The 72,089-nt window shown below is 41.8% G+C and overlaps 1 protein-coding gene across 1 annotated transcript; it reads right to left on the reverse strand.

Moving 5' to 3' along the window:
- Positions 1-14,601: 14,601 nt before the first annotated feature.
- ANKRD10 (ankyrin repeat domain 10) lies at positions 14,602-54,375 on the reverse strand. Its single transcript, XM_049867218.1, has 6 exons — positions 53,931-54,375; positions 47,231-47,383; positions 41,223-41,314; positions 29,130-29,365; positions 19,341-19,436; positions 14,602-16,231 (listed from the first exon to the last, which is right to left on the reverse strand). The coding sequence occupies exons 1-6, from the start codon at positions 54,141-54,143 to the stop codon at positions 15,756-15,758; spliced, it is 1,266 nt and encodes a 421-aa protein (XP_049723175.1). The 5' UTR covers positions 54,144-54,375; the 3' UTR covers positions 14,602-15,755.
- Positions 54,376-72,089: the final 17,714 nt, after the last annotated feature.

Below are 72,089 nucleotides of genomic sequence, written 5' to 3' on the forward strand. Positions count from 1 at the left end.
AATTTATGAGCTATAAATAAATACCTTTCATTATACATCCAAACATTATCATCGCATCAACAGAGCACCCAGACGTATATAATAATTAAATGTGATCATCTTTCATATTTTGCCAATTTTTTTCATACAAATTTTACACGTATTTTAAAAAGTTTGTCATTATGTTGTTGACACTGGTGTTGTTAGGTGCTGTTGAGTTGATTCCGACTCCTGGCAACTCCACGTAGGCAGACAACTGCTCCATAGGGTTTTCAAGGCTGTGACTTTTTAGAAGTCAAATGCCAGGCCTGTCTTCGAAGGTGTCTCTGGGTGGCTTTGAACTGCCAATCTTTTGGCTAGTAGTCAAGCGCCTAGCTGTTTGTGCCGCCTAGGGGCTCCCCAAAATTTGTCATTATCAAGGTCTATCAGTCAAGGTATTTATTTGATGTTTTATTAGTTTGATTTCTAACTTTCACATATTTAGACATATGGAATGTGGACTTCCATCTGTACCACTGCCCCAACCCTGAGATTTTGGGGGCCAGGCTATCTGGTACTATCACTTAAAAGTTGCTAAATGGATAGGATGATAAGGTTTTTGAATGACTTTTGTAACGACTCTGTAGATTAACTTTTTTCTGCATTGATTAGCCATTTGTGTTGTTGTTCATTACTTCTTCTTACCCTTTGCTGTTTTGTATTGTGGTATTCATCTTTTGCTAACTCACTTTTAAGCACTTTTATATGGTTAAGAGCATTAACTCTTTGTCTAGCTTGTAGCATTTATCTTTTCACTCCATATGGGATCTACTCTGAAGTATGAGGTGAGGTAAGGATTTAAATGGCCTTTTTCAAAACCCATTTCCCCCTAATTCATGTGTTCGTCTCCCCTCCACTGATTTCTCATAACCATCATATATATTTGGATCCCCGGTGGTGCAGTGGTTAAGAGCTTGGCTGCTAACCAAAAGGTCAGCAGTTCCAATCCACCAGCAGCTCCTGTGAAATTCTATGGGGCTGTTCTACTCTGTCCTATAGCATCGCTATGAGTCAGAATCAACTCAACAGCAGAGAGTTTATCATGTATATTTACATATATTGGTAGATGGTCAGTGAAAAAGAGAAAGACCCTCAAGGAGATGGACTGACACAGTGGCTGCAATGGTGGGCTCAAGCATACCAACGACTGTGAGAATGGTGCAGAACCGGACAGTGTTTCATTCCGTTGTGCGTAGGGCCGCTATGAGCCAGAACCAATTCAACAGTACCTAACAACAACACTAATTTCTCTATTTATTAGAATCAGTTTCTGGTTATTTATTCTGATCTGGATGGTATACTTTTTTCTTTTTGAAGCAATCTAAACTTCTTTCTTTTAATTGCAAGTACAGTACAGACAACACTGTTTCCTGGACGATTTAAGAGTAAGTTACCTTACCAACGTAATACCCGGTCACCCTTGAATATTTCAGTGTGCATTTACTACAAACAAGGGCTCTCTCCTACATGATCACAATACATCATCAAAGTTGAGAAAATCACATTGATCCATTGTTGCGTTGTTGTTGTTAGGTGCTATCGAGTCGGTTCCAACTCACTGCGACCCTATGTACAAAGAGTAATCTATTGTCTCACAGTCTAGTAGGTTAAAGTTCAAATTCGGGGTGTCAGCTCTACGGGACTTTCTATCTGTTGGCTCTGGAGGAAGATTCCTCATCATCAATCTTCCCCCGGACTAGGAGCATCTCCGCATAGGAACCCCGGGTCCAAAGGACACACTCTGCTCCTGGGGTTGCTTTCTGGGTAATATGAGGTCCCCAACTTTCTGCTAGCTTCCCTTTCCTTTTCTCTCTTGAGAGATAAAAGGTGGTACAGGCCACACCTCAGGGAAACTCCCTTTACATTGGAGCAGGGATGTGACCTGGTAAGGGTATAACAATCCCACCCTAACCCTCTTTAACATAAAATTACAGTCCCTAAATGGAGGACAACCACAGAATACTGGGAATCATGGCCTAACCAAGTTAATACACACATTTTTGGGGGGACATAATTCAATCCATCACACATCGTTCCTGCTTTATTCACCAGGCTGTGATACAGAGTAATGAGTCTCCCGCTTGTTCGATATGGCTCTATCAATAGAAAATTTGACAGTGTGTCTCAGTCCTGGTGTTATTTCTACTGCAATCTCTCTATGGTGCTCAGTTAATGGTTCTCATCTCATAGGATATTTCTCTGAGGTGTAAAGCCAGGTGGAAGCTTGGCAACTTTCTGAGTTATATTTCTGAGCAATTCAGGTTCTGTTTATACATTAAAACATAAACAATATTTGAAAACCAAATCATCTACTTCGGGGAATCTATGTTGACTGAATTAACTGGATAATTCCCAGCCCTCCACTTTACCTTGTACTGTTCCAGTCACACACTGGATGTGGTGACTGGGCTGCCCATTGCGTTCCCACCCTCCATGTACTTTGTGCCCCTTGTTTTCTTCTTGGGGCGAGGGGGGATGACTGGGATTATCAAACCTCTTTGCTATATTTTTGTATATGCTTATAGTGTTTTTTTTTAATTTCAGGAGGAATATAGTAATACATTCTTACTGTAAAATGCAAATACTTTGAAGAAATAGTTTGCTAGGGCCAGGCATTGTTCCAATTACTTTACAGGTATTAGCTCAGCTAATGCTCACCCTATGAGTATGAAGCGGGCACTACAGTCCCCACTTAAAAAAAAAAAGCAAAAAAAAAAAAAAACCCCATTGCTGTCGAGTGGATTCCAACTCATAGTGACCCTGCAGGACAGAGTAACATTGCCCCAGAGTTTCCAAGGAGCAGCTGGTGGATTTGAACTGCCAGCCTTTTGGCTAGCAGCCAAACATTTAGAGATGTAGAAACAGAGGTTCAGAGAGGTTTAAGTAATTTGCCCAGCATTGCACAGTGCTAAGTAGGTGTGCTGGGATTTGAACCCAGGCTGTTCAGTCTCAAAGTGAAACTCCTTCTCCACCCTCTCTCCACTCCACCTCTCCCCACAGACAACTCTCAGTGGTCGTATGAAGTCCTCTTGTTAAAGTAGGTCCCAAGCCTCAACTGCCAAGGATGGTTCGTTCTTTTTCTAAAGTGGTCTAGAGGATCTTGATTCAGAGAAGAATGTTGGCCACCAGAGTCATTCACGCAGGCCTCCAGCTCACAGGGTCTTTCCTCAGGACCTGCTCTAATCGGGGCATTTCAGTGAAAAGTGTGTGTAGGGGCTGGGTGAGTGGCTGCTGAGGGGAGAAAGATTGGAAGTTGAAGTCATTCAACGAGAATCTTTCTTTTGTTCATACTGCTTCATTAAGAGTTAGAATACTAGAAAACATTACTTCTAAGATACTGTCTTAGAAAATTAGAAAAAAATTATAAGTATTTACCTCATAATTTATATATGAGTTGGTTAAATTCCTGACAAGTAGCCAGTCTTGTAAAACCATTATATGAAAATGCTTTTCTTATATGAAGAAAAATAAAAATATCAGAACATAAAGTCCAAAATGCATTCCTTTTTTGCACGTCAAATATTAAAGTTTATGTTCATGGGGGAGGAACAACTTAGGAAAGGAGGGTGAGAATGGCTACGCAACTGGAAGAATGTAATACGTGTCACTGAAGTGTCCATGTGGAAACCACTGAGTTGGTGTATGGTCTGCTGTGTACATTCTCAACAATGACAAAATAAATTATTTTAAAAAAAAGTAAATAATTTATGGAAAACAGTATCTAAATAAAAATGTTTATTATTTATGAGACGACATCACCCAATGCCCACTGGAGCGCAGATTTCATTAGCTGAAAGATCTCTCGTTTGTCTTCGGCTCCCTTGGAAGCATCCTAGTGTCATCGCACAGTGTTCTTTGTATGTTGTTCTGATTGTGCCGTTACCAACACAAGGCCTGTGCCCATATCACCTAAACCTCTGTCTCCCTTGCATTCGGTAGCGGCCCTGCCCTGCTATGTAAACTTACTTTTCTAGTCACAGTTTCATTATCAGTAGCAAAAAACAAGCTGACTAAGTCTGCCTCTGATTTCAGATGAGAAAATCAGAACATCAAGAAAACGCTTGATTATATGAGAAAAATCACACATATATATGGGTCTGTCGAAGAGTGGTGGGTGCAAGAAAGCCTGGAGGCACTTATCTCTAGAGCTAGGATCCTTTCGGGGATGTGTAGTGAACTACAGCCTTTCCAAAAACAGCTCTGGGCCAGTCGGTTATGGTTAGGTGTGTTAAGAATGGCCAGGTGAGTGATGTTCTAGGACCGGTGGGCCCAGGTGGGATGGATGGGAGTCCGCACATAAACCACAAAACCTGAGTGAAAACTGAAAAGTCAGTTATCGAGCATGGGGGCGGGGTTGGCCCACAGATGTACACACGGAAGTTTCCTGTAAACAATGTTTTCCCTAGATCAAGACAAAGTAAAATTCCCTGTGCTTGTCATCATCCCTCCGCAATATATTCTCCTACTTCCCTGTCATCTGAAACAAAAATAAAACACTTCCTGAGTATAGAAGGAGCCCTGGTGGCGCATTAGCTAAGCGCTTGGCTGCTAACAGAAAGGTCAGTGGTTGGAACCCACCAGCTGCTCTGGGAGAAAGACGTGGCAGTCTACTTCTGGAAAGACTACAGCCTTGGAAACCCTACGGGGCAGTTCTACTCTGTCCTGTAGGGTCGCTATGAGTCAGAACAGACTTGACGACGGCAGTGGGCTGGTGAGTATAGAGCTATGGGTACTAATAATCTTTTCTCTCACTTCAAAAGGAACTAAGTTTTGGTGCTGCTTGGATGGACTCTTTTTTTTTTTTTTTTTCTTCCTTCTCATTCTCTTCATCTTGCCTGTAGCTTCATGGAGGATGATGGCTGCACAGCTCCCTATCCCGGTGGGCCACCAGGGAGAAATACACAGCCTGACAGGAAGCCTGAGCAGTCATGGCCTTAGATTTATGAGACCCTGTTCACACAGATCACAAAAGTCTGTTCTCCATCAGGAAAGCCACCATGTGCCCTCATCAGATGTGACAGCGTGTTTTTTAACACAAACACCGTACTTGGCAGATGTCACCGAGACAAATCTGTCTCGGTTCAAAGCTTCAGGATGAAAACTGAAATTCCATCTGGAAATAAAAAATGACTTGTTGTAGCCCGACAGGCTCCGATTCATCAGCGGCTGGAAGGCTCCAGGGGGATTCAATGTTTCTGTAAGGTCAATATCTAATGCACACGTGAAATAATTTATTCATGGTGTCAGCAGGGTCCTTCAGGGGCCGCACCAATCATTATAACAAGAATTTAATAGAAAGAATGGCTCACGAGTTATGGAGTTGTTAACCAGATCAACACACAGTGCACTAGTTACCGAAGGTCCTGGTCAGTCTTCTGAAAACCCTGATGGTGTAGTGGTTAAGCGCTACAGCTGCTAACCAAAAAGTTGGCAGTTCGAATCCACCAGGCACTCCTTGGAAACTCTGTGGGGCAGTTCTACTCTGTTCTGTAGGGTCACTATGAGTTGGAATCGACCTGATTGCAATGGGTTTGGTGTTTTTGGTCAGTCTTCCGATAGTACTCGATTTGGTGGGTTTTCTTCGTGTTGTTGCTGTGAGAATCTGTTGTTGCTTGAGGGACCAATGTTTATTTGCTTTACAATCTAAGACTTAAAGTGCCGTTTAAGCGTTTCCATGCGATTTCTGCTCTACTGACTGACCCCACAACTAGTCAATGGGGCACTGGTGGAGCAGTGGTTAAGAGCTCAGCTGCTAATCAAGCGGTCTGCAGTATGAATTCACCAGCTGCTCCCTGGAAACCCCATGGGGCGTTTCACTGTGTCCTATAGGGTTGCTATGAGTTCAAATCGACTTGATAGCAACTGGCTTGGTTTTCGGTGAGAGCTAGTCAGTATTCTCTGACCATTAAGGGGAATTTTTTCTTACACATGGAAAATGCTACATCAATTCCATTTGTTAAGGTTCTGTCCACTGTGATTGCCACGGCTGCCCACAGGAAGTAGAGAATGCAACCGGGTGTTCATTACTAACAAGTATTTGTTTTTGTTCTGTTCATGTAACCTATTGAGTGCTCTTCAATACAGGCAGTCCCCAGGTAACGAACGTCCGACTTACGTGGAAACCGTAGTTACTAACCAACCTCTGTAAAACCTATTATATTAAAAATTCAAGGTATATACAATGGTTCGTAATAACAAATGGCGCTACTTTGTGACACACATCAAAATGTTATTATTATTACTGTATTATTATGCTAAAGATGTTTTTGTGTATCTGGAAGTGTTTCTTCAACCCTTTTTATACGTAAAAAGGTACATCATATACTATATACTAAGACAAACATTTGACTGACTGAGGTTAGATATAAACCGTACCTAACTGTTCCAATTTAGGTACAAATTCGACTTAAGGACAGATTTAGGAAGGGAACTTGTTCATAATCCAGGGACTGCCTGGAGATTATCATGTTCAGCTTGTTTTTCCCCTGCCCCAGAACAGGGGATTCCATTCTGTGTGGAATGAAAGTTGCCTCATTTTGTTGGCTACCTTTTCACATTTCCCCCTTTCTCTTCTGGAGAGAATTTCAAAACTACTGAGTAAAGGAAAATGTCTCACTGTGATGTGTCAGCGGTTTAATGTGGTATTCGAGGTAGTGTTTCGTGTTATTTGCTTGCAAAATTGGCTGAAATTATCTTGAATTATACGAGCTGTCAGAAAGCCGAGCAGATGATGGTAATGAAAAGGTATCTTTGAATGGAAAGCGAATATGGGACCGACTCACTGAGGCATCTCAGTTGCCATTTTTGCAGCTGCTTCTAAAAAAACATTTTAATTAAGTTCACTGGCGACAATGCAGTGGCACAAACAGCAATGCAGGAAAAGAAAAGCTCAACTGCTAGCCACCTGGCCTGGAACCTTGAAGTTCTAGGGAGGTGTCTGGGGAGGGAAAGGACGAGCTAGGAGGAGGTCCAGATAAACCAAGCGGAGCTGTACTAATTCAATCTTTCTTAATTTATTTATTTATTTATTTTTTTTACATATTTGCTTCAGATCTTCCTTTTAAAAAAAGGCAATGAAATGAAATAACTGAAGTCTCCTTGTCCTCTTCCCCATCCGTTTCCCACCACCCTCCCTCCGGAGGTGAAGGTGGTGGACATCGTTCCCATCCACGTGTTTTATGCTTTTACTTCATCTGCGTATATATCCCTAAACAAAATACCATATTATCGTTACGTACATACATTTTTAATTTACACTAATGGAATTATGCTGTACACACCACTCTACAACTTGTTTCTTTCATTCAACATCATGTTTTAGACATTTATCTGTGATCATATGCAAACACCTTAGCTCATGCTTACTGTTCTTGTTAGGTGCCATCAAGTTGGTTTGGACTCGTAGTGACCCTGTGTACAACAGAACGAAACACTGCCCAGTCCTGCACCATCCTCACAATCGTTGTTATGCTTGAGCCCATTGTTGCAGCCACTGTGTCAATACATCTTGTTGAGAGTCTTCCTCTTTTTCACTGACCGTCTACTTTACCAAGCATGATGTCCTTCTCCAGGGACTGGTCCCTCCTGACAACATGTTCAAAGTATGTGAGATGAAGTCTCGCTATTCTTGCTTCTAAGGAGCATTCTGACTGTACTTCTTCCTAGACAGATTTGTTCGTTCTTCTGGCAGTCCATGGTATATTTAGTATTCTTCACCAACATTGTAATTCAAAGGTGCCGATTCTTCTTTGGTCTTCCTTATTCATCATCCATGCTTATCAATTACTATATAGTGTTACGGTTGCTAACCAAAGGGTCGGCAGTTCAAATCTGCCAGGCGCTCCTTGGAAACTCTATGGGGCAGTTCTACTCTGTCCTATAGGGTCGCTATGAGTCGGAATTGACTCGACGGCACTGGGTCACTTGGTTTAGTATTACACTGCATGACCACACAATGATGACATTCCCCATTTGTTAGACATCTATGTTGCTTCCACTTCTTTGCTGATACAATGGACATTCTTGTACGTATCTGTGGTAGGCATTCTCTGAGTTGGCCTCAATGATCCAACTCCTTATACTCAAGCCCTTATATAATCCTTTCCACTGCCCAAAAAGCCAAACCAACTGCCACTGAGTCGATTCCAACTCATAGCGACCCTATAGGACAGTGCAGAACTGTCCCGTAGGGTTTCCACGGAGTGGCTGGTGGATTCAAACTGCGGACCTTGTGGTTAGCATTTGAGCTCTTAACCACTGTGCCTTCCACCGTAGTGGGCTGTAGTAGAAAACAAAATAAATTATTAAAAAAAAATTTTAAGTGTAAAGAAAGTATAAAGACAAGTTTCTCTTCTTTCTGGCACATAGGCCTGAATGGATGCTGTGCAGTTATTAACTCACGGCTTCCCAAGTCCAAATCCATCCATCTGCACCTGCTCTGTGATAATGGGCCGGCTTCTAAGCATTTCTCCTCTGCAGTGAACGTGATGTTAGTCTTTGTCTATGGAGGGAACTGGGGGGTACTGCAGGAAGAAGGGGGTTTCTTTGGGGCTGGAAGTGCCCTGGTTTGCAAATTCTTGCTCTTGTTGCAGTCTGTCAGTGTTGTGTGTGGGGGTGGGAGGCAGTAGCCTGTAGCCGATGTGCTCTGACCCAGTCCTATGGTCCCTCAGCAAACTGCAGCCGCAGCCAGGGCCTGGTGACCACTTTGCTGTGACCCTCCTGACACAGATGCTGTGCACTCCAGGTCTCATGCTGGCAGCAGTGTCCTGCATCCCTCTACGTGCCCACCCACCAGCCTCAGTCTGCCTTCATCCCAGAAGGGTACTTCCTGCTTGTCCAGTGTGATTATTGAGGTTGTGTCAACTTGGCTGGGCCATGATTATCAGTAATTTGACAGTTACGGTGTAGTTTGGCAGTCATATAAAGATGGAACCGCCTCCATGATTATCAGCAGTTTGACAGTTATGGTGTAGTTTGGCAGTCGTATAAAGAGGCAATCACCTCCGTGATTATCAGTAGTTTGACAGTTATGGTGTAGTCTGGCAGTCGTATAAAGATGGAATCACCTCCATGATTATCAGCAGTTTGGCAGTTATGGTGTAGTTTGGCAGTTATGGTGTAGTCTGGCAGTCATGTGATGATGTAATCACCTCCATGATGAGATCTGATATAATGTAATCACCTCTATGATGGGATCTGCTGTGAGTAGCCAATCAGGTTAAAAGGAATTTCCTTGGGGGTGTGGCCTACATTCAATATAGGTGGACTTTCTGGCAAAGCTCGTGGGCTTTTGCTTGCTCTGGATCCTGCAGCTGGCTCAGGATGACCTCTGGTTCCTGGGACTTGAGCCAGCAGCTTACCTGCTGTCTTGCCTGCCGATATTGGGATTCATTGGTCTTCGCAGGCTGTGTGGTTTGTATCTGTTGACTGGACCCAGACAGACACAGATGCCCAAAGGATGCCATCTCTGCCTTCCCTTGAGCTCCTCCAAACCATCTGCTAAGCCTTAACACTTTTCCAGCTTTAAGAGCTTCTGTAGTTGTCGATCTCATTCTTGTCACTAAAGTCACTGTCTGAATCTTGAATTCATCAGTCCAAGTTAACCAACAAAGCAGTTACTTAAAATGTGTTTCAGGATGGTTTTTAAGATGTCATCAAATCTTTGTTCCCTACCCTACAAAACATTTAAACAAAACCAAAGAGAGGCTTGCAGAAAGATGTTCATTCCTTCATTGCTTGTAAACGAGAAAAAATAAGACACTGTAAACTTTCCACTTGAGAAAGTTCATTGGCTCGATTGTTTTATTTCTTAATTACTGGTAATTTGGGTACATCACTAATAGAAAGTATGACACAACTATTGGTCTTTATTAATCTCAAACAAAAGTGAAAGAAGGAAACCCAAGAATCAGAGAAGGAACTGAACTACAGGACTATCTACATGAACCAGCCTCCTCTACCTTAAGACCAGAAGAACTAGATGGTGCACGACTACCAATACTGAACACCTGATCAGAATCCTGATAAAAAAGGAGAAAAATGTGGAACAGAACTTCAAATTCTTAAGGAATCCAGCCCGACTGGACCTACTGAGGCTGGAGGGGTCCCCAAGACTATGGCCCTGAGTTGCTCTTCTAACCTTGAATTGACACTATCCCCTGAAGTCACCTTTAAACTAATAGTTTAGCCCAAAGAGTAAAGACTGTCACCCTTGTACTGTTTCTTTAAAAAAAAGAAAAATTATCTATGTAAGACCAAAAAGTCAACAGCTATTTTTTTTCACTTTAAAAAAAATTTTTTTATCGTGCTTTAAGTGAAAGTTTACAAGTCAGTCTCTCACACAAAAACCCATATATACCTTGCTACAAACTCCCAACTGCTCTCCCCCTAATGAGACAACCCACTCCCTCCCTCCACTCTCTCTTTTCGTGTCCATTTCGTCAGCTTCTAACCCCCTCTACCCTCTCATCTCCCCTCCAGGCAAGAGATGCCAACATAGTCTCAAGTGTCCACCCGATCCAAGAAGCTCACTCCTTACCTGCATCCCTCTCCAACCCATTGTCCAGTCCAATCCCTGTCTGAAGAGTTGGCCCTGGGAATGGTTCCTGTGCTGGGCCAAGAGAAGGTCTGGAGGCCATGACCACCGGGGCCTTTCTAGTCTCAGTCAGACCATTAAATCTGGTCTTTTTATGAGAATTTGGGGTCTGCATCCCACTGCTCTCCTGCTCCCTCAGGGGTTCTCTGTTGTGTTCCCTGTCAGGGCAGTCATTTGTTGTAGCCGGGCACCATCTAGTTCTCCTGGTCTCAGGCTGAAGTAGTCTCTGGTTTATGTGGCCCTTTCTGTCTCTTGGGCTGGTAATTGCCTTGTGTCCTTGGTGTTCTTCATTCTCCTTTGCTCCAGGTGGGTTGAGACCAATGGATGCATCTTAGATGGCTGCTTGCTACCGTTTAAGACCCCAGATGCCACACTTCAAAGTGGGATGAAGAATGTTTTAATAGATTTTATTATGCCAATTGACTTAGATGTCCCCTGAAACCATGGTCCCCAAGCCCCTGCCCCTGCTATGCTGGACTCTGAAGCATTCAGTTTATTCCAGAAACTTCCTTGCTTTTTGTTTAGTCCAGTTGTGCTGACCTCACCTGTATTGTGTTCAACAGTTATTTTAAAGGCATACATGAGAAGGTTGGGGGAGAGGGAGGCAAGGAGATTAAGTATATAGAAGTGAAACAACTAGGAGACAAACAGACTCACCCTCCACTTAGCAACACAGTTAGGTTCCAAAACCAGGTCATTATGCAAAAATCAGTATTAGGTAAAAATAGAGGATGGCCACATCAGCTCACAAAATGGAAGATAACTTATATCACATAACTGCCAAATTACATCATTATATAACTGCCAAATTACGTCATTACATAACTGCCAAATCATATTATGTAACTGCCAAATTACAACATTACGTAACTGCTGAACCACTGAGAATCACTGCCCATATAACTTTAGCCATCAGCCAGCATTACCCTCATCTCGCACCTTGGTGTTCGTCACTGAGCAAAATTGTCGGATAGATTTTTTACTATTGTCATAAATGCGAAATGTCAGATAGCAAGACAGTCAATAAGTGAGGGGCAGGTGTGACAAGAATGCTGACCTATTGTGAAGAATAAGACCAATGTCAGTCATCATTGCATCTGGAAACTGTGGTACGGGAGTGGGTTTTGCTGTGTATATTTTCGCCAAAAATTAAAATAAAAAGAGGAAGTATGGCAAACTCTTATGCATCTTTAGCACTTAAAATTTTTCTAGCTCTTCCCAGAACCCCCACCCCACCTGCCCCAAGACCCCAACTCCCATCCACCTCTGTGGCTACCCTTTTCTGACTTCATCTTCGGCCCTTCTCCATCTCCTGATACCGTTCACTGTGCCGCCTGGAAACCACGGCCAGTCATTGGCAAAATCCCCTCTACGTTTCATTTCTTCTCCCTGTGCTACCTGAAGCTGGCTCTCTCTGACCAGGACTTCCTCCATATAAAACCAAAAAACCAAACCTGTTGCAGTCAGGTCGATTCTGACTCATAACCATCCTACAGGACAGAGTAGAACTACTCCTTAGGGTTTCCAAGGCTGTAATCCTTACGGAAGCAGGCTGCCACATCTCTCTCCTGCAGAGCACTGGTGGGTTCCTTTTACCTTTCAGTTAGCAGCCGAGTGCTTAACCATTGCACCACCAGTGCTCCTCTTCCTCCAAATAGTGTCTGTTTTCTCTCATACTGGGATTGCAGGACGTAAAGTTTTCCTCCTTTTGCCTCTTTACTGCTTCCAGACCATCCTACCTCCCTCATCCCTCTAAACTCTCAGCTTCAGATCTTACTCCATCTGACCACACAACATGCTGCCCCTCCTTGTTGCAGTTATATCTCAATCCTAGGCCCCCTTGCCCTCAATCCTTGAGGACCTGGGTGCCTGGCTCATTATCACTCTCTTCAGCATTAGCTGGTGCCGCTGATTTCGACTCATGGTGACCCCACGAGTCACAGAACAGAACTGCATGCAGGGTTTTCAATGGCTGTGGTCTTAAGGAAGTAGACTGTCAGGCCTTTCCACCAAGGCATTGCTGGGTGCATCTGAACCGCCAACCTTCCAGCTAGTAACCCAGCGTACACCACCCACGGACCTCCAACATTACTCCTGCCTGTCATAATTTTGGGTAATTTCAGTGTCTATGAAGATGATCCCCTCAATATGCTGACCTCTCAGATCCTTGACCCCCTCCACTCCATGGTTTTATTCTCTCAGCTTGCTTGGTCTATTACAGACCTTGACATTACCACTAGCTACAATTCCCTCCTAATTCCAACTGCAAACGTCCTACTCCAACCATCACCTCCTGCTTTTTCTGCTCACTCCCTCTACTGTCTCAGCTGGACCGATTTCAACCTTTTACTCTGTTAAATCCCTTGTCTTGCCCCCCCTCCTCAGCCAGCTTAAATTCCACACTGGAGAAAAGACCTGGTGATCTGCTCCTGTTAACAATTCCTCGTCAAAAAGAAGCAAACCCAGTGCCACTGAGTCAATTCTGACTCATAATGATTTACAGCCTAGGAAATCCTATGAGGCGGCTCTACTCCGTCATCTAGGAACACTCTGAGTTGGAAACGCCTTGATGGCACACAACAAAAACAACTTTAGTGGGTCACTGGGGCCTCCCAGAAACCATCCTGTATTTTAGTCCATTTAGTCTCACTGTCATAGTGACTCCATCTTCCCATCTCTCCTCCAATCCAGCCGATGTGCAATTCCACCTAGAAAACAGAAGCAATCAGAAGAGAACCGTCCACAAGCTCCCAAGCCTCACCTGTCTATCAGGGCTCCTCTGCCTTCCCTCCTCTTACTTACTGAGAAAGAACCACCTGTGCCCTAGACCCCAACCCCTCTCATGTTCTCATAAACCATTATGATTTGAAAGAATGACTGACAAACCATAATTATTCAGACTTAGATATTTGGCTTTTTTTTTTTTTTTTAATGTTACTGTGCTTTAAGTGGAAGTTTACAGTGCAAATTAGTTTCTCATTCAAAAATTTACACACAAATTGTTTTGTGACATTGGTTACAATCCTCACAATGTGTCAGCACTCCCCCTTTCCACTCTGGGTTCCCCGCGTCCGTTTGTCTAGTTTTCCTGTCCTTTCCTGCCTTCTCGTCCTTGCTTTTGAGCAGGTGTTGTCCATTTAGTCTCATACACTTGATTGAACTAAGAAGCACGATCCTCAGGTTTGTCATTGTTTGTTTTATAGGCCTGTCTAATCTTTGCTGAAAGGTGAACTTCAGGAGTGGTTTCAGTTCTGAGTTAGCAGGGTGTCTGGGGGCCACAGTCTTGGGGGTTCCTCCAGTCTCCTGTCAGACCAGTAAGTCTGGTCTTTTACAGCGAATTTGAATTTTGTTCTACATTTTTATCCCACTCTGTCCGGGACCCTCTATTGTGGTCCCTGTCAGAGCGGTTGGTGGTGGTAGCCGGGCACCATCCAGTTCTTCTGGGCTTAGTCTGGTGGAGGCTGTGGTTCACCTGGCCCATCAGTCCAGGCAAACAACTCCCAGTATTTGTAACACGTGATAAAATTTGACCTTTCCAACAAAAATTAGAATGTTGCAAAATTTGTATCCAGTACCAAGAGCTTGGTATCTTCTGCCTTTTATGAAATCATTAGTCATATTAATGTGATTTAAAAAATTAAATAACGAATATATCAACATTTAGAAGATTTGCAGAATTCAGTTAAATAATATTTTCCAAATAGCTAACAGACGGTGTTATAAAATCATGCATGGATAAAAGACCTATTTGAAGTGGAAAGGCTGCACCCTGTCAAAGGTGGAAAACTTGTGAGACTCAGAAAAACAAGGCATTCCCGTTGAGCTCTGGGTCTCACAGGTTTCAATGTATTAACAAATCAAAGCATCAGAAATATTATACAGCGAATTAAAAAAAAAAAGTAAAATCTTACAAGCAAAATGCCACACAAAAATTCTATCTCCCTTCCCATCCCATCCATCGCAACCACCACCCTTCCCCCAAAAGAAACTACACCCCAGGAACTAACTGAGTGTGAGAGTTTTTAATTCAATTTGTAAAGGGCAGTTTTACAACAAAACGTCAGTTACACTCTTGGAACACTTGGTTTAACCCTTTGACATTTTATCTTCACCAATTTTTATTACAAAAATCAGAAAAGTAAAACTCCATTACAATATCTGCACAGTGTAACCACTAAGTTGTCTAAACAAAAGTTAACATCTCTAAAACCATAAACATAATGCAGCTTTACTGAGAGAGATTAAAAATTCTCTCCGCTAACTGAATACACACAGCAGTATATATTTTAAAGGAGGAAACCCCCCAAAAGTACAACTAAAGAAGAAAGAAAACATGTCAAAATAGTTAAATATTTCCACCTGACAGTTCCTGCAAACAGTGATTTCTACTACATGTAAATGAAACTGTTACCTGTGGTAAAAATTCTAGACACAAGGTAGGAAATGCAGAATAACAATATGATTAAGTCAGAAGTCCCAGGCTGGCCTGTTTTCAGTGAAACACAAAGCAGTGATCTCCTTCACATCATTAGGGGAGGCCATTCATGCCCAGTCCACGGTGTGTGTCTACAATTAACATCCTCACCACACGGTGAGTTACAAAGGTAACCTCTAAGGACGCTGAGAAAGACAAGCTCTTTGTACGAATCACTGAAGGAATCTGCCGTAAGGCTGGGTCTTGCATAGGGAAACGGCTGTGTTCTGGCGTGAATTCACCAGGAAAGGGTAAAAGCAGGCTCTTCAAAACGACGCAGGCGTAGATAAACTACCAGGCTCCTCATTTACTGCCTCCTAGTTTATCTTGAACAGGTATAGTTTAATTTGACAAAAGGAAACAGAACAATCTCTGGTGACAGTATTAATAAAAGAAATATTTGGTGACAGAAAAACTAAAATCCAAGAGTGCATCTCATAAAAACACTGACGTCCCACTGTGTGTGCACCTACATACTAAAGGAGCCCCACTCCTGCACAAACTAGGACTCACAGGAAACTTAAACAAAAGGTTCCTTTTTCAGTATTTTGAAGTATAGAAAAAAAAGCACAAGTCGAGGCATTCCTTCACATTAATGCTACATGAATATTCTGAGTTGGTTGACAGGAAGGATTAACGCATTTCAGATAAAAGACAGGCCAGAAATTTTTAAGAGCCGTGATAAAGGTGCATCGTGCCCAGGACAGCACTGTCGCATCTTTCTTCCACTCTGATGGAATTGGAATGTTCTATGACACTGTTAAGCTCAGGGATGCTTTCAGCAGTGTCCCCAAACCCATGATAATGTCCGTAGTGCAGATTCTCCTCGATATCATCCACCCAGGAAGGTCGACTAGCTACACAGCTACTGGGACTACCGTTGAGGTGCAGGGAACCGCACATGTCAGAGTTAACGCTCATGGTCCTTTCTGGCTCCTCGGCACTGCTGACAGACAGGGAGCCCTGGCTACCCACAAATGGCAGTCCTGGAACTAGTCCATTGCTAATTCCATTAGGTCCTGTTAAGCACTGGTCAGTTCTGTTTTCCATCCCACTGAGCTGTGTCATGGAGGGGAAGTCCAAATGTCCATTGATGACACATCCGTTTGTCAACGTATTCGATACGGAGCTACTGTTTTTCACATCTGCATTAAGAAATACACCTGTCACCAAAATTCAGAACCAATGGGAGAGAAGAAACCACAAAATGCTTCGCTGCTGCTACAATTCTAAAGGGTTTCTTTCTTTTCTTTTTTTCTTAACAAACCAGTTCCTTTTCCAAAGCAAAAACGGTGCATAGGTAGATTTCAAAACAAAACACAACAGTAGTATTTGCCTGGTAACAGATGAACATTTGATGAATTTCAGTAGCACCGGGGGAACCAAATTTTAACTTAAGTTGACAAGTATAACGCATGAGTAATACCGACAGTATTGAAAAGCCATCAAAAACCTGTTCTCATTTTAAGACTACTTCCCGAGAGCAATGTTTAAGTCACATCTGAACAAGTCCGTGAGAACTGAATGTAAGGGGTTTTCTCCCACGAAGGGTTAAAATAAAATAGAAAAGCTCTCCAGCTCTTAATGAAAAAAAAAAAAAAAAGAGGTAAGCGAAGCGGGCTAATTAAGGACGTTCTTCAGGCTACTGTACGATAGCTGCACGGATGTTTTTTAAAAGCTTTCCTCACAAATCAGGGAAGCGCAAACAGGAATGGTAAAAGCCACAATTTTTTTTTCTTATTAACACTCAAATCTACACAGTACTTGTGCAAAATGCCACATGACAGCATTGGCAGATACAGGGCAAGTCGGCAACCACAGAAGGCGCAGTGAGTACCAATGCACAGCCTTGCCCCAACAGCACGGTTCTGAACAGTTCCTTAGCAAGTCAGTATTAACGTGACTACGCTGGTTTCCCTCTATTAGGCTACTCTGAAAAACCACTTACGCTGGGAAAAATATTGCTAGTTAATTTGCATATAGAGACATCCATTAAGATCGAGATGTCTTAAGGAAAAAATCACAAAATGCACGAGAATGCTGGGATTGGCAATTACAAGTCATTTTTCTGCATTCTGGAGCAGAAGAATTAATAAACACCCATGTTCGCAGGAATCTGCAGAACAGTAGAGAATGGTCTAAAGATCACCCCGGTGCTCTGCCCTCCTGAAGCCAAGGCATGGCAACTGCACACCAGAGCGCTCTGTCCCAGGAACTCAGAGTAAGGATGCATTTTATGTACGGCCAGTTACCCTAGCACATCACACACACCTCATTTTTGGTTTCACTTCCTGTGTACCTCAGATTCGAACTCAGATAATAGATTTCTGTGTGTCCTAGCCATCTACTTTCGGGCAACAAAACCACCACAGCTGCTCAAGGAACAAAACCTCTTCTAAATATTTCACTTTTTTGGCAACATAAGCAATTAGTTATATTTTAATAACTGCTATAAATTCTTCAGAGGATAATAGATTCTCTTTTCAAATAAAATGATAGCTTTCATATTTAGTTAAAATTAAAGATCAGAAAAGAGGTGTTTCGAAGATTAAATATGAAATAAAAACAAAAACAAATGAGATAAGTTATCCCAGGGGAATAGCTATATTAAACTTTTTCCCCCAAAAAATAAATCCAAGTAATCTTTACCAATGTGATAAACTCTGTTTATTCAATAAGATAGTACTGTAAGTCAAAATGATGAAAAATAAAGGGAATGCTTATTTGGCACCGATTATGTGGGATGAACGTGAAATACAACATGACTTTTTCAATATTTATGTTCAAGCATGGTCTTTAATTGAACTTGAAATCTCTGGGAACTAATATTTAGAGGATAAAGAACGATGGCTTCTCACATTTCAAAAGCATATGTCTTCTTTTTAAGCTGGCTTTATGAATTTTGTTCTTTATCTTTGTTGTTGTGTGCTGTTGACCTTCAACTCCTAGTGACCCAAATGTGGCAGAGGGCTGCCTGTGATCTCTACGGAAGTAGATCACTAGATTGTTCTCCCACGGAGCAGCTAGGTGGGTTCGAACCACCAACCTTTAGGTTAGCAGCTGAGTGGTTAACCACTGCACCACCAGGGGTCTTTTATTTATCTTTAGGTAAGGTCAGACAGACCCTGACTACAGAAAATCTATTGTTTAAAATGTACTGGCCAAAGAAAATTCCCCTTGGAAAACTTACCCATTTCATTTAAATATTTACAACAAGGTAACTAACTGTACATATAATGACCCTAGAGTGTCTACAAAGATGTACACGTTCATTTCAGTGAACAGAAATGATACGTTCATATAGATTTGGGAAGCAACGTGCATAATCTTTTATCTCCAGTGAAGAACTAAGCATAAGAAAAAATTATAATGCAACTTTATAAAAAAGGATCTATTTCTTAACACAGCATCATGTATAATCTTAGTCTATGTATTCCTAAATTTATTAACACAAGAGAGCTGGCTAAAATGTTTTCTTGGTCACCTAAATAAAACAAACAGTAGAAAACAGCATTAATAAATGGATACTTTTTAGATATTCTAAATGCTAGAAGGAAAAGGGCCTTTGCCTTTTAAATATTAGAAATATGACTGTCAACTGTTTTAATACACTAAAAGTTCTAGGTACTAAAGTATGTGCTTTGTGAAACATGGTGTACAGCATTTTAACAGACTTATTCTGAACACCACAGAAACCACAGCAACCAAGACTTTTCAGTAAAGACTCCAGATCGGCATATTTGGGTTACAAATCAAAGCCACTTTTACTTGTTCTTAATGTTTACAGCTGGTTGTCCTTGCTGTATATTGTTTTGAAAATATGAGCAATAGCATGTTTGGTATATTCACCCAAAAGTCATATATCAGAAAATTTAAAATGTAAAAACTTCATTAAAAATAAGCAAGGCACGTTAAGCAAAAACCTCAACTTGAAACAGGAAGATTGCACTTACATTTTTTTATATTCATAGAATGCACCAAAAACACTTCTTGTATCTACAAACTTGTCCAAGATAGGCAAATCATAGAGTATAACAATCTTCAAAGACTGGACAACAAAGTGCAGAGAAAAGCTTTAGAGAAACTGATGTTAGAAATAATAGGCATACTGGTTCTTGCAACGACAAGGGGTTTGCATTGCGGAAACAGTATATATTTCTGTTTCTTTTGGTCCAACAGAACAACTCTGGCGTTGTTTGTTGTCTTCAACCATCTGATTGTTGTTGCAGTTACCAGGAAACTGTCCACTCCCACCTGTTACAGCAGCGAACTCTCTATCAATGTGCATGTTGTCAGCATCGTCTTCTGCCTCGCCGTTCACCAGCGGCACGCAGTGACCCGAGCTTTGAGCTGTGCAGAAACAAAGATGGTTTCAGATTCCCCTGTACATCCAAGAAGGCTTTAAGACAAGTTTTTTCCTTTCCCTTTTGTCAAATCACTGAATACTTTAAACCACCAAATAATCTAAAAATCTAAGATACTAATGAACTTAGTACGTGACTGAGAAACTTCTTGACAATACAAATATTTCTTGAAGTGTGCCAAGTTGGAATTTCAGATAGCTATTTTGATTTACTTGATTAAAAAATTCTCATTTCAAGACTTATTTCAAGAACATAAAGCACTATTACGTAGCCTACAGACATGAACCCTAAGCACTTTTCTCAAATTTGGGAGGCTCCACATCGTGTCCAAAATGTTCCTTCAACTGTTTCACAGAAGTATACTAGCACAGCTCTTAACGTGAGAAACAACCTTTACGGTTTGAAAAAATTCACAAATTTTACCAACAAAAAAATAAGGTGAAGGTCAAGCCTCCAGGCAGGTTTGTCAATATTGTCCAACAGTGGTATTTGACTTATGTGAACATCAAAATACAACAAAACTGAAAATATTAAAAAGTCTTAGTTCCAAGAAACCTGGAGCTGAAGCTACATACACACATTTCTTACGATCATTCTTAGAATTTTGGACGGAAGCTCATGTGCGTATCTCAGCACTGTCCTCCAGGTGGTAACGCTTCACACAGAAACACTTCTCCCCCAAACTACCAGTAATCAGCACTCAATTTCCGTCTGCTGCTCTAGTCTTAATAAGCACGTATTTTAACAAAAATGGACCATAAAACTATTGCTATACCTTTTATTAATTTAACATGGCATGAATGCATTCCCACATCAATTTCAAAAAAATCACAAGGTGAACAATAATTTATTGTATAGCTGTAATTTACTGAGCTCCCCCTTGCTATCTCGGTTGCTTCTTTTTTCCTGTTATGAACACTACAATTAACATTTTTATAAATACACCTTTGTGCACATTTCCGATTCTTTACTCACATAAATACCCAGGATTATTTCTGGGTCAAAAGATACCCACAATGAGTAAAGTTAACAACCTTCAGTGCTAAATATTCCTTTCAAATAAGTATTTTAAAAATAGGGAGAACTGAACTTTGCAGCTTTCATTAATTCTAACCTTAGGGGGACATGAACCACATTCATTATAGAAATGTGCCTAACAGCCGTTCCAGGTTACTCCCCAGACTGTGCAGAAACCAAGGGGCTAATATGCGGTGCGGTTAAGGAAATGGAAACCCCGCTGCTGAGGGATCAGGAGAGAAACAGGAGTGTGACTTGTTAGCTGGGGAGAAAGCATTAGTCTGCTCAGGTGTGACATCAGAAGTGCTCTTCAATACAGTTCCTTTAAGACCAGAGGCATTAAACCGTGGCTCTGAGTCTTCCATGCTCATAACTTTTCCTAACACTCCACAGCTCTGGAGAGGGAAGCAGTTCCCAGGCCCAAAATCGGTGATGGGAAAGCCCTACACATCTTCACGAGAAAACACAGTACCCACATGGAAGAAACCAGCGGTAACCAAGGCAGCTTAAAAAAAGGGGGCAGGTGGGGGGGGGGGGCCTGGAGGAAGGCCAGGCTGATTCCATTAAGTGTTTCAGGAACCAGATGACTAAATTCCCACAACCTTTAGGGTCTGTAGGGAAAACAGGTAATCTGCAGCCAGAAATGGGGTCAGGTTTTAAACCCTGACTCTGAAACCATGTTCTTTCTACATTCTACAAAGCCTGCTGAGCCAAGTAAGGTAATGATTTTCCCTTGCACTGAGAATTGGTGCAGACTACACCAAAACCGCAAATCTAAATATTAAAAGAAAAAAAATTGCTGGAAATACAATCTAGATAGCTTTAAGGATCTATATACGCAGTACGTCTGATTTTGTCTTGAAATTCTGATGACAATCTTCCTTGGGAAAAGTGGCAACTATATTGCAGCCCTGGTGGTGTGGTGGTGAAGAGCTTGGCTGCTAATCAAAACGCTGGCAGTTCGAATCTACCAGCTGCTTTCTTGGAAGCCCTACTCTGTCCTATAGGGTCGCCAGGAGCTGGAATCCACTCGACAGCCAACAGGTGTTGGTTTGATATGGTGCGTTTGGTGACTTCTGAAAAGCAGGCAGAAAAACTGTCAGATGTGAGTTAAAAAAAAAAAAAAAGAACTTCCCCAAAGCTTTGATATTTGTCGTTTCTGTCCCTCTTAAAGCCCAGTGCCCCAAGTACCTGTTGTCAATGAATGAAGTCCACTCACTCACAGGAGTGGGGGATCACAAAACAAAAATCATTAAATTATCCAACAACAAAACCCAAAGAATCACAATACTGTCATCTCAGGTAAGATGGGCTACAAAATCCAAGTGTAAGATGATGGCACACCTGCCACGAGGGGGCAAGAAGGAAGCCTGGGGCTTCGGGCAGAGGAAAGCCGTCTTAACTAGTGCTATCCAGGGCGCCTGAGTTAAGCCTGATACAGAACTTCTCACTGATAATGCAGGATAAAATTGAAACAGACCCAAAGCTTTCTTTCCTGACAGTCAAAAACCTAATGTGGGAAACATGTTACTGTAAACGTCACAGAACTTCATTACCTGCCTCCATAGACAGACCAATCTTTACAGCCCATTAACCGCAGGTATGTAACTCCTCGGGTGAAAATCCCCGAATCGTGTCATACTATTTTATACTAATGCCTCCTCCAGGGCAGGGTCTGCACTTTTATTCCTGGCACCTTTAATTTGGAAGTGCTCAGCTAGATGGCACACTAAGGTGGCAATTACTTACTTTTGAAAATTGTATTTTATGAGCCAAATTAAAACTGGCCTCTCAATTTTAAGAACAGTTTAGACTCAACTCTGCCCTGTTCACAACAATCATGTCACCTTCTGACAGTTTCATCTATCCATCTACACACACACCTATCACCATTGCTGAAGGAATTAAATCCTCCACTTTGCTCCTAAGTAAGGTGTCCTATATAGCCATTTCAGAAATGCAAAATTTCTTTCAAAGTTACCGATTTTGATTCTATTTACATTTTGGAAGAGACTGTTCTTGTATTATCTTCCTATGGACTACCACAATTAAATGGAAAAACTAAACACGTCCAGGTTACCTAATATGGCAACTTTTCCGTGTTCTTGCCTTTTTACTTTTTTGCCAAAGTAGGCATTTATTGATTAGATACTATTTACAATGAAAAACATTATACATTAGATACTATTTATGATGCAAAGCTACCTGATTAGCTTAAAATTAAATCTCTCAGGTTCCCTTTCTCCTGAGATGGAGTTCACAGGCAGGTGTAATCACTGCCTACCATCATGGATGAGAAAAGACAGAGGACTCATCTCTGGCCAGGAAACCCATCTCATTCTTGACCTCAGGGAGGAGCCTGGGGGGTGGTGAGGGAAACCTGGGGGGGCAGGAAGTTTGCTCTATTTGGGGCTAGTACAACTCAGCAAGGCTCCATTTGTATTCTCAAAGACCCCTGAAGCATCTTTCAACAAGATTTTTAAACTACTTGAAAAACTACTTGTTACCAAGGAGTTTGAAGATGTGGAAAAAGGTTTTACCTAAGTTTTTAAAAGCTAGAGGCTGGCTGCACTGCAGAGATGGACACTAAAGCCACACCATGAGAGAAACTTACCTGAATGGCTGATTATACCCCAGGGTTATCGAAGTTTATAAGGCAGAAAAATCTCATAAGGAGACAAAGATCAGTGCTGTCACGTTTTAAGGTTAAGTGCACTAGTCAGATAAGGGGGTCTTTCTACCAAGACATGCCCCACACTAGTTACGTCCCCAAGACCAAAGCAAGAGGCATTTTACTTGTGCAAAAACTAGCTAGCTTCACAGTACAATTCAGTCTGTGGTCACGATGTTGATTAGTAATAGTTAAGGTACCAGTGTGAAGGAGTTCCTTGGTGTTGACCCATAACCTCTTAACTAGCGGGGTTCTCTAACCAAAACCCCTTAACTAGCGGGGTTCTCTAACCAAAAGATCCAAACCACAGTTGCCATGGAGTCGATTCTGGCTCACGGTGACGTGTTTCAGAGTAGAAATGCGCTCTACATGGTTTTCGGTGGCTGTAATCTTTCAGAAGTAGTCTCCAGGCCTCCAGGACACCTCACACCCCGATGGCATTTCCAATGAACTAAGTGTATTTTGTTATTGAGACCTCTAACTATTGGGGACCTTACTTTCGCCGTTAAAGGAGCCAGAAATGCTTAGTTTGTGGTTTCCCACCAGTCATCATTCTTCTTGGTTCTGCTCTACGACACTTAATAGTTTTTCTTCGAAAAGTCCTGTTAAAATTAAAATAGTACTTAAGGCCAAATGAGGTCTCCTCTACAAGGTGACTGTTCCTGGGACTGACTCCTGTCCATGTATGAGTGACAGCAACAGAGGCGGAGTGAGATTGCAGGAGGTGGGACAGTGCTACCAACAGCGGAGAGTGCAGCATGCCAAGGACGCAAATGCAGTGAGTTAAAAAAAAAAAAACCAGGAAGGAGAGTCCCTGGGTTTTGTTAAAAGAGCAAGTTCCATGTGAAACAAACGTGTTCTAAGTAAACATGCCGGACACTAGAGTCTTTTTTAGTTGTCCACTGCAGTCTAGACATGTGCTGTGAACAAACTGGGTGCCTGAGGTTTGCTGAAACTATACCAGGTGGAGTTGAAATCACAGAAACGTTCTGGTTCCGAAGTATAATTCTATTTTAAGGTGTCACGTATTCAGGAATCAAGACGAAACATGTACTGCTTTGTTATTTGAACACAACTAGGTGTGATCTCTCAAGTCTAGTAAAAACTTAAAAACATATAAATTGTATTTTATTGCAAATCTGAGAACACTAAGCACAAGATAAGGAAACAGTTATAAAATTATACACGTTTCCTGAGTACACACATATACAAAACATTTGTATGTGAAATTAGGAGCAACTAAATAAAAACTCACTCTTACAGAGGCACTTATTTCTTGAATCTCATGTTTTAAGCAATCAGCTAACATGTGGGTAACTCTATCATTTAACAACCTGGCTAAGTAACACCCTCCTCCACCCGTCTTTAAGCCTGGTCAACAGAAACAGAAGGTGGAAGAGACCCAGTGATCTGACACGTTTAACTCATCCTGGAATCCAAGCGTGCTTGAGAAAATTTTCACTGTCAAATTAAAACAGAGGATAATGCCGTATTTTTCCTAAAAGGCTTTTTACAATCATTAAATACTACCTATCATGTAGAAGATTCTAAGACCGATACCATTTTGATTAAAATAAAACTATGAAGTCAATTTAGCATTTGAGATCTGGTATCACCACAGTCTTACGACAGCTGTCTTCTCAGCTATGAAATTGGTGGTTATTGGGTCAGTTTTCTTTAATACACTGCTCCTCCCCATCAAAACTTTATAGCTTCAACCAGAAAATTTTTAATTAAAAACAATACAAAGTTTTCCTTCATGGACGGGCCTTGGCATACTTTTCTAACCAGGTCATTAACAAGCTGGACAAGTTTTCAGGGGACACGGATGAATAATATTGAGTGAAGATGTGTCATTCCTGAAGACCAACCACGAAAAGCTAACAAGCCTAAATTCATTTTAACATAGAAAGTGCAGCTGTAGTCCTGAAGTCCATCTGTTCTACCATCTTGAGCAAATGGCTGATAAACAGGAAAAGAAAAACCATTTATCTGATGCTTCCCTGAACTATCTCAAATCGGGGAAAATATTACCAACAAACTTTTCACCAAAACCAACCACTCAAATAATTTGGGATTTTATTTCACCCCCCAAGCTCATAACCACATCTATTAACTATATCTGTATTTTGACCAAATTGCATTTTGATAATTTATGTGAATGACTTTATGGAAGATTGTAAAGTATGAATTTTTGTAGTAAAACTTGCTTCCAAAGGACAAAGTTTATAGTCAAGCAATACAAAAAGGTCAAGTTGTTATTATTCAAGGTATTTTACATCAATATAGTTCCCAAGGAAAAATTACTCCAATTACCTTAAAATATTTGCAAATAAAGCAGTTTCTTGAAAGCCAAGGGAGACACTACTTTCTGCGGGGGGACACTGGGTAACTCTTAGAATCATGATACCAAAAGAAAATTTTGCAGAGCATCCCTTTAAGAGTCAGCTAGCCAAAATAGTTTCTGCAAGTAACTGCTTTTATGAATATAAATTCCACACTAAAAATATCAATTGACATAATTCTTAGATTCTACAAGACAGAATGGACTGTTTTATTAAGGTTCAAGCTATACATCAATATATAAAAACCAAATCCATTGCCGTCGAGTTGATTCTGACTCATAGCGACCCAATAAGACAGAGTAGAACTGCCCCACAGGTTTCCAGTGAGCGCCTGGTGGATCTGAACTGCTGACCTTTTGGTTAGCAGCCGAACCGTTAACCACTATGCCACCAGGCTTTCTGCACATCAATATATAGCCACGCTATTATCCCAAGTGCCTTGAAAAAAAAATTAAGAGCCAAAATTGTACTGCAAAACAACTATAAACCTTCCTAAAGACTTTTGTATGTGAAGATATTCACAAAATATTTTAAATGCGTATGGTACAAGAGGAAAGAAAACAGGTATTTTCACTTTTGGCATGAGGAGCAAACGTTTATGTAAAATGAGTAATTGAGCAAAAAACTTAAGCTCATGAATATTTAAACAGCAAATCAAAACAAGGTGCCATACATTACAATAAAAAAGAACGAATGCAACGTATCTTGAAATCACACGTTGAAAAATAGGTAAAAAATACTACAGTTTTTCAATCCAAGAAAAACATTTTGAACATTCAGGTAATTGGCAACAAATATTCTTGTTTTAATGATTGAGAATCAATGTATCAATGTCCATTTCTCACTGAGTATATGATAGTAAAAAAGGAAAAAAAACCCCACCTCCTTCCATTCCCATAGACAAAAGAGCACTTGGGGGGGGGTGCCAGTGGTCTGTGTGAAAATACCTACCTAAACTTAGATCAATATAAAAACTAAAATATATATATACCCACACACACAAGTGACAGGTGAGACAAATCTAAGGGCTATCACCTACATGGAGCCCTGGTGGCACTGTCTTTAAGAGCTCAGCAGCTAACCACAAGGTCGGCATTTCAAACCCACCAGCCGCTCCTTGGCAACGCTATGGGGCAATTCTACTCTGCCCTGCAAGGTTGGTAGAGTTGGAATTAACTTGACAGCAACGGGTTTTTTTTTTTTTTTGGTATCACCTATATAAAAGAGAAAAATATTAGGAATCTTTACAAAATTAGTAAGTAATGATCAGCAGACAAATTAGCAACACTGGAATTGCATGGAATCCTAGCTGGGAAGCAATGTGTATCTTAGACCAAAGACGTCTACTGTGATGTTTACAGGAAATACTATTCATAAATCCTAATGTACATCTGGACACTGCTTCAGCCTCAGGTGCGTTAGGCTTAAAAGTTACAGAAAACGCTAGGTTTCAACCACATTTTCTTCTGACTTAGAATCTTCAGGGCTGAGGATTGGGAAAGTGTAGCTTGAGAAAGCAACATGGGTAGATTAAAACGTGCAAATGCGAACCTCCACCCCGTGGGTAGATTAAAATGTGAACCTCTACCTGCTAGAGGAAGAAAATACCATCTCCTGAAAATCAGCATGGCTACTCAAACCCGGCTCGTGCAGCAACGAGATTTAAAGCACCAGGCACTGTCGGGGTGCTTCAGGACAACCCCGTGTGTCAGGGCAGAGCTGTGCTTCACAGGCTTTCCGTGGCTGACTTTGCAGACGTGGATTACCAGGCCTCTCTTCTGAAGTCTCTGGGTAGACCTTTCGGTTAACATGTTAACTGTCTGCACCGCCAGGAACTCTCCAGTGACAGGTTTTAGGAATCTTGAAGTTTAAAGGATCTTTGGAAACACTTTCAGGTTACTTAAGGAATGGAATTCAACTGACCTTAAAAACTTTGAGAGACTAGTTGTAGAACTCTTTAGGTACATCTTACCAGAATGCTGAATGACACCTCTAAAAAATTACAAGAAGGGAAAACAAAACACTTAATATCATTTGACTCATTAGCCAAGAGTTCTGAAGGTTGAATGGAACAATTATTTTTCAAAAGTGGGTGCTTTTGATGTGCTTTCAAAATAAAATATATTGGAACACGACACAGACGACAACGTGGAACAATAATTTGCAATAAAGCACCAGCTCTGAAATTTATCTTCGTGTAGGACTTATTCTTACAGCATCTTTCAAGAAATTAGGCCCATAACTTAGAAATCCTGTATCTGATAAACTACATACACTGAACTGTACTACAAAAATCACCTAATCTTAGGTGTCTTTAAAGTAAGTATGATTTACGCAGCTGTGCAAGGTGATAATGTGGACATTTTATAGGAAAATAGTTCCTGTTCGGGTATACTGCAGTTAAACTAAGCTAGCTACAGCACTGAGAGGCGATGCTGACGCCCATCAAATTTACAATCAACTAAAGCCTCTAGACCCTGATGTGATAAATGCATGTTCTACCTATGCTATATGTATATATATATGTATATATACAGAACCCAGAAGGCAGGCCTTTATATTTATCCTCAGCAAATCTTATGTCATAATTTCAATTTGATTACTTTCCAGGTCTGAGTTGCTCTCACATCTACCTTTCCCTTTCATGTATGGGATATGATTAAATGTTCTTCACAAGCTATTGAATTTTGTCTTCTGATTAAGAATACAGAGCTCTGGTGGCACAGTGGTTACAGCGATCAGCCGCTAACCGAAAGGTCGGTGGTTCAAAATTTCCAGAGCGCCTGACAAGAGAAAGAAGTGGCGGTCTGCTTCTGTGAAGATTTGCAGCCTTGGAAATTCTATGGGGTCGCTATAAGTGGAAATCAACTCAATGGCAGTGGGTTTGGTTTATGTACATATACATACATACCTATTTTTTCCTAGGGTTTTTTTTTTTCTTTTCAATTTAAAGAGTAACTCATTGACTCTGCATATATGCAAACTCTAAAACTCTAAAGAAAAAAGGTAGCAAACTCTAAAACTCTTTGAAGAAAAAAGGTAGGATCCTTAAAACTGAAGTAACTTACCTTATATACTTACCTTCTCAACATCAAGTTGACACGCTGGTCTTGTGTGATAAGGAATTACACACTACAATGTGGGGACGTGGAAACCAAATGAGGAGAAATCATAGGGCTTTAGAGGCTAACAGGAAAGTTTGGAAACACTTTCCCAAACGTAAAAATGGGTTTTAGTGCCATACCAGTATCAGTTTTTATAAGCTCAGGATCATTCGCAGGAATTAAAAAAAAAAAAAAAAAAAAAAAAATCAGGCACAGGGGCAGATTATTTTAATAGTTATATTTCAAACAGATACAACAAATGAAAAAAAACCTTTCTACTTCATTGGCAGGTAAACCTGGGTGCTAAGAACGTTATGTACATATGAGCTGTCAAGCGACCCTCAGATCCTTCCTTTTGTTATGTGGTCCATCTTCAAAGTGGCAATATAGGGGAAAACTCCATCGCCACTGCACGAGAATCCTCAGGGTACACTTATCACCTTAAGCGAAGATCTCATCGCGAAGGAGCTTTCAGCCATAAGAAAGAAGACACAGTAAACAAAGAAAAAAAGCCTGCTTTCCCACCCAGAAAGAGGTCTCACCTTCGGTTCTAGCTTTCTTTACACCAATGGACTCCGAATCTTCCAAGGACCTCTTTCGATTTGTTCCCATACTAACATGATTCGGAAATACATTCTGATGAACCCCATTTAAGATGCCATTGTTATAGAAACAGTTCAGATGACAATTCTGGAGGTTCAAGAGAAACTGGGTACACTCTTGAAAACCCTGGGTTTGCGCAATGTCTGCCGCTGTCAGGCCACTGGCATTTCTCAGGCTGCATGACACAAAAAAACTGAGTTACACCCCGTTAGTGTCTGCGCTGGGACTTTGCTCCTGCTGAACTGACTAACTATCTGAAGGCGATATGAATGATTACATAAATTTACAGCAAATTTTCATTAAAGTAGTAGTTAATCATCCTAGTTCTGTAACTAACTTTTCTCATACACATTCGATTTCTAAGCAAGATTTGGGAGACAGTAATTCAAAAATCAATACACTAAACTGTTTTAAAAAGTATCTTCCTATTTAACTTCTCAAGACCATGTTTTACGTTAGTCTGAAGAACCTAAATTTATGCTAACTTCAGACTTGGCCTGAAACGGAACTCTCTATTATCTGTACTTAATTTTAATAATTCATTCTTTAATTGAATAAAATTATAACAAACAAACATATACTGAAATTGTCCATGGCATTCATTAACAACCGGCTTCCTAAAAACAAATAAACGGCTTACCAGGAAGCTTAAGTTTGTGCAAAGCAGACTTCATGCTAACGTGTGACACTGTAAGTGGAAGCTCAGATGGATGCCCTGACATTAATTTATCATCGGATTTAAAAAGCAGGAGTTTTTGCACTTCATTTTTTGTCCCTGCTTTGAAAAACTTGTAGAAGTATTAAATTTTGGCATTCTAGAGCACCTGAGTGGATATTTCCTTTGAAAACCCTTCCATTACTACCCAAGGAACTTACTCCCCAGGTTAAGATTTCTATCACTACAAAGAATCAAGATCATCTCACTTGGTTAATAACACTAGCAGTAAAGCTATTATATGTTCTACCATAGCTGACAGTCAGATTAAAGCAGACAGTGGTGGCAGAATACAAAAAGAGATTTGAATAAGAGGAATATAAAAGAATCACTTGAATTCGTGAACCTCAATTAGAATACTGAATAAAAATTTAGGGAACAAAGGCTACTCCGTGTTGAAGCTTCTCTGGAAGACAAAAATACACACTGTTCTGTGAAGTAAACCTGTAAAAACACAAAACATTCTGTTAACTGCAGATTGACAACCTGAAGCCGCAGAAGTACTTAACAGCAAAGACAGCTCCCATATTTAACTAGCAAGCTATGCTATATGCAAAGATGTGACACCAAATCAGAGGCCTTATTTTCTATCGATGAAACAACCAGCCTAGATCACTCAATAGGCATTATTCCTAGGGTGCTACTGTTAAGGGAAATATAACTGTGCAAGCGGAAGCTACAGAATCAGGGACAGATAGGGGCTTCCCGTTTACGAAGAGACCAGTGAGCTGGGCAGTCATATTTCTAATCACCACGCTCACGAAGCTCCAACCTCAGAAACAAACAGAAACATTTTATTTTTTGGATAATCAGTCTCCACTGTTTTAAAGCACGAGACAAAGAAATGTGCTGTACATTCTGAAGAACGGTGAAGGCCCAAATCCAATTTGATCAGATTTAAAAAAGACGACTTGAGAGTCCCAGAAACCAACAAAATTTTCTTAAAAATATAAGGCAGTTGGGTCAGGATTATTATAAACTAAAACCGACATTTTCATTTGCCGTAAGACTTCATGGTTGTGAATTCTGATGAATACTACTACTACAGAATTTCATGTTATTTTTTATTTCCATACATGAATTAAATGAAACTGCCTAATTATATTAATTACACATGTACAAAATGATCATCCACTTAATTTTAACCACATGAATGGTAAGTGCACAGGTGGATTATTTTTAGCATGTGTACTTCGTTTTTAGAAGATCACAAAAGTAAAGATGGTCCAGAGCAAATCTGCTATAATTTAAAAAATGTGAACAGAAAAATAAGTTGCCGTATGAAGATAAAATAAAAACACTTTAACTGTTTAAAATTTTGGAAGATCAAGACTGAGAACATAAGCCCAGTTTACAAACTAATCATTCCCATAGGTAAACACGAATTTACTCTCCAAAGGAAATCAACAGAGAAATGAGAAGCTGCCCTTTGAAACGAGGACAAATAAAAACACTACTTTGATGAAGCTGACAGTAAAGACTACTCCTTAGTGGGCCAGAGAATAAAACAACAGCAAATGGTATTTAAAAGTGGCAGTTACAATCATACATGCCTGTTCACAGAGGAAAACTAAGATGCTTAAGGGCCAGGCCAAGATTCTGAAGCTGGGAAAAGAAGAACCACCAAAACACATTCGATTACTCTTTGTTCAGAAAAGAAACACCAGATTAAATAGCAGTTTTACTGCTCATCCAAGAAAATGCAATCTAAAGAAAAATAAGCAACAAGTTATTGCCAATAACTGGAGACAGCCCAGGATGCCATCAACATTTGAGTAAGACTGTTTTCTAACACCTAGATAATCATGCCCAGGTCTCCCTGTCTTATCTTCTCCCCCATCAAAAGTAGTAAAACGCTTGCCCGCCCCTTTCACTTAGACTGCTGTTCCTGTTAGGAGCTGTCGAGTGGGTTCCAACTCATGGTGACCCCATGTGTGCAGAGTAGAACTGTGCTCCATAGGGTTCTCAAGGCCTTTTAGAAGCAGATTGCCAGGCCTGTCTTCCGAGGTGCCTTTGGGTGGGTTCGAACCACCAATCTTTTGGTTAATAGTTGAGTGCTTAACCATGTGCAGCCAACCAAATTTCCAAGTGGCTTTAGATAATATCTTTAAAATGCACGTTAACTAAAAGAGAAGCTCAGAGAAGGGTTAAAGGTAAGCTCATGCAATGTCCTTCCGTGTTTCAACAAAGAGAAAGAACAATCACAGGTCAAGCTGAACTTTCACTGGTTTCTCACAAAACTTTGGGGCCAGGAAGTTCGGTTGATCCAAAAAGTGAAATAATAAACTCCAGAAAATGTATGGACAGATACCAGACTCTGGGGGAGACAGTGACTGTGGAAGAATTAATTAGGAGATTATAATTTAGCTCAGTGTTTGGATGGCACTATCCCTCTAATATTACCAGAAATAAGAATGTACAGATCCTTCCTCTGCTTCGACTTAGCTATAAAAGGTTTCAAATACACCATTTCTCACGCTACTAGGGACTGATTATATACAATATAGTTCAATTTTATTTCCGTTTACGTTCTTCTCAATCAAGAGGATCTGCTAATACCTCACTCCAGCAGTTGCTGGTTTTTGCAAACAAAACCAGAACCAACCAGCACCACCCGCCTCTTGCCCCCAAATGTCCTCCTTCCATCTCTGCTCCCTAGCTGCCTGCATTTCACTATGCCCACTCTCTATCAAATGTTAACTACTCCCTATTTCTCCTCTGTGTGCATGAAAAAAAACCGGCAAATGACTGCTCAATGGTGCACTACACCTTCCAAAAACTGACCTGAAATGAGTATTACCAAGACCAGCTGCCACAGTCAGTTCCACCTCATGGCAACCAAGTATACGTGAGCGCAGAAATGAACGACACTCCACGGGGCTTTAAAAGGCTAGTTTTTTGGAAGCAGGTCACGAGGCCTTTTTCTCCCAGACTCTTCTCTTCTGGCACCTCTGGGTAGACCCAAACCTCCAACTCTCAGTTAAGAGCCGAGTGTATTAACCACCTCACCACCCAGGCTCCAAAACGAACATTAGGGGTCATCTATTCTAAGGATTGGCAAACTTTTTTCTGTAAAGACCTAACAGTTAATATTTTAGGTTTTGCAGGCCATTCAGTATCTGTCACATTTACTCAACTCTGTTGCTGTGGCCTCAGAGCGGCCTTAGACAACACACAGAACAACGGAGCATGGCTATGTTTACACACACTCTCCTAGTTGTTAAACCTTTCTTTACAGAACTAAAATTTGAAAATTATGTTATTTGATGGGTCACGAGATATTATCCTGTTCTGATTTTATTTTCTGAATCATTTAAAAAATGTAAAAACCATTCTTAGCATGCAGGCCATACAACCAACCGTGAGCCAGGTGTGATGAGTAACATTTAACCCAACAGAAGACACCTGCCAACTCCTCCTCCGCTCCTAATAATAGATACCTGGCCACCGTCTCCTGGAAATTTTACCAATTTTATACACTATTCAATTCAAATGAAAAAATAAACTTCAAAAAAGTTGCCAAATCTGTCACAAAATGTTAAATATTACAGAAAAGCATCTAGTAGAAGAATGTAAAATAAAAGACCTTGAAAGTGCAAAGTTAACACTTGCAGTTAGTATAACCATTCCTTAAACCATCTGAGTATTTTCGAAGTGCCTGACCATTAAACGAGCCATTGAGGTCAACATGAATAAGGTGAAAACTATCTTCACAGGACTCAATTCCTCAAACCATTTTTTCAATGGCTGAATAAGCAGATGGGACTTTCCAATGTTTTATCAAGGCTGAAAAGGGTGTGAGCGTTGACGTGAAAGACTAGAATACAGAATTATTAGATGGTCTAGCTCTCAAAGGAGGCTTGGGGACTCAGTGGTTAAGTGCTCTGCTGCTAACCGAAAGGTTGGTGGTTCAAACTCATGGCAGCTCGTGGGAAAAAGGTGTGGCAGCCTGCTCCTGTAAAGATTTATAGCCTTGGAAACTATGGGGCAGCCCTACGCTGTCCTATAGGGTTGCTACGAGTTGGAATAGACTCGGCGGTAGCTGGTTTTTTGGTTTACAGTTCTCAAAAGCTTTTAATTTTTAACATAAGATGTTCAGGTTTTAAAATGTTTTTTATATCTGCTTTCCTTTGTGTTTCTTTTTTTTTTTTCTCCTTCTTTGTGTTAAGTAAGGATTCAATTTTGGTATCTGAATAGCTGAAACTATAATCCTGGTTAAAATACATCACCTTATTAATAAACCTTCAGACCATATTTACTGTTTTAAGTTAAGAAGACACTAAGTTATCTGTCTTTGTCTTCCTAAATTTATATGGGAACAGGGCATGAAGTCGGAGATTTAGATTCGATTGTGATTTCACATTCAAATTTTATACTTTATTCTGTTATAGTCCTTTTAAAAACAATCATCCGATCAACAGATGTTTACTGAGCGTATTATGTAACCACAGTATGCTAGCTGCTAGCCACTCCTATCTACTCAAGTGAGGTATCAGTACAGACAAGATGAACAAGGACTGCAGTTACTCATACACATTATTCCAAAGGAAATTAAAGTATCTGGAAGAAACTGTTGAAATACACTCTCAAGAACTACCTTCTGAATTAAAATTGGGGTAGCAATGAAACTGCATGTGTTATTTTAAATTCAAGCTTTAGTAAAGGCAGACAATTTGGAATTTTGTGTCTTCATATTGGTGCACCTGGCCAGACTCGTGTTATCTAAAATTTATCTGTGTCCATTTCTGAGAACAAGAGGGGCCCCATGCAGGACTCGCCGCAGGCCTCTGGTGCTCTACAAGTTCTATGTGAAAATCTTTGAAAAGGGGCAGAGATTTCTCTTAATATTAGTCATGTTGATATTTGCATTAGTGCTAGTTTGCTGAGTTTGAAAAACTGATTTTCTTTCAAAGGAAGTGGGATAGTAAGATTTCTAGGCTGGAAAGCTAAACTTGCTACAACTTGTTTTAAAATCTACGACCAGGGTGCTTCTGTTGATTCTAGTTCCCCTAACATTCACCAATACTACAAGTGACCTCTGGGCAGGGCCACCCACATCCCCTGCAGCTTCTACTGTTATTTCAGAATTGGAATATGAAAGCATGGAAAGACATGAAATCATCTTTACTATGAATTAACTGTCCTGTTAAGTAAGTGGCATATATGAACCAAACTGGTATTCTCAAGTTCACTGACGTTAAAACAAAAATGTGTATATAGTACACTGACCTACGTTGTACCTAAGAAAATCCAGAGTATTAAAATGCTATGCCTAAGACTGCCCCCAAAAGACCTTTAAACAAAACTCACCTACGCGGCCTGCTAAGCCTTCTTCTAGTTTCCACTTAGAGTGCCACAACAGCACAACGTCTTAGAGACCATTCTAGTAAGAACAATTTTTTTTTTTTAATTTTGAAAAAGCACAGATCAGGAAATACCTGAATTATGATTTTTAAGAATCTGAGTTGTGACGCCACCTTGGAGATGTTTTCTTTTTATTAATGCCATGTGACAATTAAAGATTACCACAATTTTTATATAAATATTTCTGTTAAAGTTCTGATCTCAACTTATCTACTGTTAGTTTACAAATAAAAAGGTAGATATCATAAATTAGGGTAAGCAAAGCATGCAAATCTAAAGAATCTATATCTGAACTCCTAGATTAGCATTAAAACCAATCACCGCAACAAATACCTCAACAGTGTGCCTTGTGTGCAGAAAGGAAGCGACACTGAACACTCAATGCCACAACTGAGAGGTTTTCGGAGAAGCACCTGCGGCAGTTGCAGCGGTTTCTATATGGAGTGCTCCCCCTTTCTAGGATTACTTGAAAAAATCAAGTCAATTCGAATTACGTAGCTGGAAAACATTGACATGTGTAGTTTTTATAGGTTCAGAATCTTCTATTGGATTTAAAACGGGCAATGGTTCATAAAACAGGAAACTTAAATAAGGGATCACATATTCGCAGGCAACATTTGGATAAAAATACACACACACACAAAAGGTGCAGAAGCACACTTCACCAGCGTGACCACTGTCACGTGACCTCCTGAACAGGAGCTACTGCTCCAGGACACTGCCTCGTAAATTACCCTCAGGTAATGTTTTAGCATGAAGCCAATTTAAATATGCCAATACTTCAACAAAAGTTTAACAGTATGGACTAAAAGCCATTAACTCACGATTCTGGTTACTTTAAAATTTGGTATGCTGTATCTCAAATACATTAGTAACTATTCCTAGATGGAAATAAGCAAATATATGGAATCATTAAAAAAAAGAAAAGATAAAAAAAACATTACTAAATGGCCATTTGTACAGACAAAACATTAGCAAACATCCAAAACCTCTTCAGTAAAAGAAATACAGTGTGTTTTTAACCCTTTGGTATCCAAATGCTTAAATAATTATAAAGACTTTCTTAAACACACTCTTCAGGTAACAAAAGGAAGAAACTCGTGTTTTTACAAAGTTTCAACCTGAATCAAGTTGGTGCCAAGTTTTCAATCAAGTTCAACTGGGGTGAGGGTAGCTTTGTATTGTAATTTAACCCAAATTATGTTTGCATACATTAAAATAGAAGAGCATCAAGGAAGAAGTTTGATGAGTCAACATCCTCCCATTATAATTCAGCAAAAGAAAAAATACATTTGGATTTAGAAACCATTGGTTATATTCAAAGCACTATTTGTAAAAGCACTGGTTAAGTTTGTTTAAAATGAATTAAATTTAATAATCAGTGATTAAAAATATATATATTATTCAGGCTGTTACTGAAAACCATTAAAATTCTGAACTAAACTTATCAGCAACTCCAGAATACTGTCAGCCCACCATCTGTTTCTGTCTGGCAGGTAGGACTCATAGATATTTCAGGAAATAATTCTTCCCCACTGCTTCGTAAAAGGACTAAGAGCCAGGAAACAGAAGGATCAGACAAGCTTGTTTTCGTGACAAGTAGATAAGAGAAGTAAGAGGAGGAGGACAGGAGAAGTAGAATCCAGAAGATTTAAAATCAGACACTACTTACACAATTAAAAACTAAAGTACCAATTCAGAGTAATCTACTCAACTTCATAATTAGACTCTTGCTCTGAACTGCCAATGAGTAAGTCAGGCAAAAACAAAAATTCATACTACTAGGTCTACGAACCAAATATTAAAACTAGCTTTAAATATACTAAAAGAGAATGGGGGGGGGGGGACTTGAGATGATATACAGTATTAGCTAGGAACTATTTTATCAACATATACTAATGGAGTAATATTAAAAATACTTTAAGGTTATTTTAAGCACAAGTTAAAGTTATTAATTTGCAAATGAAAACTAACCTTAAAATTATTTTTCAATTTTTTCTTAAAGACTACAAAGTTGGTATAGTTTACCCCAAATTCAGAAATGAATTAATGGATAGTAAAGTGTATCTGGCTTACATTTTTGCCAAGGGCAAAAGTTGCAAATAAGCCCCTAGCAGTAAGGCTTTCATCGTGTAATTTCCCCTACCAAAGTTATCGCTTCCAGACAGAGCTCTACTGGTAAGCCAATTAAGGTAGTTCAAAATGGCCACCTTTTATGAACCAAATTAAATCAATTACATTTTAATTAAGAATTTAAAAATTCAGCAACATATTTTGCAACATTGTAAAAAAACGATTAAAATCACGCTGTAGACTTGTTATTATAGCCAACTGTTCATGTGTTCTAAATTAGGGAATAAAAAATTTTTTGGAGTGAGTCACTGACCTTGCTTATTATAAGGCTACAGATGTTTTGTGATCTCATGATCAGTTAAGTTCATCTTGGGATCCATAATTAAGTTAAAACATACGCAGCCCCTTTGAAAATCTGGACCACAGAACTAACAGCTTCTGCAGAAATGCTCTCCTGTAGGAGAAGTGTGAGATTCTGGCACAACCCAATGAAGCAGCTGCATCTGGGTGACGCAGCGAGTTTTCTGCGTAATGTGGTCCTAAAAAGGGCTACCAAAGTTACCTGTGGTGCAAGTAATTCTGGTGTCATGCTAAATCCCTTTATTTCTACTCAGAGGTATTAAAGAAAGGCTACTTTGTATCTGGCTGATGCGCAAATATTCTCTACCTGATCTCTCAATAAACACAAAGAAGGGGCTAAAATTAACTGGTTCCAAAACACTAAAGCTAAAGGCGAGCCAAGACTCAGATTCTGCTGTTTACAATACAAGCAGCAAAAACACTTCAGTTCTCGGCAGATAACCACACTGAAACTTAACCTTACGCTGCTTCTGTTCTCTCGTCCCAAAGGCAACAACTTTTTCATGCTATCATCTGCCCTTTTCCCAATAAAAAAAGGGTATTCATTCAAATGGTGCCTACCATGAGAAACTGAATTACGATATAAGTAAAATTAAGGCTGATGACAATTTTCTGGAATGAAACTCCGTATTTACACACAGGGAGAAAAAAGTAAGAATGAGAACAGTCTGGAGAGCCTGAGATGGTTTAAAGTACACGAACGTTTAGCTTGGTCACAGAGCTGACACTTAACGCTGTGTATTTTCAGATGTAAACGATGCCAGATAGTTACGGACATTGTGTAAGTCAGAAACAAAACCTCAAGTGGGAAAGAAAACTTGGCACCAAAACTCAAGATTTAAAATAAGAAAAAGAAAGTCCATTAACATACTCACGTGTGGTGCTAGAAAATTTAATACGATGCACAGCAGCTGATATGCGTTACCTTATAGATGCAACCTACATTAACAAGTGAGTTATGTAACAAGCCATTCTAGCCACAAATGCTTAATGTAACTCGCCCTCATCATTATCTACTCTAGTGGCTAAGAAAACAGAACAATTTTAGGACTTTGGCTATTTTATGTAGCAGGTATATAAAAGGCAAAGTAGGGATTGAGAGTGAAATTATTAATTTAAAAATAACGACATAAAATAGTTTTTAATCTAGTCACAGGAAAAAGAAAAATTTGTATCATCTAAACATGACAGCATGTAGTATGAAGAATAAATCATCTGGCCAATTCTGAACTGGAAAAGAAAAAAATAAGTAACTTTAAGTAAGAAAATTCATTCTGTGCCTCTTGATCGTCTTTAAAGAAGTTATTATTTGCTAGGGCTACACTTTACCATTTGACAGCAGCATCATAGGAAACAAAGAAAACAGAGCTAAGTACCACAGTTTCTGGGGACCAAACCATTATATGTGGCAGACTAAAAGTGTTCAACTATAAAAATGTGCAGAGCAGATATCAAGAAGCGATTTGCAATTTAGCTTAGTGGCAAGGCGACACTTTATCTAGATGTAAAAATTAAATAACCACGAATACGATAGCCATAAGTAATGGTTACTTGCTCTATCTCCAGGCTAAAAACTTATAATTTTAGGTTAAAACTGCTTCTGGCTAGATGGCTCAGACTAAATATTTTCTTTAAAAACAAAACAAAACAAAACAAAAAACCTGGACGTTCAGTCAGGGAAATCACCATGTGCAGGGTCCTGAGGGAGAGGCTCTTATACTGAGAAGGAAATACAGAGTGGCACTCGAGGCCAGGCTCAGGCCCACTGTTGGTGGAGATGGGAAAAGAGACACTCGAGGGTCCTGTAACCAAGGACAGAATGATAAACAGAGTATTTCATTTTTAAAGAGATACCTATTAAAAAAAGGACATAGTGACAGATGTTTATTGGCTAAAAGGATCAAGCTGGTCTATTAAGAAAACTAACGCCTTCGGAATAAAATATTCAGTACCAATTAGAGTACTGCTTAGAAAAATAAGTCTAAAAGGGTCAACTTCTAATTATCATTTCAATAAAGGATTTACTCAATTACTTCTTATATGACTCTGTATTTTATAATCAAAGCTTCTGTTATTAAAATTAAAGATCTGAATTTTTAATCTAAATACAGCAAACAAAGCTGCATCTATAACTAGATTTATAAAGTAATCGATTGAGCATTACACGCAATTTTCAAAAAATTGTGTAAAAATTCATATTATCAATGGTTTTTACCTTAATAACTACATATGAAATAAGTTGTAAGGTTTCCTATAATGTAACAGTTAATACAGGCCATATTTATAATACTAAATCACTATATAGTTACGAGATTCAAGCCCAAATCAGTGACTAGTGTTGACAATAACACTTAATGAAACAGAAGCTAAGAGGCTGAAGACTAAGACCCTAAAAGACGTCCTCAGTACTGCCCTGCACTAACCGGCGTGGTTTTGCTGTTCAGGGTTGAGTTTCAGTATCTACTTTAATACAGAGTCAAAATAATGAAATGGAAACCAAAGGGTTAAACTAATTAGTTATGTGGTTTTTACTTTTCCTCAAGTTTAAATTTTCCCGTTTCCGATTAGAATAAAGTGGTTTATGATTAATTTTTGTGAAATATGCAAAACACTCAATAAGGTAAAATAAAAAAGCTGATATTACTATAGTTATTTTGGTTATTACAGCTACACAGCTTACACTCAACATTTAAGGGTGAAAACCGCATCCATTTGTTAATGCTGCAAACTGCAGAAGAAAAATTTTCACAATATAAATCTTCTATAAGAAAGTTAATACAAATGAGTTTAAAATAAATGTCTAATGCTATGGCTAGCTAAAAAAAAATGCATAAAAGATCACATTTCTAAATTAATATACTTAAATATCAAGATTTTTCTATCAAGCCAAAAGTGAGCTAGTTGATCTAAAATGGGCTTAAGCAAGGATATTCTAAAATAATGCCATCAGTATCCAACACTCAACGCAAGCCTGAAGTCTTTAACGTATACAGCTCCATTTGACAGAGCTTATAAACCATTAAAAGTCATAATGGGCTTCCAAAACATAACGTTCTCATGTCTTCTAACGTGAAGAAATTCAAGCTTAGAAAAGCTAAGCGTCTTTAAGAATTGTGAGTCAAAAGGGGCCTGAAAAGAAACTCTATATCCCATACAAGCCCCTCAAATTAAAACTTGGCAAAGAAGAGGTTAAAGACTAGCCCTCAGTGACACAACTAGTTGCTGGCAAAGTCACTGATTTTAGATTCGAAATCTAATCAGTTAACTATTCTCTCCGTAATATACTCTTTCTCATGACAACAAATTCTGAGGCTGAAATGAAATGAAGCCCCTTGTGCTGGTGGTTAATATGCTCCACACAACAAATTTTCTCACTAATGCCAAGGGATTTAAAAGGCAAAACTATATAACTTATATTAATAAAAAATCTTAAGACATTTTTGCTTGTTCTAAATATCGTCTTTTATCACAACATCCTTTACTACGTCTTCAGTTCAAAAGAATAAATCAAGACACTTACTCGATGTGAGCTCCGTTAGCCACAAGGGCACTTATGCAATCTAGGCTACCAGAGCGAGCCGCCTTATGAATAGGGGTTTCACCCTCATAATCCTAGAAAAACAAAAAGCAAAACACACACAAGTATTCAGATCTTATGAAATTTTAAAGTAAAGTAATTAACATGCACCAGAGAACTGATTTATCTTTGATATAAAATACGGTGACCCGAATCTGAAGTAGAATGCAAAATGGAAGAGGAGCACGTTCTCACAATTTTAGAGGTCCACCAAAACCAAAAAACCCAAACCCGCAGCCAGAGTCGATTCCAACTCACAGCGACCCTACAGGACAGGGTAGAGCTGCCCCACTGAGTTTCCAAGGAGCGGCTGGTGGATCTGAACTGCCAAGCTAATAGCCTCTGGCACAAAAAACCGTGGGCCTCTGCAGGACTGACAGCATCAGTGCTCTAGATGACGACTTAACAGTCTCATGCTGAGTCTCAGCAGAAGTGTGTTCCACAGAAAACCCAAAATAATTATCCTATGACAAGCAGGAAAAAAATTCATATCGAAATAGTAATCAAGGCCAAGAAATAGTACTTAGTATCTCATTTATGGTCTAATTTACCCATTTTCAACTACATCTACCAAAACACTAATCTGAGTCAAGACAACATGAACGCCTACCTTGAATTTTCTATCTTGAACTTGAATTAGCATAATTTAAAACAAGATTGTTGGAGGTTAAAGAGCCAACCACAAGAGCAGACGGGAAAAGAACACAAGGATCAAATATAGCAAACTTGGCGTGCAAATTCAGTAACTCGGTGCTTGCCCTATGTGACTGGCAGTTATGCCGAAGGGTTTTTAGGGAGGGTGTAGTATGATCAGATTTATGCTTTTAAGAACGAACTCTGTGGGTGAAACAGGGGCTCCACGAGATGCGGAAGAATGTGAGAAGTTACAGAAACGACTTTGGAGGCTATTATCATCTTGGGGGAAAAAAAGAATTAGGTTACATAGTATGAAGCTAAAAGACAAGTTCATGAGAAAATTCAGTAAATACGTGAGTTCTTCATCAATACGTATCAACTTATGGGAGAAAAGTTGAGGTCCTAATTCAAGTTCAAGAAAGCCACCCAAAGTAAAAAGAAGAGTGGTTCATTACTGTATAGAAAAATATAATATGAAAGCTTCGATTACCTAGAGAAGGAAGAGTGTGTGCATTTATAATAAAATAAGCTTAAGATCTAAACAGAACAATCTTATTTTGGAAGAAGAAGAAAAAAAAAAACCAACCATGTGGCTACACAGAACCCAGATTTTTAAAAAAGCACCAACCTACCTGATCTCCCCAAAAAAGGGGTAAGGGATGAGAAGAGGTACATAATGCGGGCAGATAAAACGAAATGCTCAAAACAATAAAGGGTAGCTATTTTTGAAAAAAGATGAAGAGTTAGTTGCACTGCTTCAAGAAAATCGTGAGATATTAAGAGATGACAGAGAAAGAGCAAAGCTATCCAGCTCTTATTGCGAGTTCTACAAAGAAAACAATCTTTAAAGTAGACATGCAGAACAAATACTATTTAAAAGTGCAGCCAAGAAAGTATGCTAAGAGTAAATATCTTGCACCATGTTTACGTAACCATTGTTGGTATTAAAAAAAAAAACAAACCTGTTGCTGTCCAGTTGATTCAGACTCTATATACTCTTCAGTAATTAATAACAGGCAGTAGAGAGGTGCCAAGTGTCTGAAGGCAGGAAAATCACTTTGACTTTTAATAAAGTAAGAAAAATTGGATTTCTACTCTAGATTCTAGAAGCCAAAGGCACCATCAAATGCCTGCAAAATTCTAGAAAAAGTCATGAAAGAAACGGTCTGCAAATACTTGCAACAAGTGCTGCCACTGAGAGTCAACAGAATTACTAAAAATAAATCACATGAAAACCAAATCCATTTCCTCTCTGGATAAACTCAGGACACTGAGACTACAGACAGTACACTGAGTTCCAGCAGCCTCATATGTTAACTTTATGGACAGCAAAGAATGTCTACATTAAACTCAGAGAAGATGAACTTAAAACAGTAAATGACATGACAAAAGATCAACAGGCTACAAGCTGGGTTAAAACTAAGATGATATTAAGAAGAAATGCTATTCCAGGTTCAAAAAAATTAAATGTGCGCACATGCACACAAACTCAACAACGTGAAAGACCTGGATCTGGCTTTATAACAACTTATATCAGAAAAATTTATTGTCTAGCTGAGGATGAGTCAACGGAGTGACGGGTAGAGCTATGATGTTTCCAGGAAATCTGTCCATTTCATCTAGATTATCTAATTTGTTGGCCTGTAACTGTTCATAAAAAAACCAAAACAAACCTTTTGCCATTAAGTCAATTCTGACTACTAGCGACCCCACAGGACAAGAGAACTGCCCCATACAGTTTCCCAGGAGCAGCTGGTGGATTCAAACCACCAACCTTTTGGTAAGCAGTCACGCTCTTAACCACTGCGCCACTAGGGTTCCGTAACTGTTCATAGTATTCTTCTAATCCTTTTTATTTCTGTGTGATCTATAGTAATGTTCCCCATATTCATATCTGATTTATTGTTATCTTCTTTTTGTCAATCTAGCTGAAGAGTTTGTCAATTTTATACCCTTTCAAAGAACCAACTTTTAGTTTTGCTCGCTCTATCTATTGTTTTTCTATCCGCTATTTCATTTATCTCTGCTATTTATTTCCACTCTAGTCTTTCCATCCTTCTGCTGTCAGCTCAGTTTGCTCTTCCTTTTCTGGTTCTTCAAGGTGTAACATCAGGTTATTATTTGAAATCTTTCTTCTTTCTTAATGTAGGAGTTTACAGACATAAATTACCCTCTGGAGCACTGCCTCTGCTGCATCCCATGAGTTTTGGTATGTTGTGCTTTCATTTTTATCCATCTCTAAGTATTTTCTAATTTTCCCTGTGATTTCTTCTTTGAACCAATGGCTAAGAATATGTTAATTTCCGCATATTTCTGAGTCTTCAGTTTTCCTTGTTACTCATTTCTAGTTTCATTCCACTGTGTCTGGAGAAGATACTCCATATGATTTCAATCTTTTTACATTTACTGAAACTTGTTCTGTGACCTAACATATGGTCTGTCCTGAAGAATTATCCACGTGCACTGAAGAACTTGTGTTGTGCTGTTGTTGGGTGCAGTGTTCTAGCCTGTTGGGTCAGGTTGGTTTATAGTGTTATCTGAGTCCTTTATTTCCTTACTGATCCTGTCTAAAAGGTCTCTCCGTTATTAAAATGGGCATACTGAAGTACCCAGCTACTACTGTGTTGTTGTTAGGTTCTGTCAAGTCAGTTCTGACTCGTAACGACTCCACGTACAACAAAACAAAACGCTGCCCAGTCCCGCTTCATCCTCACGATCCTTGTTATGCTTGAGCCCATTGTTCCATCCACTGTGTCAGCCTATCTCGTAGAGGGTCTTCCTCTCTTTTGCTGACCCTCCACTCTACCAAGCATGATGCCCTTCTCCAGGGACTGATACCTCCTGATTAACATGTCCAAAGTACGTGAGACGAAGTCTCGCCACGCTGGCCCCTAAGTAGCATTCTGGCTGTACTTCTTCCAAGAGGGATTTGTTTGTTCTTTTGGCAGTCCACAGTATATTCAATATTCTTCACCATAATTCAAAGGTGTCAATTCTTTGGTCTTCCTATGCATCGTCCAGCTTTCACGTGCACATGGGTTGGATGAGGTGGCTGAAAACATCATGGCTGGGGTCAGGTGCACCTTATTCCTTAAAGTAACATCTTTGCTTTTTAACACTTTAAGGAGGTCTTTTTCAACAGATCTGCCCAATGCAACACGTCGTCTGATTTCTTGACTGCGGCTTCCATACGCGTTAACTGTGGATCCAAGTAAAATGAAATCCTTGACAACTTCAATCTTTTCTCCATTTATCATGATGTTGCTTATTGCTCCCACTGTAAGGATTTTTGTTTTCTTCATGTTGAGGTGTAAACCATACTGAAGGCTATAGTTCTTGATCTTCACCAGTAAGTGTCTCAAGTCCTCTTCACTTTTAGCAAGCAAGTGGACTATTTCTCCCTCTGATTCTGTCAATGTTTGCTGCATGCATTTTGAGACTCTGCTGTCAGGTGCATGTATTTGTAACTGTTATATCTCCTTGATGAATTAACCCTTTTATCATTCTATAATGTACTTCTTTGTCTCTTATAATGGATTTTGACTTAGTCTATTTTGTCTGATATTAATATAGTCACCCCGGCTCTCTTTCGGTTACTAAGACCTATTGTAACTTCAGTAGTCACTGAGTGTCCATAACAAGGGAGATAATAATCTAACTATATACAACACAACAAGACAATATTGAAAATTCAGACCTGAGCTCAACATGTTGAGACTTCAAGAAAAACAAACAATTCCAGGAGAAAGAAGGACTAGAAGTTGGAAGACCTGCTGGAGGCTCTTGCATTGGGAAGCACTGTGCAGCCGAGGTTTCCACACCACTATCTAGAGCATCTTAGAGGAAACAGAAGGAGCAATAGCACTCCATATCCTAAACCCCCCAACACTCCTGTCTGATGAAACTGCTGGACTTGCAAAAAAGGGCTATTTTTAAAAAAGGGTTTCTATATTTTAAAAAGTCTGAAAAGTCTTAGACAATCTCTTTAGGCTTCTCTAAATTAGGTGCTATGTAACAATTTAATGGAAATTAACATACAAAATATTCTGTACTTATACCCCACATTAATACTAAATATTAATTACTGTCACTCGTGGGATTATATTTTACTGTTAAGGAAGCTGAGCAAGGGACCAAGTAAATGGCTTATCCAAGGTCAGAGATGGGAAGAGACAGTGCCTACAATCAAGCCCAAGCCTTTCAGACATCAAGCCCCGTGGTGCCCTTTGTACTAGGCCACAGCTGAGTGTGACTGATGAAGGAGTAAGTGGAGGAGCGGAGAAGGCAGGACACAGGAGTAACAAACGGGGAGACAGTGCAGTACCTCGTTCAGTAACGGAATACAGCAGGTGCTCCATTTAAACCTGATTAACACCAAGCAGTGACTCTTAGGAAAGACAAATAAAAAGCAGAAAAGAGAAAATAGAAGTTCTTCTGCACACGATAGGCACTTGGTAATTATCAGCAGGAAAAGCACGTACGAACAGGAGAAAGGGAAAAGAAAAAACAGAGGCATAAAGAGTAGCAATGACAGAGTGGCACGAGTGCCTTACACTGATCCACGGACAGGGCAGGGCCAAATCTGGGGGCTGCTCTAAGACAGGCTATCTACTAGATACTTCTATACACAGGTGCTTGTTTTAATGTAACCAAGTCCCTCAGGATCTAAACACTTACAATCTAAACATTCTTGTGCTTTTGTTTTTTCTCCGTCATGCGAAAAGGATACTGAAAACACACACTGAAGACTTTGGCACACACGTTAACGTTTGTACGCTTAATCTTAAATTCAAAGCCCTTGCACTTATTGTCCAAGAGTCACTTACTCATTCCAATTATTAAATCACACTTAGCCACTCGTCTGTTATCATCATGCCCAAATGTACCTGAAACATTAACTCATTCTGATAAATCTGCTAATACTGACTTAGCCATGGAGTTGATTTAATAGCCATCCTTCAGCTAGCTTGGATGTATTTTTACAATTACCTGTAAAAAAGAAATAAATAAATAAAGCTGAGGCAGCTGTGAGCAGGGGAGTCAGAAAACCAGAGCACCAGGCCAGACCCCTTCAATTACCAGCTATGACCTTAGGCAAACCACCCTGGGTCACATCGGATTACAGTAAATCAAATATGGGAAAGTACTGGATATAAAGAAAGCATTTATATGTAAAAAGACTATTACTCACAAATAATTCAATAAATGCAAATTCCAGTTAACCCACAGGTAAAGCTATCAGACTCTAATTAAGGCCTTAAAACTCAATACTGTGTAACTGTAACTGAAAAACAAAGTCCATGGACGCTCATTACCTGTTTGTTTATGTTGGCTCCTGCTTGAATCAACCAGAGGAGGCACTGTGGATGTCCTCCAAAAGCAGCGATGTGGGCCGGCGTCTGGGCGTACCTCGTGGTGGAGACATTGAGAGTGGCTCCAGCTCTCACCAGCTCGATTAAGCATTCCAACTTTAAAAGCCAGCAGGAATAGGATGAAAAGCACACATAAATGTCAGCATACCATTAAATACGACATAAGTCATCTAAACTCCATAATGATAATAAATGTCATTTTTGTTACAAATTTTTTCTTTGTAATCAAGGGAACAAAGTAAGCCACATTCCACTATCATGCAAATTCTTAAAAACATTTAAAAGAACACTTCTCCTTGTCTTTATTTAAAAAAAAAAAAAATTGGTACACAGGACTAGAAAAAATTAAAAAAGAATTGATTTTACACAGATTTAAATATTTTGTTTTTCTTACAATTGAAAACTTTACAAGTCAAAACCAGAAATGATTAGACTTCATTATTCAAAGACTTCTAGCAAAAAGTCTAATCCTGCATCCCACTTTGGAGAGTGGTGTCTGAGGTCTTAAACACTAGCAAGCAGCCATCTAAGATGCATCAATTGATCTTAACGCCCCTGGAGCAAAGGAGAATGAAGAACACCAAAGACAGAAGGTAATTATGAGCCCAGGAGACAGAAAGGACCACATAAATCAGAGAATACATCAGCCTGAGACCAGAAGAACTAGATGGTGCCCGGCTACAACCAATGACTGCCCTGACAGGGAACACAACAGAGAACCCGAGAGAGCACGAGAGCAGTGGGATGCAGACCCCAAATTCTCATAAAAAGACCAGGCTTAGCGGTCTGACTGAGACTAGAAGGACCCCGGTGGTCATGGCCCCCAGACCTTCTGTTGGCCCAGGACAGGAACCATTCCCAAAGCCAACTCTTCAGACAGGGACTGGAATGGACAATAGAAAAACATGCTGGTGAAGAATGAGTTTCTTGGGTCAAGCAGACACTAGAGACTATGTTGGCATCTCCTGCCTGGAGGGGAGATGAGAGGGCAGAGGGGGTCAGAAGCTGGTGGAATGGACGTGAAAATAGAGAGTGGAGGAAAGGAGTGTGCTGTCTCATCAGGTGGAGAGCAATTCGGAGTATAAAACAAGGTGGATATAAATTTTTGTATACGACTGACTTGATTCGTAAACTTTCATTTAAAGCACACACAAAAAAAAGTTTAAAAACCTGGATTTGCCACTTCTAAAGAATAAACTTTTCATAGCTCAAGATTGTTTTACATGCTCTACACAAATATACTCTGCACAACTTTATACAATCCAACATTCTATGAATACTCCATTGAGGCCTATTCTCTTCAAGCTGTATAGGAGAGAAAGGCCAACAGCACAGCTAAGCTCTGTACCTGCGAGGTGACAAAGTACAGACCAGTGAGCTGAAACTTTAGAGTCAGGCAGGCATTACGCTAGCTCCTGGGTTTTATCAAGTGTCTACCACATGCCAAGCACTGTGCCAGAAGGGTTGGGTGTCCTCAGAGACCTACATCATTCTTTTCAGTTTGTTCTCTGATCCAGGACTGCCCCGCTTTCCCCTCACCGATCCCAAGGCAGAGTCAGTGAAAAGGCTACTACCCCGACTATAAGCAATCCTCTTCCAGAGGTCGGACCTCCAACGAACAATAAACAAACTGACACTTCAGTCTCACTCCAAATCTGTGTCTACCTCTTTCAGCAATTTAAACCTTTCCTTGCAAAGAAGAGATCACTTCAATGAAGACTTTTGGGAGACGAACTCTGCTAGGCAATTGCGAGTATACAGATAATTAAAGCATGCTCTGTCTCCAAGCAACTTAAGTCTGGTAAACACACAACCTCTGTGTATTTTTGTATTCGTACACTGCCTTTATTTCCTGAGGGGGGGAGGAAGAAGTGATGATCCTAGTGATAGATGAACAGGTCTCAAACACAACAAAAATGAAGCAACAAGGGAAATCATCTGGTGTGCCGAAAGTGATTCATCTTTGATGTCAAGTGAAAGCTTACTGTACATAAACCTGTCACCTATATAGTTGTTTAGGAAATTGCATTTGGAATTCTGGAAAGATACTGTTCAACGTATCTTTTAAAAATAAGGTGTAATTAGAGACTTTAAATAATGGTTAGTCCTCGTCACCTATATAGTTGTTTAGGAAATTGCATTTGGAATTCTGGAAAGATACTGTTCAACATATCTTTTAAAAGTAAGGTGTAATTAGAGACTTTAAATAATGGTTAGTCCTCTGGGATCAATAAGCCTTTTAAGAGGCTAGGTAACTTTCTGGACAATCGGCATATTTCTAGAAATGCCTGCATGAAAGCCAGGAACAGCTTGTAATACGCTAAGTGCCTAGTTAGCCTTCAGCATGAGCAGCTGAAGACAGTGCAGGTTTTAATGTGTGTAAACTGGTTAGCCTTCAGCAGGAGCAACTGAGAACAGTGCAGGTTTAAATGTGTATAAACTAGTTAGCCTTCAGCACAAGCAGCCGAGAACAGTGCAGGTTTAAATGTGTGTAAACTAGTTAGCCTTCAGCACAAGCAGCCGAGAACAGTGCAGGTTTAAATGTGTGTAAACTAGTTGGCCTTCAGCATGAGCAGCCTACAGGAGTGATTCTCAGCCAGTGAAGGGAGGGTCAAAAACAGCAATCTGATTCTCAACCAGGGAAGGGGAGCCTTTTCAAGAAAACCATCCTGTTAGAAGTGTCTTCTTTCTAAAAACGTAGAGATACAAAAGACGTTGAGAACTCATGTTTTCAAAGTGCCCTAAACTTTACTATAAGAATAAATGAGGGCAAGCTGCATTGTCAAGGACTATGAAGCCTCAGGTTACTGCCCTTGGACGTTAATGTTCAAAGGTGGAGGGAGAAGAGTTCTTTTACTTTTGTTTTTAAGTGATGACCTTCTCACGGGCACTGTATGCTGTCACAACACAACTCAGACACTTGGTGCCGTAGATCTGAAACCCTCCGGCTGATTAACTTGCTTTTCCCTCCCTCACTCAAAATTCTCTTTCATTTCTCCCACTAAAGAAAATCTCTGACTTCTCCATCTCTTGAAGTAAACAAGAAACTGTCTCATAAAAGATAAAGTGAATGCAGCACCAGGAAGAGCACTGTAAGCCACAAATTCATCAGCCGGCAACAAAAGCACTAAAATACGTAGGTCTATTGGAGCCCTGGAAACCCTGGTGGCATTGTGGTTAAGTGCTACGGCTGCTAACCAAAGGGTCGGCAGTTCGAATCCGCCAGGCGCTCCTTGGAAACTCTATGGGGCAGTTCTACTCTGTCTTCTAGGGTCGCTATGAGTCGGAACCGACTCGACGGCACTGGGTTTGGTTTTTTTTGTTTACTGGAGCCCTGCTGGTGCAGTGGTTAAGTGTTTGGCTGCTAACCAAAAGGCTGGCAGTTTGAATCCAGCAGGTGCCCCCTGGAAGCACTATGGGGCAGGTCTCCTCTGGTCTACAGTGTCGCTGTGAGTCATCGACTCGACGGCAATGTGTTTGATTTGAAGGGACAATAACCTATTACACATTATCCTAGACGTTGCTTTTTCTGAATATCCATTTATTTCAACCCAACCACATCTAAGATGGAAAAAACTTATAAATGTCCTCAATTTTGGCAAAAAAAAAAAAAAAAACCTCATCATTAAAAGTCACTTTTTGCAAAAATACAAAGTGCTTGTCAGTTTAAGAGGAGAAAGGGACCCATCTGCAGTCAATAACCCAATGTGACTTTACAACTGAGGACAGTGTTACCCAATCTTTTAAAAATGTAAAGTAGCATCCTTATTTTTTCCCAAACTTTCATATTTAAAAAAACAACATAAAGGCTCTACAAGATAATTCTAATTCAATACCCTTGTACAGTAATTCATATACAAGATAAGTACAACCATCACTAACCTTATTACAAGATAAAAGTCTTATGAACATACACACTATATTTTGCACCACTCCCTAAAACCATTTAAAAAGTGTTACTATTCATCCTACATATCTGACCAGTGACTTTCCAATTTAATCAGGTCAATTATTCCATAACCATGATCATCTTTTACCTTCAACTAAAAATTAAAAACATTTCTGAGCTGAAGTGGTAAGGAAAGTAGGTTAGTTGTGCGCCCTAGGTTTTTTATGTACATTATCTCCTTTAGGGCAAGGTCAAGAGATGTCATAAAGTCTGCACGTTTTGTTAGTTTGAAACTGACTGAACTAAGTGTTAGAGCCAAGGTTAATGATTAAAAACACTGGTGTGATGTTTGCTCTTAAGAGTCACGCATAAAATGTGACGAGAAGAAATAGTTCCAAAAGCTCCAAGAAGATCTATGAATTTGGGGTTGACTTCAAATATATAAAACATGCACAGATCAATCCTTTATGCCTAGAAGTTCCTGAAGTCGTTAACTGTACGGACCGGACAGTGTGGTTACCAACTCCTACCTATTAAAAGAAATGTTAAAATACACTACATGTTAAAATATACCACCTACTATAGTAGTGTATTTCCTTTGGTGTGTATGTATCATCTTACTCTAGAATGTTTTATGTCGGAAAAAATTTTTTTTTTTCTAAATCTCATTCTTTGAAATCTATTGCATCTTTTCCGAGGTACTTTCCAAAGGGGCAATCTGATGAAATTTGCAGGTAGTTTCCAGGTAAATAGGGTCCAAAACTAAATATGATTAAGCATACCATAAACAAGCTTCAAGTTAAAAAAAAAAAAAAAAAGTCAGCTTAAGTATTTTCCACACAAGAATGAAGGGGGAAGGAGGCCAAATTTAGCAGCAGCATCCCAGGGGTCATTCGCTCCAAGTTTTTTATGTCCAGGAAGAGGCCACTATTATTGTCACACAGACTACTGCAGAGTTTCCTTAAACATAAGTTCACATTTATAAACGCGGCTGTCTCTGAGTGACTTCCTGGGAGTCCTCCCGGACACCTTGGTGAGTCGCTTGCACAGTGCGTCACCCACACAGCCATGACCCACAGTGTGTCACCTACACAGCATGTCACCTGCACAGCCATCACCCGCACAGCGCATCACCCACACAGCATGTCACCCGCACAGCTGTCACCCACACAATGGTATCACCCACACAGCCATCACCCACAGCATGTCACCCACACGGCGTGTCACCCACACAGCCGTCATCCACACGGCGTGTCACCCACACAGCGCGTCCATTAATTGCCAGGAGAGCCCCATTAGTCATAGCGGTAGGTACACCCATCCCTCTTCTGTAAACTTTAACATCTTAGAAACAAAACATTCCCAAAAGGAACCTTTAACTCCTAACTCCAATTCGGAAAACCAGTACTCTCTAAGTCCAATAAGAAAGTCGGCGTTTCTAAGATCTAAAGCAAGCTGGAATCACTTAGCCCCCACGTCCCGGTATGACAGCCTGAGACGCCTAACATCTTCGTTGTTATGAATACATAACAGGGACCCGGGTCCCAGAGAGCCCTCCGTGGGGAAGCGGGGTCCCGGGGCGCCCTCCGTGGAGAAAGCGGGGACCCGATGAGCCCTCCGTGTGGGAAGCGGGGTCCCGGGGCGCCCTCCGTGGAGAAAGCGGGGACCCGATGAGCCCTCCGTGGGGAAGCGGGGTCCCGGGGCGCCCTCCGTGGAGAAAGCGGGGACCCGATGAGCCCTCCGTGTGGGAAGCGGGGTCCCGGGGCGCCCTCCGTGGAGAAAGCGGGGACCCGAAGAGCCCTCCGTGGGGGAAGCGGGGGCCGCAGGGGACAGGCTCCGGGCGACCCTCGCCAAGCGCCCGGGATCCTCCCTAAGCGGCCGTGAAGGAATATCTCGGCTCCTTCAGGCCAAACACCTCCCGACAGGCGGAAGCGGTTTCCCCCAAGTACTGAGGCCTCCACCCCGTCTCCCCCCAGGGACAGCCAGGCCCAGACAGAGACTGGCCCTAACCCAGCCGGGGACGATCGCGCCCCGGGCTCAGAACCCGCCGGCGCCGCAGTTCCGGATGGGCCCGGAGCCCGAGGCCCGGATGAACCCGGTGCCCGCCGGCGCCCGAGGTCCGGATGGGCCCGGAGCCCGAGGTCCGGATGGGCCCGGAGCCCGCCGGCGCCGCAGTTCCGGATGGGCCCGGAGCCCGAGGCCCGGATGAACCCGGTGCCCGCCGGCGCCCGAGGTCCGGATGGGCCCGGTGCCCGCCGGCGCCGGAATTCCGGATGAGCCCCGAGCCCGCCGGTGCCGGAGGTCCGGATGAGCCCCGAGCCCGAGGTCCGGATGGGCCCGGAGCCCGCCGGTGCCGGGGTTCCGGATGGGCCCGGAGCCCGAGGCCCGGATGAACCCCATGCCCGCCGGCGCCCGAGGTCCGGATGGGCCCGGTGCCCGCCGGCGCCGGAATTCCGGATGAGCCCCGAGCCCGCCGGGGCCGGAGTTCCGGAGGGACCCAGCGCTTCCTCCCGGGAACGCGCCCCGTTTGAACCTGGCTCCTCCCAACACCCCCGTCGACCCCGCCAGCGCCCCCGGCCCCGCCCGAGCCGCCGCTCCAGGGCCCGGGACGCCGAGCACGCAGGCGACGTCCCCGCCCCTCGGCGACCGGCCGGCCCGCGTTCCGGCCCGGCCCGACCCCTCTCCGGAGCCGGGGCCCGGGCGCCGCCAAGATGGCGCCTTAAAGCGACAGCGCCCCCGCCCGCGCCCACCCACCTTGCCGAAGTGCGCGGCCCAGTGCACCGGCGTCCAGCCGTAGAAGGAGTCCTCGGCGGCCAGCTGGGCGCGGGGCGCCTGCCGGAGCAGCGCGCAGAGGGCGGCCCGGTCCCCGTCGCGGCAGGCGCGGTGCAGCGGGAAGCGCAGCGACAGCAGCTCCTCGCTGGAGAAGCCCGCCTCCGTCCCCGGTCCCGTTCCCGCCGCCGCCGACATGATCCTCCACCAGCGAGCGCGCCGCTGAGCAGGAAGCCGGCGCCGCCCCGGCACGGACTGGGGCTGGTCGCCCGTCGGAGAGGCAGCGGGGCTGAGGAGCGGAGGCGCCGAGCAGGGATCCAAGAGGCCGCCGCGGCCTGAAGACAAAGGATACGAGAACCGCGCCGCTGCTCCGTCCCACAGGCCGCCGCGCCGAGAGCGCACTGAGAGGGCGGGGCGGGCGGCGCGGAACACGGAGCGCCGGGGCGGGGCAGGGGGCGGGGCAGGGGGCGGGGCAGGGGCGGCCGGGGCGGGGCCTAGGACAGCCGGGACACGCGGGCCGGGGCTGGAGCTGCCGGGGGCGGGGCCTGGAGCGCCCGGGGGCGGGGCCGGGAACCCCAGGGAGAGCGGAGAGCGGGGCCTGGGGCGGTCGGGGGCGGGGCCTGGAGGCTCCGGGGGCGGGGCCAGGAACCCCAGGGAGCGCGGAGAGCGGGGCCCGGAGCGGCCGGGGGCGGGGCCCGGAGCGGCCGGGGGCGGGTCCAGGAACCCCACGGAGCGCGGAGAGCGGGGCCCGGAGCGGCCGGGGGCGGGGCCCGGAGCGGCCGGGGGCGGGGCCCGGAGCGGCCGGGGGCGGGGCCCGGAGCGGCCGGGGCCTCACTGGCAGGTTACAGCCGGTCTAGTCTGGGGTCGAAGCCGGACTTTCGGGATCCGGCCCGGGAAGGGCAGCGGCCCAGCGAGATCAGGAGGGCGACCTGGCGGCGGGAAACCTCCCGAGAAGCCCTTCTCCTTTAAAAAAGAAACCTCGGCTTTCTGGCGCCGCCCGGGTTCTGGACTGTTCTGTGTCCCCTCCCCGCCCTTGAGCACGTGGGGGCCGCCTGGCCGCCGCCGAGGTTTTATTGAAGGGCGTGTGTTTAGTTCGTCCGGTTCGCAGTTACTGAGCGCCTGCGGGGAGCTGAAAGCCAAGGGGCGCGGTTTCTTAGGGCGGTGTGGTGGTGTTAGCTGCCCTCGAGGCCGTACGACCCTATAAAGCTCTGCAACACCGCGGGGGCTGCTGTCCTCACAGCCTGGCTGTGTTTGAGCCCGGTGCTGCAGCCACCGTGTCAGTGACAGGTCAACGTCTTTGCAGCTCTAGAAGATAAGGCACAAGACCAGAGTGGGAATTAAAAAATAAAATTTTCATTGAGAAATACAACTGTGAGGGAATATTAAATTACCTGTTTCAGGTGACAGAGTACCGTAGTCTTTTTTAAATAAATTTTTTCCTGGTTTTGAGTAATATGTAAAAATCATCAATAACTTCACTGTCAGAATGGTGCTGTTCTCAGGTGCCCTCCAGTCCTCTGGGACTCATGGGGACCCCATTACAGAGTAGAATTGCTCCATAGGGTTTTCTTGCCTGTAACCTTTACCTAAGCAGTTTGCCAGGCCTTTCTTCCGGGGAGCAGTTGGGTGGGTTCAAACTGTGACCCTTAGGTTAGCAGTGGATTACAAACCCATGAGGCCACCCAGGCTCCTATTGAGGAAGAACCACTATTAATACTTATGCATGTTTCTTTATAGCCTTTCTTTAAAGCATATACTGTTCCATTTGTGTATATAATTTTTTTGTGTGCATATTGCTTTCCTTTTCTTTGACAAAATTCTAAATCACAGTAGTTCAACTTTAGGTAACCAGATACTTGGGAAAATACGAACGCACAAGAAAGTGCACTGCTGCATCAGTTAACAAAGCAGGAAAGGAACAACCTGAAGTTGAACAAGGGGAAATTGTTAAATTGTGGTGTAAACATAACACACAGCCCCCTATTCATACGGAAGCATTTGTTGAGTACAATGTTGAATGAAACAGACGTTGGGAAATGCAAGTGGTGAGTGAGAGAAACAGCCAAGTAATTCAATAAGCAATTATTAATGAATGGAAAATAGGAATGAGACATGGACTTTACTCTCAGGGACTTTATAATCTATTAGATGAGCTGAGAAAGAATATTTTAATGATTCAAGTAATACTTTTTTGTTTGAACCAGAAAGATAGAAAATGCTATAAACTCATCTCAAACTTGGTCCACTCCATAATTAAATGTTTTTCTTTGTGTACACCGTGCTGATTTTAATTTAATTGTCTCTTTAAGATATAAAAAATATATATATAAAAAAACCTCCTGATAATTGCCTCCACTGTTCCTAAGGACATGAGCATGCCTTGAATTCCCTAAATAATGAGAGTAAGGGATTACTGTTCTTACTCCACATTCTGATGAAACTGAAACATAGAGAAGCTAAAGAACTTGCCCAAGGACAAACTGCACGCCTGTGGAAGAGCTTAGAATAATATCCAGACCTGGTTTCCAACCCACTGCTAGATGGTTTTTCACCTTGGAATTTATTTATTTTTCGTAAAGAGCCTTAAGAGCCAGGAAAATAGAATAGGTCATAGTGGTAGGATACAGTACATCCTTCTTCAGTTAAGAATCTTCATGTTTTTTTAGGGTTATTTGGATTATATACATATTTCTATAGCTGTACAGACCAACATATATGTGGTGATGGATCCCCAAGGTATGCTTTAGGATAGTGGTGGGTATGAGAATTGTGAGGTGGTACCTGGTGATTACCCTCATTTGCAGTGTTCCATTGGTTGGTCATCCTAGCTTTGCCCAACTTTGAACAATCATTACCACTTACAGATTTTCCTTAGGATTCTTGTTTATGAACGGCTCTAGGGAAAAGAAAAGGTAGGTTCATCCCTGATATCCCTTGTGTTTTACTTGTATTTGACTGTGCAATCATAAATAAGCAAATGTAGGCATTTGAAGATATGATTCAAATGCATCAAAGAACACAAGAAGACTCAAAACTCAAAATACTAAAAAAAGAAACCCTGTGTTTAGGATCGGTATTGTGTTTTTCAGAAATAGGATTGTGTTATATGAGGAATTGCTTGAATGTGAGCATTCCTGGGTGGGGCAACGCTCAGGTGAATGACGTTCGTGGTCAGAAATGTCCATACATTTGGTAAACATGAGTGGAGCATCCTCTGTGTGCTCTTATTAGCTAGGGACAGGATATAACATTGAACAGCGTGGCGTGAGGGCTGTAAGTTTGGAGAGAAAGGCCGGGCCCCATATTACGAAGATTTTTATATCATACTAAGAAAGAAATTAAGACTTTCTTAATGCTTCAAGGGAAGCAGTGAAAGGTTTTGTTGCCAGGTAATGGGGAAGGGAAGCTGTGGCGTGGCTCAGAGGAGGTGCAACTATGATCAGATGTGCAGCTTGACCCTGTGGAGAAGGGGTAAGTCCACTTTGATGACTCCTCCGGCCTGGACCAAAAGTGAAACCAGAAGCCTTGCTTTTCTTGTATTTGCTCTTTCTGCGCTATCCATTTCTTACCATGTGAAGACAGACTTGGAAGAAAGATCTGGGAATCTACTAACAAAAAAATCAGCTGATTAAAACCCTGTGGATCACAACGGTGATCTGATCCCATTGTGCGTGGGGTCGCCATGAGTCAGGGGCCAACTCGATGGCAGCTCTCAACAATAACAATAACAACAGCATGTGGATTTTTATATCTACATAGAGCCTGTAGATACAAAAACCAAAAACCCATTGCCGTCCAGTAGATTCCGACTCATAGTGACCCTATAGGACAGAGTAGAACTGCTGCATAGGGTTTCCAAGGAGCAGCTGGTGGATTTGAACTGCCGACCTTTTGGTTCGCAGCCGAGCTCTTAACCACTGTGCCACCAGGGCTCCGTAAATACAAAAATTTCTTAAAATAGATTCACTTTTTAAAAATTACCGGCTGTATTTATGTCCTCTCATTAATACCAGAGACATCATGAGTTTATGATGCTAGTTACATTTTTTTTTCTACCCATTTAAACGAACAAATAACAAAAGGGCTTTTTTTTTTTTTCCCCCTAGAAACCTTCACCGTTATTGGTGCCATAACACATGTTGGAAAATGCTGTCTTGGAGGAAAGCCTCCAATCTTTAACTCAGCCTGTTGGGGCCCTCACAACCCGGGCCTTGCCTACCTGTCTTTTGACTCCTTTAATTCTGAACTGTATGAGTGTCTCCCCACCCTCAGCATATGCATCCTTTTTGCCTGGTTCAGTTCATAACCAGACCTCTTTAGGTCTCCCTCTAACAGGCTCTGACTCCTTTCATTTTCCCTTTCAAAAGCTCTTAATCTTGTAATGACAGGGCTTTCTTCCCCTCTAGGCTGTCCATTCCAGAAGGGTTTCCAGATGTTTAGCTTTTTAATTTCCCGTTAACTCCAAGAAGCCCTGGTGGCGCAGTGGTTAAGAGCTCAGGGTGCTAACCAAAAGGTTGGGAGTTTGAATCCACCAGCCAGTCCTTGGAAACCATATGTGGCAATTCCACTCTGTCCTATAGGGTTGCTGTGAGTTGGAATCTACTTGACGGCAATGGGTTTTATGACCTCGAAGGAGCCCTGGTGGTGCAGTGGTTAAGAGCTCAGGCTGCTAACCAAAGGGTTGGCTATGGGGGAGTTCTGTTCTGTCCTATGAGTTGGAATTGACTCAATGGCAATGGGTTTTTTGGTTTTATTACCTCCAAATGAAAAAATTTTTAAACTGGACAAATGAATGTTATTTATTTTTAATCATGAAAAAAATCAAATTAAAAAACAGTTTGGGAGGTGGGGCCAAGATGGTGGAAAAGACAGATGCTTCCGGCGAGCCCTCTTAAAACAAAAACCCCCCAAAATAAGTGCAATGAGTATATTTATGACAAGCTAGGAGCCCTGAACATCAAAGGCAAGGTTAGAAAATGAACTGAGGGGCAGGGGGAGGAAGAGATGGTTCAGAAGTGGAAAGGAGTTACTAGACCTGAATCGCTGGGAGCCCTCAGGACCATTCCCGGGAGCAGCTGCGGTGGGCTGGTACTAGTGTTTGGCTGCAGTTTCCACAGGGAGAAGCAGCCAGCCACACAGCCTACTCACACCTCTGGAACCAGAGAGAATGGCACTCTTGGCAAAAGCTAAGTACTTGCGTATATTTTACTGCACCCCCTGCTCCCAAGCCAGCTTCAGCAGCTGATTTCCCTGGGCCTGAGATAGGCTCTGTTGAGCACCTAGAGCCATCCTCCAGGACCTGGAGAAGGAATAAATTTGCAGTTGGGGGAAAAGATGATTTGCCAGCTCCACTAACCGGGGGAGCTCAGGACAGAAGCGGCTCCTGTCCAGGCACAAACGGTCCATGGACTTTGAGTATCTTACCCCCATGCATAGACCTGTGTGGGCCTATTTCAGGAAAATATGCACTTGTTGGCAGACTACAACTATTTCAGTTGTGTGGTGGAGAGGTGGATGTTTGATGTCTGACACCACTTTGCCTATTAAACAGGGTCCTTACCTACCCACATCAGGGGCCTAAGGACTGGTGGCTCCACTCAGGTCACCCAGCCACCCATGACAGGGGTCCAAGGATAACTGGTACCTGCCAGTCCTTACAACCAAAAACTTTGGGTGACCATGGTTTGTCTGCAGAACCCACCCACCTGTATGCTCTAGGGGAGAGGGACGTGCTTGCCTCAGAGATACTTGGGGATGGTTCTTAGCCCCCTGTCTTGTTCAGAGTGTGACCCCCCCTGCTGCAACCACATACTGGTGCCTACACCAATCACCCCTACCCCTCTAAGACTGTAGGACAAAGCTTGTATCACACACTTGATGATCAGTTACCTGGACACCTGAGCTGACTCCATACAAGAAAAGTGAATGGACTCCTAGACTGATATACCTGGTAACAGCTCTAGCCACCTGGTGACAGGACATCAGAGCTTCAAAGGTGAAAATAATCAAGCTAGCTCACTCAAGCAACCCATTTGGATATATCAGAACAAAACAAAGCGAGAAGCTAGGATACAGTAAGCAAACATAAACTGATACAAAAACTTATAGATGGCTAGGAGAGACAACAGTCAATATCAAGTCACATAAAGAAACAGACCATTATTGCTTCAACAAGCTCTCAGAATAAAGAATCAAGGGATCTTCTAGATGAAAGTGCCTTCTTGGAATTACCAGATGCAGAATACAAAAGATTAATATATAGAACTTTCAAGACATTGGGAAGGAAATGAGGCAATATGCAGAACAAGCCAAGGAACACAGACAAAACAGGGTTATTCAGGAACATAATGAAAACTTTAAGAAGCTGGAAAAATCCATAGACAGACAGCAATCAAATTCAGAAGATTAACAAAATTACAGAATTAGATAATGCAATAGAAAGTCAGAGGAGCAGAATTGAGCAAGTGGAAGGCAGAATTTGTGAACTTGAAGATAAGCACTTGGCACCAATATATTTGAAGAAAAATCAGGTAAAAGAATTAAAAAAATGAAGAAACCTTAAGAATCACGTGGGACTCTATCAAGAGAAATAACCTACAAGTAATTGGAGTTCCAGAACAAGGAGGGATAGCAGAAAATACAGAGAGAATTGTTGAAGATTTGTTGGCAGAAAACTTTCCTGATATTGTGAAAGATGAGAAGATACCTATCCAAGATGCTCATCAAACTCCACATAAGGTAGATTTTAAAAGAAAGTCACCAAGACATACTATAATCAAACTTGCCAAAACCAAAGATAAAGAGAGAATTTTAAGAGCAGCAAGGGATAAATGAACAGTCACCTACAAAGGAAAATCAATAAGAATAAGCTCGGACTACTCAGCAGAAACCATGCAGGCAAGAAGGCAAAGGGATGACTTATACAAAGAATTGAAGGAAAAAAATTGCCTGCCAGGAATCATATATCCAGCAAAACTGTCTGTCAGATGCAAAGGTGAAATTAGGACATTTCCAGATAAACAGAAGTTTAGGGAATTCGTAAAAACCAAACCAAAACTACAAGAAATACTAAAGGGAGTTCTTTGGTTAGAAAATCAATAACATCAGGTATCAACCCAAGACTAGAACAATGGACAGAGCAATCAGATGTCAACCCAGACACGGAAATCACAAAAATAAATCGAGATTTAAAAAAAAAAAAAATGCTCAAAGCAGGGAAACAGCAAAGTTAGTAGGTTAAAGAAGACAACATTAAAACAATGAAGAGGGACTGAGAAGGGTAGTCATAGACCTTTCATATGGGGAGGAAGACAAAGTGATATAACGAAACAAAAATTAGGTTTAAGTTTAGAGAAATAGGGGTAAATACTAAGGTAGCCACAAAGGAGACAAACTATCCTACACATTAAAATAAAATGCAAGAGAAAAATAGAGACTCAGCAGAAACAACAACGAATATGAGGAGAAGACAATATATAAAGATAATCTACTCAGCACAAAAAATTAAGTGGGGAAAAAGAAACTGTCAACAACACACAAAAAAGACATCAAAATGACTGCAATAAATTCATACCTATCCATAACTATGCTAAATATAAATGGACTAAATGTACTAATAAGGAGACAGAGTGGCAGAATGGATAAAAAAACATGACCCATCTATACGCTGCCTACAAGAGACACAGAGACACAAACTAAAAGGATGGAAAAAAAATGTATCGAGTTAAAAAAAAAAAAAGCTCGGTTGTGAAAAGGCACATCCTGGAGCAGGTTAGGAAGGAACAGGTGGGAAATTTGCCGCAGGTCGCTCTCAGTGGAAAGCGGACCTGTGTCTTCGGCGTCAGCCTCTCTCTCTGCTCTGAGGTAACTCTTCGGTGAGCTTGAGAACTTATTCTGGAACTATTTCAGACCAGGATGCCAACTGTCCTGTTGAATAACGAACCAGGACCATTCTGTGGTAGGTGGGATGGAGGGGTTCATTTTTTTTTTTATTAACTTTTATTGAGCTTCAAGTGAACGTTTACAAATCAAGTCAGACTGTTGTCACATATAAGTTTATATACACCTTACTCCGTACTCCCTCTTGCTCTCCCCCTAATGAGCCACCCCTTCCAGTCTCTCCTTTCCTGACATTTTTGCCAGCTTCCAACTCTCTCTATCCTCCCACCCCCCCTCCAGACAGGAGATGCCAACACAGTCTCAAGTATCCACCTGATACAAGTAGTTCACTCTTCATCAGCATCTCTCTCCTACTCACTGTCCAGTCCCTTTCATGACTGATGAGTTGTCTTCGGGAATGGTTCCCGTCCTGGGCCAAAAGAAGGTTTGGGGACCATGACTGCTGGGATTCCTCTAGTCTCAGTCAGACCATTAAGTATGGTCTTTTTGTGAGAATTTGGGGTCTGCATCCCACTGATCTCCTGCTCCCTCAGGGGTTCTCTGTTTTGATCCCTGTCAGGGCAGTCATCGGTTGTGGCCAGGCACCAACTAGTTCTTCTGGTCTCAGAATGATGTAGGTCTCTGGTTCATGTGGCCCATTTTGTCTCTTGGGCTCTTAGTTATCGTGTGACCTTGGTGTTCTTCATTCTCCTTTGATCCAGGTGGGTTGAGACCAATTGATGCATCTTAGATGGCCGCTTGTTAGCATTTAAGACCCCAGATGCCACATTTCAAAGTGGGATGCAGAATGTTTTCATAATAGAATTATTTTGCCAATTGACTTAGAAGTCCCCTTAAACCATGGTCCCCAAACCCTCTCCCTTGCTCCGCTGACCTTTGAAGCATTCATTTTATCCCAGAAACTTCTTTGCTTTTGGTCCAGTCCAGTTGAGCTGACCTTCCATGTATTGAGTATTGTTCTTCCCTTCTTTTTATTTTTTTTTTTCACCTAAAGCAGTTCTTATCTACTAACTAATCAGTAAAAAACCTGGAGGGGTTCATTTTTACAGAATTTTTTTTTTTTTTAATGTGAGGTATTTGGATGTTTATTCTGATAAGCACAGAGGGAGGATTTGGGGGAACTCTTGGACTTGGGAGAGAGAGGAAATAGGAAAGGGCCTCAGAGCCAAGGAGAAGAAGACCCCAGAACCATGGCAAAGGAGGGCGGTTCAGGCATTTTCAAAGTACAGGCAGTCCCCTGGTTTCAAACATCCGACTTATGGACAACTAGTACTTGCCCTTCAATGTTATGTAAATTTACCCTTAAAACACCAAACCTTTTGCCCTCAAGTAAATCATGACTCACAGTGACCCTATAGGACAGAGTAGAACTGCCCCATAGGATTTCCAAGGAGTGGCTGGCTGGTGGATTCAAACTCCTGACCTTTTGGTTAGCAGCCCAGCTCTTAACCACCGCACCACTCCTGGCAACAAAGCCTCCATCACGATCGCCTTCACTTGCTGCGTGTGCAACTTTGAAATCATTAAAATGGCTTGGAGTCTTTTTCTTGCACTGAAGTAAGGCCAAAGAACCCTACGCACCAGTTCCAACCCACCTACAAATTCTTAAAGATGCTCTCAGGAACAGATCCTTTTCGTAGCCCGGGGACTGCCTTAATGAATAACCTGAGAACAGATGCAGGGCTCAGTGTGTGTGGAATCTCAACGCGCGTGGAATCTATGCAAGGAAACAGTGTTTTCTTTAGCATTCTATTTAGCTGTGCCAAAAACTAATTTTTTAAAAATAAAAATATTATAAAAACACATAGTTAAGTAAGTCTAGGCAACTGGCTAAAATACGCAAATGCAATTTCGAGAATGAGGTCTGTGTTTTCTCCCACTTGTGCAGGGACGTCTCTCTTGATCGTCACTCTCTACCGAGCTCCAAGGACAATGCCTGACTCACTTGAAGCCCTCAATATCAAGTTGTTGAATGACGTAAGATTAGAGGATGAAACTCAAATCAGCGTGTCACTCCTTTTCAGAAAGGGAGATATGTTCTCCAGACCATGAATCTCCACTGTAAAGAACATCACCATTCTAGAATCTTATGAATTCTCTTGTGTCTTAATTCTGTCTTGCTTAAAAAGTAATTAGCACAAATACCCTTTAAACAAAATAAAAGGACTTGTGTTTGGAGCCCTGGTGGCACAGTGGTTAAGAGCTTGGCAAAAGGTCGGCAGTTTAAATCCACCAGCTGCTCCTTGGAAACCCTATTCGGGGGTTCTACTCTTCCCTATAGGGTTGCTACAAGCCGGCAAAGGGTTTGTTTTTGGTTTTGTGTTCCATTTAGAAGCAAAGGAAGAGACACACTGTCTTGTCAAACTTAGGATTGAAGAAATGTTAGGAATGTTGTTGTTAACTACTGTCCAGTAGCCCCCCATCCCTTACACACACGACCCTATGCCCAACAGGATTGCGCCATTGTGACCCATAGGGTTTTCATGGCCCGATTTTCAGAAGTAGCCTTTCTTTTCCAAGCTTTTTTTCCTAGTCTGTCTTAGTCCGTAAGCTCCCCTGAAACCTGTTCAGCATCATGGCAACACGGAAGCCTCCAGTGACAGACAGGTGGTGGCTGCGCTTGAGGTGCACTGGCTGGGAATCGGACCAGGACTGCTACACAGAGGGCGAGAATTCTACCACGGAACCACGAAGATGTTTGTAGCTACCATTTAGTCATCCCCCAGCTCGTGGTGACCCCATGTACAACAGAAGGAGACATTGCCCAGTCCTAGGTTAGAAGGTGGTGAAAGGTACTGGAGGAAAAAACAGCAGGCTGAGTCCCTGGTGCCTGAACCTAAAGAAAGGGGGAACAAGAAATAAGGCCTCTGCTGAACCGTGAATCTGATCCACATGGGATTTCTGACACCAGGACTTTGATTCGGAAACCATGCAGTCATTAAAAATATTTTCAACTGATTCTGTAATTTCCCGATGTTATCACCATAGAGAAAAGTCCCTAGAGAGTCACTGCTGTTATTAAAATTTGCTTCGGCTTTTCCACCGTGTGTGTGTGGGGGGGTGGTTGTTGAACTTTGTCTGTGTAGCCGGCTGAGAAAATCCCAAGTTGCCACACCACTGGAGGCCTGTTTCTCTCCACCAAACAAGACTGCCCCAATTTTCAGGCAGAGTCAGCTAACTAACCTGATGCTACTTAGACCAGACCCCAAAGGGATTCATCATATATTCCACATCTTTGCTGAAATTCCCACTCTTGTGTTTACTCCTTAAGAAGTTTCCAGAAATAAGAACATTTAACCTGTTAGGAATCTCGGTTACCTAGGAAAAAAGTAATCTTAACCATCTGACATTTTAACAAGAACTGTTGTTGTTAGGTGCCGTCGAGTCAGTTCCAACTCATAGTGGCCCTACGTACAACAGAATGAAACACTGCCTGGTCCTGCGTCATCTTCCCAACTGTTGCTGTGTTTGAGCCCATTGTTGCAGCCACTGTGTCAATCCATCTTGTTGAGGGTCTTCCTCTCTTTTGGTGACCCTCTGCTTTACCAAGCATGATGTCCTCCTGCAGGGACTGATCTCTCCTGATAACATGTCCAAAGTATGTGATACGAAATCTCACCATCCTTGCTTCTAAGGAGCATTCTTGTTGTACTTCTTCCAAGACAGATTAGTTCGTTCTTCCAAACAAGAATTAGATTTTCAAATTAAACTACTCTTGCCTGTTGTTACCTAAAACAAAATGCCTAGAGAGTGAACGCCTGAGTAGTGAGGCAGTGTGGCAACACCAAGAATTGGAAAGAAACCCAGGTGGTGTACCCAGAGGCTGAGGGAAAGAGCAAAAAAGATCAGATCGCCATTTCACAATGTGGTGCCTACCAAGATGACAAGTGCTTCATTGTCCTCTGTTTTCCCACTTTGTCTGGGACCTTGCACCACTCTTCCTGGTCCTTTCAAACCTGAAAGTGCCCTCTATTTGCAACTGTTGAGCACTTAGGGAAGCTGTCAGAAATGGGAAGAGAAAAGAAAGAAGGCAGCACAGCTCCTGCAATTGAGAGAGGCCCAGGGGATTGTTGCTGGGATAATTTAATTTCTCATTATGTCACTTTTTTTTTCCTTTCCTCTCTTTTTCTGAGGGTCAGAATGATATATTTGGAAAGAATACTGTACAGGCCTCTCATGCTGGAGGGCAACTTTCTTAGCGTCTCTGATTTAGTTTCCTCGTTTATTAAAAGAAGAACAATAATTGTCCTTTCTAGGTAAAAGGGTCATTTTCAAGGTCACGTGAGATTGTGGATGTGAAAAGGATTTTTAGATTTTTGAAAATGATGTTATTAAACAGTTCTCCAATGTGTTTTTATTAGTTTACACCACTATCAGCAGTTTGGAGCCCTGGTGGCTGCTAGCCAAAAGGTCGGCAGTTTGATTCCACCAGGTGCTCCATGGAAACCCTGTGGGGCAGTACTACTCTGTACTATAAGGTCACTATGAGTCGGAATCAACTCAGTGGCAACGGGTTTGGTTTTTTTTTTTTTTTTGTATCAGCAATTTATAAACATTTCGTTTACCAATACTTCTGGTATTAGGTATTACTATTAAATTTTTTTTTTCTTGAAGGCTAAAATACAGTGGTAAAGGCCTCCAGTGGCTTTGTTGTCAGAAATTGGCCCCAGTTAGAATGCACCCCAGCTGTTTGTGAGCATCCCCTGGGTCTCCAGCTCAGGGCCTTCTGCTTCTGCTCCTTGGACTGATGGTCCCTCTTGAGATACCTCTTTTAGGCACAGCAGTCTACCGGGACTATTGATGGTTTGAGCATTTTGATCTCTGAAGAGGAGACGCTGCCCTCCCTGGTCCTTCTTGTCCCAAATGTAGGATGGACCCTCCCTCTTAATTCTCCAGTGTATGGAGAAAGAGCCTGTAGCTTTGGTCCATCCTGCAATGAAGGTTTGGGCGTACTGCCAAGAAGATACTACCCTACAGAGAATAACTAGGAAACCAGCACATGGACCCAGAGTTCTTCTCATTGTCTTTACTTGAATGCTGCCCTGTTTCACCTCCCTCCTGCCTCCATGGAACAGTGGTCAGGAAAAGGGGTGAAATTAGAACCTGACTCACACTGTATTACAAAATCTGTTCCAGGTGGGTTAAACTTAAATATGAAAACCAAAACCAAACCCATAGCCACTGAGTCAATTCCGACTCATAGCCACCCTATAGGACAGAGTAGAACTGCCCCATAGGGTTTCCAAGGAGCCGCTGTTGAATACAAACCACTGACCTTTTGTTCGGCAGCCAAATGCTTAACCAGTGTGCCACCAGGGTCCTAAATGTGAAAGCAAAATTGAAAAAAAAAATTAGAAGAAAGCATAGCAGAATATTTTATGACATAAGAGTAGTGATGAATTTTTTAACAATACACATAAAATACTACCATAAAAGAAAAAACTAGATGAATTTGATGATACTAAAGTTAGTAACTTCATTCTGACAAAAGACACCAGAAACAAAATAAAAGGCAGTCTATACACCAAAGGGAGTTGTTTGCAAACCATGCATCAAAGGATTTATACTCAGCATATAAAAAGAACTTGTACAGAGGAACAAGAAAAAAATGAACAACGAGGGAAAATGGACAAAGGATATGAACAGGCAATTCACGGGAAGGAAACATAAAATGTCCTATAAACATATGAAAAGATGTTCAATAATCAGGATAGTAATTTTTCTTGCACTAGGGAATGGATGAGTCAGAATTAACTGGGTGGCAACAGATTTGTTTTGGTTTTGGTTTACTGAATGGATTAATCATGTCAGCAGGCAAATCTGCTGTAGTATGACTTGCATGTAAACCAAACTTGTTGCCGTCGAGTCCATTCCAACTCACAGCGACCCTATAGGACAGAGTACAGCTGCTCCATAGTGTTTCCAAGGAGCGGCTTGCTAGTGGTTTCGAACTGCCCACCTTTTGGTTAGCAGCCAAGCTCCTAACAAATGCACCACCAGGGCTCCATCACTTGCATGTAGTATACCTTAAAATAACCACAGCTCTCTTTTCACCCGTACCTTTTCAACTATTGGCACATCTCTTCCAAAGAATCACCTAGCCTTTGCCTTCTGTTCTCTCCTCAGCCCATTCCAGCTGGACTTCAGTCCCCAGCACCCAAATGAAATGGTTCTTGTCAAATTCATCAGAGAACTTCATGTTTGCCAAACTCAATGATTAATCCTGTACCCTAATTTTTTCAGAAACATTCAACAGGTTGACCGTTTATTCCTTTGTGGAACCTTCTGTTCTCTTGGTTTCTGTGACACTCCATCTCTCCTCTCCAACCTGTAGATGTTGAAGTACACCAGGGCTGGGTCCTAGATCTCTTCTGCTGTGTGGTTTCTCCTTAGGCAATCCCATTTAATCCTCTGCCTCCAGATACCGATGATTCGTAAATTTGTATCTCTAGCCCCAGTCTCTCCCCTGAGCCCCAGACTCATAAATCCAACAATTTAGTTATTATCTCCACTTGGATCTCTTCTAGGCATCTCCACTCATGCCCCAAGCGAAATTTTCCAGTCATTCGCCCCACACCTGTCACTCCCACCACACTCACACAGAACATTTTCTCTGTAAATAACGTCAAGGTCTGTCCAGTGGCTTGAGTCCAGCTCCTAGGAATCAACACTTTATTTACACCCTGTATACAATCCATCAGCAAATCTTGGCGGCTGTACCTCTAAATATATCTCGAGTCCATCCACTTCTGTCCTTTACCACACCCACTACCCTGATCCATGCTCCCTTGCCTAAGCTAATGCAGTAGTTTCAACTTTTCTTGCACAGAAGATCTTTTAAAAATATAAATCTGATAGTCAAAACCAAACCCATTGTCAGTGAGTGGATTCTGACTCATAGCGACCCTATGAGACAGCGTAGAACTGCCCCATAGGGTTTCCAAGGAGGGACTGGTAGATTCGAACTGCCAACCCTTTGGTTAGCAGCTCATCTCTTAACCGCTGTGCCAATAGGATTCCAAAACCAAACTTGTTGCCGTCAAGTTGATTCCAGCACCCAGCAACCACATAGGACAGAGTAGAACTGCCCTGTAGACGCTCAAAATTTGTTCAGTGAATTTTCTGACTAGAAATGCCATGCCCATACCCAGGGATAATCCAGATGATCTAGAACCTTCCGCAAGTGGAGATTTCAGACAAAGAGAGGATCAAGTGAAGACAGAGGCAGAGACTGGAGCTATGCAACCCCAAGCCCAGAAATGCCAACAGCCACCAAAGCTGGAAGAGGCAAAGAATGGACTGCAGCTCTGCTGATACCTTGATCTTGGATTTCTGGGCTCCAGAACTGTGAGAGGATAAAATTCCGTGGTTTTAACCCACCTAGTTTGTGGTAATTTGTTATGGCCAAAACAAAAAACCAAACCCAGTGCCGTCAAGTCGATTCCGACTCATAGTGACCCTATAGGACAGAGTAGAACTGCTCCATAGAGTTTTCAAGGAGCTCCTAGTGGATTTGAACTGCTGACCCTTTGGTTAGCAGCGGTAGCACTTAACCACTATGCCACCAGGGTTTCCGTTTGTTATGGCAGCCTCAGCAAACTCAGTCTCAGTGCCAAGACAGAGATGACTCAGGTATTGGAGGTGTTGGAGTTATCTGACAAGGATTGTAAAACAGCAATCACAAAAATGCTTCGGTAAGCAATTATAAACACTCTTGAAACTAATTAAAAATAGAAAATCTCAGCAAAAAATATGTATGTGTGTATATGTGTATATATATGTATAATTGTATATATGTGTATATGTATGTATAGGGTTGCTAGGAGTCGGAATCGACTCGATGGCACTGGGTTTTTTGGGTATATGCATGTATGGAAACCCTGGTGGTGTAGTGGTTAAGTGTTACAGCTGCTAACCAAGAAGTCGGCAGTTTGACTCTACGAGGCTCTCCTTGGAAACTCTACGGGGCAGTTCTACTCTGTCCTATAGAGTTGCTATGAGTTGTAATCGACTAGACAACAGTGGATTTTGGAGTGGGTTATATATATACGCATATATATGGAGTTCCTGGGTGTGGGAACGGTTACCACATTCTGCTGCTAATTGAAAGGTTATAGGCTCCCAGAGGCACCTTGGAAAAAGCCTGGTGATCTACTTTCAAAAAAGTTAGTCACTGAAAATCAGCAAGAACATAGAAGAAATGAATAACACCTATGGAGCAGGGTTCTACACGGCACACATGGGGTTGTCAAGAGCCAGAATTGACTCCACAGGAAATGGCGGGGGTGGTGATGTGTGTGTGTGTGTACCAAATGTAACCTATAAAATTGGTTTTATTCCCGAAGGAGCCCTGGAGGTGCAGTGGTTAAACGTTTGCCTGCTAACTAAAAGGTCGGCAGTTTGAATCCACCAGCCTATCCTTGGAAACACTGTGGGGCAGTTTTACTCTGTCCTGTAGAGTTGCTATGAGTCTTTGATTCCAACTATGAGTTGGAATCAACTCAACGGGAATGGGTTTGGCTTTGGTTTTATTCCTGAAGGATATTTTTTTCTGACTATTGAATTCAGGGTTGACAGTTCCTTTCTTTCTGCACCTGAAAAATGTTGTGCCACTTTCTTCTGGGCTCCCTGGTTTCAGAAGAGAAATTTCCTGTCATTTGAATCGTATTGCCCCTAACGGTAATACAGCGTTTCTCTCTGGCTGCTTTATGTTGTTTTTATGCATAAATTTCTGTGGGTTTACCTTGTCTGAGGTTAGCGCAGCTTCTGAGCTATATAAATCTGTAAGTTTATTCTTTCACCAAATTTGGGAGCTTTCCAGCCATTGTTTCTTTGAATATTTTTTTGAGCTCCATACTGTTTCTTTCCTCTCCTGACAGAAATGGTAGATGACAGAAAAGTTAGATGTTTTGTTATAGCCTCACGGGTTCCTGAGGCTCTCTTAACACTTTTGTCAGCTTATTTTCTCTGTCATTCAGATGAGATGACTTCATTCTTTGAGTTCACCAATTCTTTTCTCTGTCATCTCCATTCTGCTATTGAGCACTTCTGATGACTTTTTTATTTTGGTAATTGTCATGGATTGAATTGTGTCCCCCCCAAAATATGTGTCAATGTGGTTCTGCCATGATTCCCTGTATTGTGTGGTTGTCCTCCATTTTGTGATTGTAATTTTCTGTTGAGAGGATTAGGGTGGGATTGTAACACCACCCTTACTCAGGTCGTCTCCCTGATCCAAGGTAAAGGGAGTTTCCCTGGTGTGTGGCGTGCACCACCTTTTATCTCTTAAGAGATAAAAGGAAAGAGAAGCAAGCAGAGAGTTGGGGACCTCATATCACCAAGAAAGAATCACTGAGAGCAGAGGACGTCCTTTGGACCCAGGGTCCCTGCACCTGAGAAGCTCCTTGACCATGGGAAGATTGAGAATGAGGACCTTCTTCAAGAGCCACTAGAGGGAAAGCCTTCCCCAGGAACTGATGCCTTGAATTTGGACTTTTAGCCAACTTTATTGTGAGGAAATAAATTTCTCTTTGTTAAAGCCATCCACTTGTGGTATTTCTGTTATGGCAGCACTAGATGACTAAGACAGTAATATATTTATCTGCCTTTCTAAGGACACTTTTTATTATATTTAGGGCCCACTCAGATAATCCAGGAGCTCTGGTGCAGTGGTTAAGAGCTTGGCTGCTAACCAAAAGGTTGGCGGTTTGAATCCACCGGCCGCTCCTTGAAAACCCTATGGAACAGTTCTACTCTGTTCTACTCTGTCCTATAGAGTTGCTATGACTCAGAGTCAACTCGACAACGATGTGTTTTTTGGTCAGATAATCTGGATAATCTCAACTCATGATTCTTAATTGCATCTGCAAAGACCTTTTCACCAAATATGGCCACATTCACAGGTTCTGGGACATGGACTTGCCTTTCGGGAGGCCCCCACTCAGTGCTCTACAGAATCTGTTGATCGTCTTTGCTTACTCAAGTTGCGATTGCCCTGGTTCTCAGTATATTGACTTATTAAACCCTGGACGTTTTGAGCATTATATTGTGAGAATCTAGATCCTGTTTAATCTTTTAATTAGGGAGTTCCCCTGTTTAGATGTCATGCCCACGTCTGGGTGGGATGAATGTACAGCTCCTGGCTAAACTCTGCTGACATGGTGGGGGGCGGGAAGGGAGAGAATGGAGTGTGTGGAGTAGCGTAGCTTTGTTGCCACTGAGTGAGGAAGGAAGTTTGGATGTCTG

This window comes from Elephas maximus, chromosome 23 (genome assembly GCF_024166365.1).
Source record: "Elephas maximus indicus isolate mEleMax1 chromosome 23, mEleMax1 primary haplotype, whole genome shotgun sequence".
NCBI lineage: Eukaryota > Metazoa > Chordata > Mammalia > Proboscidea > Elephantidae > Elephas > Elephas maximus.

Bases quoted from the DNA above. Each gene is read 5' to 3' on its own strand.
- ANKRD10 (XM_049867218.1), bottom strand. From the start codon at position 54,143: ATGTCGGCGGCGGCGGGAACGGGACCGGGGACGGAGGCGGGCTTCTCC. The intron at 47,384-53,930 runs GTGGGTGGGCGC...TGGCTTTTAAAG, and splicing joins GGGCCGCGCACTTCGGCAAG to TTGGAATGCTTAATCGAGCT. The intron at 29,366-41,222 runs GTAAGTGTCTTG...TGTGTCATGCAG, and splicing joins GCTAACGGAGCTCACATCGA to CCTGAGAAATGCCAGTGGCC.